This window comes from Pecten maximus, unplaced genomic scaffold (genome assembly GCF_902652985.1).
Source record: "Pecten maximus unplaced genomic scaffold, xPecMax1.1, whole genome shotgun sequence".
Taxonomy (NCBI): Eukaryota; Metazoa; Mollusca; class Bivalvia; order Pectinida; family Pectinidae; genus Pecten; species Pecten maximus.
The window spans coordinates 1-57,458 of NW_022979534.1; the positions used below are offsets into that span (position 1 = coordinate 1).

The 57,458-nt window shown below is 32.5% G+C and overlaps 1 protein-coding gene across 1 annotated transcript; it reads right to left on the bottom strand.

The window, feature by feature from the left end:
• Positions 1 to 11,930: 11,930 nt before the first annotated feature.
• On the bottom strand, positions 11,931 to 44,238 carry LOC117318852 (sacsin-like). Its single transcript, XM_033873781.1, has 4 exons — positions 44,107 to 44,238; positions 16,923 to 17,070; positions 13,403 to 14,542; positions 11,931 to 12,418 (listed from the first exon to the last, which is right to left on the bottom strand). The coding sequence occupies exons 1-4, from the start codon at positions 44,236 to 44,238 to the stop codon at positions 11,931 to 11,933; spliced, it is 1,908 nt and encodes a 635-aa protein (XP_033729672.1).
• Between the last annotated feature and the right edge of the window lie 13,220 nt (positions 44,239 to 57,458).

The window sequence follows — 57,458 nt, forward strand, 5'->3', positions numbered from 1 at the left end:
TGAATTATAATGGATTATTATTAATTGCCGGGAACTTGAACTGTTGGATTTATAAACGTTTTTAATTCTTGAGAAACGGATAGGAAAGGATAATTCAAGGACTGCTGTTATAATATAATTAGCAGTGTTGGTTTAACAAGCATTCTGTGAGTATTGCTAAACCAATACATGTCCCCTACCGGTGCCCCCAAGTTAAACATTTAGCCAAATTTGAGTAAAAAAGTTTAGCCAAAACTGAAATATGATCATTTTATGAAAATAAGTACACTCCAAACAATGTGTAAATTCAACCTTATTGGGTTGAATAAACAATGTCTCCTGCCCCTAAAAGATATTCAGGTATTTATAGTCTACTGTATACAGAGTAAAAGAATCTAAAGTGAATTATTTTAATTTAAATTGAAATGTGTAATAACAGCCTTAGATTGAAATATAAACATGATTCTGCATAGCACAGCATAGTAGTACACTGATTTTATTCCAAAAGAATCTCATATCAGTGAAGCATTCAATACAGAGAAAAAAGTTAAGTTCATAATATGCCAAAATTTTCAAACAATGAAAATAATTTTTTCAGTTTTAACTGAACAAAAGTAATGCCACTCACCCAATGAACATCTATGCAAAGAATGCTAATACCATTATTAAGTGAATGGTGTGTCACTATAAAACTTCAACCAAAACTTCAACCTCAAGAATACAGCAATAACAGTCCATAATATGGCAAAAATTAAAAAAAAAAAAAAAAAAATTAAAAATTCATTTTTAACTGTACAAAAGTAATGCCACACACCAAAAGAATCAGCATCCTTATACCATTATCAAGTGAATGGTGTGCCATTAAAAAAATTTTAACCAAAAGTTTAACCTCAAGAATACAGAGAAAAGAGTTAAGTTCATAATATGCCAAAAATTTCAAAAAACGAAAATATTTTTTTCAGTTTTAACCATACAAAAGTAATGCCACACACCAAAATAGCCTCTATGCAAAGAATCAGCATCCTAATACCATTATTAAGTGAATGGTGTGTCACTATAAAACTTTAACTAAAACTTTAACCTCAAGAATACAGCAATAACAGTTAAGTCCATAATATGGCAAAAATTAAAAAAAAAAAAAAAAAAAAAATTTCATTTTTAACTGTACAAAAGTAATGCCACACACAAAAAGAACCTCTATGCAGTTATAATCGGAAGAAATTGTGTTAATATATTCACAAATTTGGCTCAATGACCTTGAATACAGTTCAATTTACAAACCTGAATATTTTTTGGAGGGGGGGGGGGGCAATCCCGAAACAAGGGTCAAGTGCATTTAATTTTGCAACCTTTGTCAGTCCAATGTCTTGATTTGAATCATTATTTAGTTTGTAGTTTGACCCTGTGACCTTGAATATAGCGCAAGCACAATTACATCTTTGAATGTTGTCAAGCAGCCATATCCCAGGAAACCGCTGCCTAAATGACTGTAGCCTTTCAACAAATGAGGGGGAAATGTTTAAATCTAGGGCCTTCGTTAAAACCAAGCCAGTGTCATTTCTTTTCATGAATGTTGCAGTGCAAGTTAGTGGTACGAGGACATCACTTGATGGTCAAAAATGGAGACTGCATAACCTAAAAATCTGTGATGCATGAAGCCTGTTGTGACTGTTAAAACTAGTAACACATGTAACAGGCCCTTTTTTCTTTTACCTATTTACCACTCTACTGCATTGCCTAAATTGGTGATGTATGTTTGGCTGTCTGACAGTTTAAACTAGTAACAAGAGGTCCATGGGTTCCATGATTTCAATAAATTTGACCCGTTTTAGCCCCATCCATCAGCCCCTGGGGGTCAGGTCGGCCAAACCTATAAAAAGAATTCTAACCAAATTAAAATTAATTCCATTAGAAATTCAACAAATGATATATAATATAAATAACTATAGTAAAATCTACTCCCTCCCCAGGGGCAAACATGAGAAACCAGGGTCATGAAATTCACGATGTTTGTAAAGCATCTTCTGACTCTTCAATTCATGAAGAGTGCTTGAATCAGTCTTGAGAAAATGACTTTAGAAATTTCAGTTATTTCGACCTTTTTAGCCCATTCATCTGCCCCTTGGGGAATATCAGGGCAAACATGCACATACCATCAAACTGTCATTACAAACTACTAATTCTAATGAAGGTACAATAATTTCCCCTATACAATTTTTTAATAAATGATAGTCAATAATGTGATTTCACTATACATGTATAATCTGCACGACACATGACTGACAATTTGGCATTTAGAATAGGTCACTAGAGACTTTGTCTCTGATGACCTTATAACAGCCGTTTTATTCCTTTAAAATATTTATATTATTGCGCATGTGGGTTAATGTTGCGTCCCGTTTTGTTGCTCATTAGTGTATTCATGTAAAATATACATTGTTGTACATTGTTGCAACTTGTACATTCCAATGACGTCACATTGTTTACAGATCCCGCGTTGTGTCTGCACTGTCTGACAGGAAGGCTTCATTCTGTGTTTTTTATTGTTTTTGTTAGTTTTCTGATAATTCAATTGATCAGGTATGATTTAACAACCCCAATCAATATGAGGTGTGAATGTAATTTTAAGTTTAAACGGCATGTTGCAACAAATTCTTCAACTTTCACTTTGTCAGTGCATTCGTGATCGCAGCTTCGATCGGCTGTCATGGCAACGACGTGGACGGTGGTTTTATCACAGTGACGAATTTACAAACTTGCATGTGTACAGCCGAAAACGTCTAACTATATCTTATGTCTTTGGAAATCATCTGTTAATGATTAATTGAATTAATTACGATCCATTGCATTCGTTTATTAACGTTTGTTGGTTTCTATATGCCGATTTCGATACTTAAAACACTGAAGAGTTCCAATACTGGATAATGAACATTAACACTTGCTCTATGAATCGTCCTAGAGCACCCGACTACCCTAAATCAATAATTATGAAACAGGTAAGAGCGTGAAAGTAATTGTATGAGAACAACGAAAAGTGCTATACATTCTTACGAAAATGACAAACATCGTCAAAATTACTTAAAAAGTAGTCAATTAATCGGCACTTCTTCAATTAACACCAGTTTATAACGCCGTTATGTAACCATACTTGAATAAATAGAAGAATGTACAGCACTTTTTCTCGGTTTCTTAGCACGATGAATAGGTGTATCATATTTGTTTGTACGACAAAATACGTTGGTCGGGTGCTCTGGCCATATTTACCGACCAAGTGTTAATGTAGTCTTTCGTGCCGGTCACGTGACCACGCGAGAACACGAGGAACGACGAAAACATCCCGATAAAGACGTTGGACACCTAACATTAAAATCCGATCAAGAAAACAAACAGAACTAACCGGGAAATCATTAAATATTGAATTTATATTAAAACATGACGTTTTTTGTTCTTTTTAATTATAAATGCAACATTAACCCACATGCGTGGGCATCCTTGTAACATCCTCATGATCACACTTTGAAACACTTCTAACATACTTAACAAAAACATTTAATCAAACAATTTGCCTAATGATTTCAATCTCACATCCTAGACCTAACCTGTTAAGAAGTTGTCGTTTGGTGACCTTAGACCTGTTAGCATTCCCATCTTGTGGTACGGTGACCTCTCATGTCCAATAACAATTATCTTGGTAACTCAACCTGCCCTGTGCCTCTGATATGGTGACCTTACTTGTACCTGTTGCATGATGACCTCACATGTGCTATAACTGTTGAATGATGACCTCATCTGTCCTATACATGTTGTATAATGACCTCACCTGTCCTATACCTGTTGTATGATGACCTCACCTGTCCTATACATGTTGTATAATGACCTCACATGTCCTATTCCTGTTGTATGATGACCTCACCTGTCCTATACATGTTGTATAATGACCTCACCTATCCTATACCTGTTGTATGATGACCTCACCTGTCCTATACCTGTTATATGATGACCTCACATGTCATATACCTGTTGTATGATGACCTCACCTGTCCTATACCTGTTGTATAACTAGAACTGTCGCCAGGATGGCTGACTAATACCCCCGCAATCTGCACGAGTCAATGATGAATTAGAATTGTTAATTAGAGGCTAACTAAGATAACCCAGTAATGTAGTGACCAGTTGCCATAACAACCATAATTGTGAGAAAAAGAAAGAGGCATGCACATCTACCCATGGTCCTCTATATTTGTGCGAAGTTTCATTGAAATCGGCTCATCGGTTTAGGAGGAGTTGTCCGGACAAACTTAAAGTTATGGTTCTTATCGGAAAACCTGTTTATAGTAACCAGTTGCCATAGCAACCATAATTTTGAGAAAAAGAAAGTGGCATGCACATCTACACATGGTCCTCTATATTTGTGTGAAGTTTAATTGAAATTGCGATTTAGTTTAGGAGGAGTTGTCTGGACAAACTTAAAGTTATGGTTCTTATCGGAAAACCTGTTTATAGTAACCAGTTGCCATAGCAACCATAATTTTGAGAAAAAGAAAGTGGCATGCACATCTACACATGGTCCTCTATATTTGTGTGAAGTTTCATTGAAATTGGCCATTTAGTTTAGGAGGAGTTGTCCGGACAAACTTGAAGTTATGGTTCCTATCGGAAAACCTGTTTATAGTGACCAGTTGCCATAGCAACCATAATTTTGAGAAAAACTAGAACTGTCGCCAGGATGGCTGACTAATACCCCCGCAATCTACACGAGTCAATGGTGAATTGGAACTGTTAATTAGAGGCCAACTAAGATAACCCAGTAATAAAGTGACCAGTTGCCATAGCAACCATAATTTTGAGAAAAAGAAAGTGAGATGCACATCTGCACATGGTCCTCTATATTTGTGTGAAGTTTCATTGAAATCGGCCCTTCAGTTTAGGAGGAGTTGTCCGGACAAACTTAAAGTTATGGTTCTTATCAGAAAACCTGTTTATAGTGACCAGTTGCCATAGCAACCACAATTTTGGAAAAAAAGAAAGTGGCATGCACATCTACACATGGTCCTCTATATTTGTGTGAAGTTTCATTGAAATCGGTCCTCCGGTTTAGGTGGAGTTGTCCGGACAAACTTAAAGTTATGGTTCTTATCAGAAAACCTGTTTATTGTGACCAGTTGCCATAGCAACCATAATTTTGAGAAAAAGAAAGTGGCATGCACATATACACATGATCATTAATATGTGTGTGAAGTTTCATTGGAATCGGCCCTTCGGTTTCGGAGGAGTTGTCCGGACAAACTTAAAGTTATGGTTCTTATCAGAAAACCTGTTTATAGTGACCAGATGCCATAGCAACCATAATTTTGAGAAAAATAAAGTGGCATGCACATATACACATGATCATTAATATGTGTGTGATGTTTCATTGGAATCGGCCCATCGGTTTAGGAGGAGTTGTCCGGACAAAATGCGTCTAAAGACGGACGGACGGACGGACGGACAACCTGTATCCAGTATACCCCCCTAACTTCGTTGCGGGGGTATAATAACCTCACAAGTCCCATACCTGTTGTATGATGACCACACATGTCCTATACATGTTGTATGTTTGCCTCACCTGTCCTATACCTGTTATATGATGACCTCACCTGTCCTATACCTGTTGGATAATGACCTCACCTGTCCTATACCTGTTATATGATGACATAGCATGTCCTATATCTGTTATATGATGACCTCTACGGTCCTATACCTGTTGTATGATGACATCACATGTCCTATACCTGTTGTATGATGACCTCACCTGTCCTATACATGTTGTATAATGACCTCACCTGTCCTATACCTGTTGTATGATGACCTCACCTGTCCTATACATGTTGTATAATGACCTCACCTATCCTATACCTGTTGTATGATGACCTCACCTGTCCTATACCTGTTGTATGATGACCTCACCTGTTCTATACCTGTTGTATGATGACCACACATGTCCTATACATGTTGTATGTTTGTCTCACCTGTCCTATACCTGTTGTATGATGACCTCACCTGTCATATACATGTTGTATGTTTGCCTCACCTGTCCTATACCTGTTCTATGATAACCTAACATGGCATATACCTGTTATATGATGACCACACATGTCCTATACATGTTGTATGCTGACCTCACCTGTCCTCTACCAGTTGTATGATGACCTCACCTGTCCTATACCTGTCGTATGATGACCACACATGTCCTATACATGTTGTATGTTTGCCTCACCTGTCCTATACCTGTTGGATGTTTGCCTCACATATCCTTTACCTGTTGTATGATGACCACACATGTCCTATACATGTTGTATGTTTGCCTCACCTGTCCTATACCTGTTGTATGATAACCTAACATGGCATATACCTGTTGTATAATGACCACACATGTCCTATACATGTTGTATGCTGACCTCACCTGTCCTCTACCAGTTGTATGATGACCTCACCTGTCCTATACCTGTTGTATGATGACCACACATGTCCTATACATGTTGTATGTTTGCCTCACCTGTTCTATACCTGTTGTATGTTTGCCTCACATATCCCATACCTGTTGTACGATGACATCACCTGTCCTATACCTGTTGTATAATGACCTCACCTGTCCTATACCTGTTATATGATGACCTCACCTGTCCTATACCGGTTGTATGATGACCTCACCTGTCCCATACCTGTTGTATGATGGCCTCACCTGTCCTGTACCTGTTGTATGATGACCACTTATGTCCTATACATGTTGTATGTTTGCCTCACCTGTCCTATACATGTTGTATGTTTGCCTCATCTGTCCTGTACATGTTGTATGATGACCTGACCTGTCCTATACCGGTTGTATGATGACCTGACCTGTCCACTACCTGTTGTATGATGACCTCACCTGTCCTTTCCATGTTGTATGATGACCTCACCTGTCCTATACCTGTTGTATAATTACCTCACCTGTCCTGTACCTGTTGAATGATGACCTCACCTGTCCTATACATGTTGTATGTTTGCCTCATATGTCCTATACCTGTTGTATGATGACCTCACCTGTCCTCTACCTGTTATATGATGACCTCACCTGTCCTATACCTGTTGTATAATGACCTCACCTGTCCTATACCTGTTGTATAATGACCTCACCTGTCCTATACATGTTGTATGTTTGCCTCACCTGTCCTATACCTGTTGTATGTTTGCTTCACATATCCTTTACCTGTTGTACGATGACATCACCTGTCCTAAACCTATTGTATGTTTACCACCTGGTCTGGTTTAGTGTATTTATTGGTGTTTGCTATCTTACCTTTGCCTTTAATCTGTTGTAGGTGCTGTTTGATTTCCTCAGGAAGGTGCAACTTCACAATCCTTTCTTCACACCCAGGGATCAGCTTCGCTGTTTTTTCACTACACATGTATTCGCAGCCAACTGTCTCAAATCTCACAAAACTGCCGTTTTCCAGTGGCAATAGTTTTAGACCTTTTAGGGATTCATATTGTTGTTCTGACAGCAAATATTGAAGCAGATGGAGCTTCTGAGTTGTGCTGCAGTATTCATACGAGCTGTTCTCCCTGAGAAGGTTGGCTAGGAAGGCTGGAGTCAACATGGTCATACTGGTCATCTTCTCCAACAACGCCGTGATGTGAGGAGGAATAATCGTAAGGTTTTGTTTATACTGCTTCATGATCTGTCTCAGTGTGACCCAAACTCCAGCATCTGTAACATGTTTGTAATCAGCAATAGAAATATATATAGCAAAGGACAATGAGGATAATTTACTGTTAAAATATACAGATGACATCAAAATTATCTGTAACATGCAGCAAAATGTGCCTCTTTCTATATCCTTTTCTGCAACTGTTGAAGTGAGATTTATACCTGAATAAGCTGTATGTCAAACAAGCATGCTTGGTATTTCTTAATATTATATAATTTCTCAATACATGTATATACAGGTGAAATGAGAGGAACATACTAAAGGACCAAGGGGAATATATACAGGTGAAATGTATTACACATACTAAAGGACCAAGGGGAATATATACAGGTGAAATGAGAGGAACATACTAAAGGACCAAGGGAATATATACAGGTGAAATGAGAGGAACATACTAAAGGACCAAGGGAATATATACAGGTGAAATGAGAGGAACATACTAAAGGACCAAGGGAATATATACAGGTAAAATGAGAGGAACATACTAAAGGACCAAGGGGAATATATACTGGTGAAATGTATTACACATACTAAAGGACCAAGGGGATATATACAGGTGAAATTAGAGGAACATACTAAAGGACCAAGGGGAATATATACTGGTGAAATGTATTACACATACTAAAGGACCAAGGGGAATATATACTGGTGAAATGTATTACACATACTAAAGGACCAAGGGGATATATATACAGCTGAAATGTATTACACATACTAAAGGACCAAGGGGAATATATACAGGTGAAATGTATTACACATACTAAAGGACCAAGGGGAATATATACAGGTGAAATGAGAGGAACATACTAAAGGACCAAGGGAATATATACAGGTGAAATGTATTACACATACTAAAGGACCAAGGGGAATATATACTGGTGAAATGTATTACACATACTAAAGGACCAAGGGGAATATATACAGGTGAAATGAGAGGAACATACTAAAGGACCAAGGGGATATATACAGGTGAAATGAGAGGAACATACTAAAGGACCAAGGGAATATATACAGGTGAAATGTATTACACATACTAAAGGACCAAGGGGAATATATACAGGTAAAATGAGAGGAACATACTAAAGGACCAAGGGAATATATACTGGTGAAATGTATTACACATACTAAAGGACCAAGGGGATATATACAGGTAAAATGAGAGGAACATACTAAAGGACCAAGGGAATATATACAGGTGAAATGTATTACAAATACTAAAGGACCAAGGGGATATATACAGGTGAAATGAGAGGAACATACTAAAGGACCAAGGGGATATATACAGGTAAAATGAGAGGAACATACTAAAGGACCAAGGGAATATATACTGGTGAAATGTATTACACATACTAAAGGACCAAGGGGATATATACAGGTGAAATTAGAGGAACATACTAAAGGACCAAGGGGAATATATACAGGTGAAATTAGAGAATGATCCAGGAAAAACATTCTGAGAAATATGAATGCCAAGATTAGTTAAAGTAAGAACAGATACAGCAAGAGGGAGGAAGGAGATTTGAATACCAGGTGGTGGACTAAAAACAGTGAATAAATAGCCTAGAAAACAGTGAATTGTATAGCCTAGAAAACAGTGTATGAATAGCCTAGAAAACAAACACTGAATTGAATAGCCTAGAAAACAGTGAATTGAATAGCCTAGAAAACAGTGGATTGAATAGCCTAGAAAACAGTGTAAGAATAGCCTAGAAAACAAACACTGAATTGAATAGCCTAGAAAACAGTAAATTGAATAGCCTAGAAAACAATGAATTGAATAGCCTATAGCTAGAAAACAGTGCAATGAATAGCATATGAAACAGTTAATTGAATAACCTGGAAAACAGTGAATTGAATAGCCTAGAAAACAGTGAATTGGATAGCCTAGAAAACAGTGAATTGAATAGCCTATAGCTAGAAATAGTGCAATGAATAGCCTAGAAAACAGTGAAGGAATAGCATATGAAACAGTGAATTGAATAGCCTAGAAAACAGTGCAATGAATAGCCTAGAAAACAGTGAAGGAATAGCATATGAAACAGTGAATTGAATAGCCTGGAAAACAGTGAATTGAATAGCCTAGAAAACAGTGCAATGAATAGTCTATAAAACAGTGAAGGAATAGCATATGAAACAGTGAATTGAATAGCCTGGAAAACAGTGAATTGAATAGCCTAGAAAACAGTGAATGAATTGCCTAGAAAACAGTGAATGAATAGCCTAGAAAACAGTGAAATGAATAGCCTAGAAAATAAAGAATTGAATTGCCTAGAAAACAGTGAATGAATTGCCTAGAAAACAGTGAATGAATAGCCTAGAAAACAGTGCAATGAATAGCCTAGAAAACAGTGCAATGAATAGCCTAGAAAACAGTACATTGAATAGCCTAGAAAACATTGAAATGAATAGCATAGAAAACAGTGAATTAATATCCTATAAAACAGTGAATTGAATAGCTTAGAAAACAGTGAATTGAATAGCCTATAGCTAGAAAACAGTGCAATGAATAGCATATGAAACAGTGAATTGAATAGCCTGGAAAACAGTGAATTGAATAGCCTGGAAAACAGTGAATTGAATAGCCTAGAAAACAGTGAATTGAATAGCCTATAGCTAGAAAACAGTGCAATGAATAGTCTAGAAAACAGTGAAGGAATAGCATATGATCAGTGAATTGAATAGCCTGGAAAACAGTGAATTGAATAGCCTAGAAAACAGTGAATGAATTGCCTAGAAAACAGTGAATGAATAGCCTAGAAAACAGTGAAATGAATAGCCTAGAAAATAAAGAATTGAATTGCCTAGAAAACAGTGAATGAATTGCCTAGAAAACAGTGAATGAATAGCCTAGAAAACAGTGCAATGAATAGCCTAGAAAACAGTGCAATGAATAGCCTAGAAAACAGTACATTGAATAGCCTAGAAAACATTGAAATGAATAGCATAGAAAACAGTGAATTAATATCCTATAAAACAGTGAATTGAATAGCTTAGAAAACAGTGAATTGAATAGCCTATAGCTAGAAAACAGTGCAATGAATAGCATATGAAACAGTGAATTGAATAGCCTGGAAAACAGTGAATTGAATAGCCTAGAAAACAGTGAATTGAATAGCCTATAGCTAGAAAACAGTGCAATGAATAGCCTAGAAAACAGTGAAGGAATAGCATATGAAACAGTGAATTGAATAGCCTGGAAAACAGTGAATTGAATAGCCTAGAAAACAGTGAATGAATTGCCTAGAAAACAGTGAATGAATAGCCTAGAAAACAGTGAAATGAATAGCCTAGAAAATAAAGAATTGAATTGCCTAGAAAACAGTGAATGAATTGCCTAGAAAACAGTGAATGAATAACCTAGAAAACAGTGCAATGAATAGCCATAAAACAGTGCAATGAATAGCCTAGAAAACAGTGCAATGAATAGCCTAGAAAACAGTACATTGAATAGCCAAGAAAACATTAAAATGAATAGCATAGAAAACAGTGAATTAATATCCCAGAAAACAGTGAATTGAATAGCCTAGAAAACTGATGATGGTATCTATTATTGATTACACTAAGACCTATTTTTATACTCGTACATCTTCAGTCTAATGATGTGGTATATATTATTAACTAAACTACGACCTATCTTCACACTCGTACATCTTTAGTCTAATGATAGTATTGATGGTATATTTAATTGATTACACTACGACCTATCTTTATACCTGTACATCATTAGTCTAATGATGTTGTATTTATCATTGATTAAACTACTACCTATCTTTATACCTGTGCATTGTTAGTCTTATCATGGGTATTTATCATTGATTAAACTATTATCTATCTTTATACTCATACATAATTAGTCTAATGATGTGGTATTTATCATTGATTAAACTATTATCTATCTTTATACTCATACATAATGAGGCTAATGTGGTATTTGTTATGTATTAGATGTGTAGTTTAATGTGGTATTTGTTATATATTAGATGTGTAGTTTAATGTGGTATTTGTTATGTATTAGATGTGTAGTTTAATGTGGTATTTGTTATATATTAGATGTGTAGTTTAATGTGGTATTTGTTATATATTAGATGTGTCGTTTAATGTGGTATTTGTTATGTATTAGTTGTGTAGTTTAATGTGGTATTTGTTATGTATTAGATGTGTAGTTTAATGTGGTATTTGTTATATATTAGATGTGTAGTTTAATGTGGTATTTGTTATGTATTAGATGTGTCTTTCATCCTGTTGTCTTTGGTTCTGTTTCAGCTGTTGTCGTTTCCTGTGGTTCTTGTGTTCTTTCTTCGCTGTGTCGTTTCCCTGTGGTCTTGGTTCTCTCTTCGCTGTGTCGTGTTTTCCTGTGGTCTTGTTCTTCTCGCTGTGTAGTTTCCTGTGGTCTTGGTTCTGTCTTCGCTGTGTCGTTTCCTGTGGGCTTTGCTTCTGGTATTCGCTTGTCGTTTCCTGTGGTCTTTGTTCTTCTTCCGGCTGTGTCTCTTCTTCCTGCTGGTCTTTGTTCTCTATTCGCTGTGTCGTTTCCTGATGTCTTTTTCGGTCTTCGCTGATGTCGTTTTCCTGTGGTCTTTGTTCTGATCTTCGCTGTGTCGTGTTCCTGTGTCTTTGTTCTCTCTTCTCTGTTGGTCGTTCTTCATGTGGTCTTGTTCTCTCTTCGCTGTGTCGTTTCCTGTGGTCTTTGTTCTCCGCTTCGCTTTTCCGTTCTTCATGTGGTATTTGTTATGTATTAGATGTGTAGTCTAATGTGGTATTTGTTATATATTAGATGTGTAGTAATCCTAAGGGTTCTGATGTGCATGTCGCCTTTAAAGCTGCCTAATAGTGGATCTACACAGTAAGATTGTCAGAAAATTCAGACTAGATGTGTAGATGAGAGTCATTTTAAATCAATGACTTGCTAAATGTGAATAGAGCAGTTATTATCATTTATTTTAAAATATCATACTTCATTTGCAAAGATAATAAAGATTACTTAATTATTTGCAATGAGTAATTTCAAAGTAATATATTACATCTGTGTGTCATTAAATATGCTGTCAAACGTCAAACAGTAAGTGTGAATAGTAACATTATTGTTGAGCTGTGTACCAACTATATATAGTGTATATACAGTATAGCGACTTAATTGAGAGTGAAATAGATACAACAGTATTTGTGTAAGTTATGTCCCTTGCATGAACATTGTGCGGTTAATGTTTAAGTGACAGATGTTTCTTTTTTTATGTTTTTCTTCTAAAATGTCTCGTCAACAATAAATTTGAAAAAAATAGTGTAGTTGTCTGATCTTTGATGATTTCTTCACATGAATATATAGGGAGATTCCAAAATGAGAGATCTGCATGAATTCAATGATCACATAAATTGATAGTTTACTGTTACAACTCTCTAGTCAATATGAGTAAGATTGTTTACTATAAGGCTATACAGGTAACATGGAGTTCACAGGGTCCAAATCTTTTAAACTGTGGCTTACAGTGCAACATTAGATCAGAATCCATACAATCATACATTATGAAGCAGTGCTGGAGGTATTAAGCTCTGATTGATAAAGCCAGCTGTGTTGAGTGTGTGCTGGGTTTTTAATTGTTAATACATTTTTTTTACTTATTTCACATATACAGGTGCTATCATCGTATGTATGTTTTGTACAATACAAAGATTAAGTTCTATCTATATATAATACATACCAGTCACAGAATGTGGACATTCAAACACTGCATTTCTGTGCTCTATCCATTGGCCTCCATTGTTCTCGGTGTAGAGCAAATTTGTCTGTAGAAGACTTTTCACTAATGGGTCCAAGATAATCCGCCATTTCACATCCACATCATCGAGACATGGGATTGATCGGTATACCATCTCAACCAAGGTATCTGGGTTGTTTGCCTTTACACATTTAGTTATCAGCTGCTGTACCATATTCAGGTAGACCTGGGATAAGGCCTCCTTGATTAGAGCCTGGTTCCACTGGAGAGATTTGTCAGCAGTGATGGCCGATTGCTTCAAATCAGCTGATGGCCACTTCACATGGCGTCTATTCTGGCTCAAAGCAAAGAATCCGTTCACATGAACAGGGAATCCTGTCAGACTTCGCTCCTCCAATGGAAGAGGAAGAAAGCAGAAGACGTGTCCTTTGAAATCCTCAGTGTCCTTATCTGGAATTGCGATCCCAACGTAGGGACTGTATGACAAGTCTTTATCCTGGGAAAGTGAGCGTAATTGTGGGGACATGTTGTCGTGTCCTAGCACAGCATTGACAATGAACCATGACTTGTCATCACGTGTTGTCAAACCATTCTGATCATGCGATTCCACGCTTATATTCACATGGAGACTGCATATCAAATCACTCGACATGCTACTTGTTGTATACTTTTGCAGTGACTTGCGGAATTCCCGTCGCTTCTCTAGCGAAGTTTCTGATCCTAGATCTTGGATCAATACCCTGTATCTTGGCTCAACACCATTCTTTCGTCTGTATAAAGTCATTTCCTCCAGGTTTTTCAGGAAAAGGAGGGTAAAAGGTGCTTCTGTTGTAAAGGAATCAAACAGATTCTCAATTTTCTCCTCATTATATAAATTTCCAGACAATTCTGTGCCAATTTGACGCAGAGGAAACCTAAACAGAGTACCCTTGTACTCTCCACTTGCCAAAGTCTCCTCTCCAAACCCAAAAACATCATCGAACGCATCTTTGAAGGCTTTTATGTCCATTCCTTTGTATTTGGCCAAACTGTCTAAGTGGAAGCTCGTGCAAACCTCGTCTGAGTAGGTCGTGTAAGGATTTATAACAAGAAGCTTCTTACCAGACACGATCATTGGGTAATCTGAAATACACAGTACACCAATTTGTCAGAGAATGAAAATCTGTCCCACCAGCAAAATAATACATCTAATAATGTACACAAGCTTTTTATTTCAAAAGTGCTCATGAATGACCTTTGACCTTTAACCCTGACCAATGACCACCAAATCTACTCAGGTGTAAAACCTAAAAGTGTGATGTTATGGTGCAAATATAAACTAAATCTGTCCAGATGTTCAAAAAATATCTTGCAGCCAAGCCTTTTTTATTTCAAAAGTGGCCAAGCATGATGATTAATCTTGACAGGTAACCATCAGATCTGTCCACAGGTTAAGAGATATCTTGTACAAAAGCTTTTTAAAAGTGCAGCCTTTCAGCTGTAATATTGATCGATGACCACTAAAACCTGATCAGGTATTGAAATGGATAGTGACATGGTATCATGGTGCACAGACAAACAAAGTGATTACTATATTAAATATTAGGGCTGGATATTGTATATCAATATATCGATCAAACCAATGTCACATAGCAATTCAATACATTGATATTCAAACTTTCTCAACATCAATATTTTGATGTACATAAAGCTCTTATTACTGAATCACAAGAGATCCAAAAGTGATATTATTGGCTACCATTGCCTTATCTTTATTTGCATGACCTTTCCAATACTTTATTAATTTGATTACAAGGAAGCCTACATACGAAATCTAAGAGACAGCTTCAAAAAGAATTTTCGGGGATTAAACATATCAACGCTAAACCTAAACTGTCAACAATTTTGCTTTTTAGATTAGGCTCAGAATTGAATGGGCACACCTAGGGAGCAAAGGAAAACCTATAATATATGAAATCTAAGAAAAATCTAAGAAGAACTTTCTGAAAATTAGAAATCATAATACTAAACTTTTGTATTCTGGATCAGACATAAAATGAAACTAGAACATTGACAGGAATGGAAATATCTGAATTACATTGTCCTTTTCAACCAAACCTCTTAACCTTTGGTCTAGTGACCTTGATCTGTGGACAATTGTTTTCTTCTTTATTTCTGATCAACTTTGCTCCAAAATGTCTTAACAAAATGTTCACTAGTGAAAATATATAAAATTGGACTTTAACCTTTGACCCAGTGACCTTGACATTTGCCTAGATGAATCCTTGTTAAATTACAACCAACTTTGACAACATACATGTAGAATGTGCCTCTGCATCATGATCTTAACAGTAATGAGTTGGTCAGTTGACTCCTTGTTTAACTCCTGTTTAATTCTGAACAAGTTTGATTAATTATGTCAGGGTAAAATGTTCATTAGCAAAAAGATACGAAATGAGACCTTGATGTTTAACCCAGTGACCTTGTCCTTGAGCTGAGTTGTTTAATTCTGATCAAATTTGTTTCATAATGTCTTAACAAAATATTAATCAGTGAAATGATAAAAAAATTAGACCTTGACCTCTGACACCATGACCTTGACTCTCGATAAGTTGACTTCTTGTTTAAATCTGAATAACTTTGCTTCATAATGTCCTAACAAAAATGTTCATCAATAAAAAGATGCAAGATGTGACCTTGACTTCTGACCCAGTGACCTTCATCTTTGTTCAGTTGATTCATTATTTATTCTGATCAATTCTTCTTCGTCATGTCATAACCAAATGTCCCCTTAGTAAATAGATACAAAATTTGACCTGGACCTTTGGTCAGTTTTAGCTATCACCAATTTTTCATTACCATTTCATAACACAATGTTCATCAGTAAAAAGAAAAACAAATTACCTTGACCTTTGGACCTAATGACATTGACCTTAAACTTCGATTTCTAACCATCATGTGAATTTAAATTTATCATCTAGGGACCAAGGGAAATCTACATGTGAAATTTGAGAAATATCCTTCCAATACTTTTCAAGAAATAGTGCTAGCAAACTTCAATGGTCAAAGTCAAATGGGCACAACTAGGGACCAAGGGGAAACTACCAGTGAAGTTTCAGAAAAAATCTTCTCACTTCTTCTCAAGAAATAGCGATAAAAAATTCAACTGTAAAATTCCAAGATGGCTGCCTAGTAGCCATTTTGTTTTCTTGATCAGACTTAAATATGCACAAGAAGATATCCAGGGGAACACACTTGGGAAGTTTGAGAAAAATCCTTCCACTTCTTCTCAAGAAATAGAAATAAACAAAATTCAGTTGTCAAAATCCAAGATGGCCACCTGTTTTTCCTTAACAGACTCAAAATCAAATGGGCACAACTAAGCATCAAAGGGAACCTATCTATGAAGTATAAAAAAATCACCTCCAAGTACTGTTCAAGATAAAGTGATAATAAACTACAACTGACGAAATGTTGTGGTACACCATGTATTGTCACTACCCTGGCAACATGTCACTTTTACCTGTTATATGGAAAACAGATTTGAAGCCGAGTCCGAATCGTCCGACCTTTAACGGATCTAACTCCTTCACACTACTGTACAACATCTTTATCCCCCTCCAGTCATCCTCAGAGAATACAGCATTGTTGTGGAAGAATAAAGCTGGACCCTAAAATTAATGATATTAAAAATTATTATCTACGTTTATATCAATTTGATTATAAGTAGAAACTAGAACTGTCGCCAGGATGGCTGACTAATACCCCGCAATCTGCACAAGTCAATGGTGAATTGGAACTGTTAATTAGAGGCTAACTAATATACCCAGTAATATAGTGACCAGTTGACATAGCAACCATTATTTAAAAAAAAAAAAAAAAAAAATGGCATGCACATCTACACATGGTCCTCTATATTTGTGTGAAGTTTCATAGAAATCAGCCCTTCGGTTTAAGAGGAGTTGTCCGAACCTTAATGTTACGGTTCTTTTCAGAAAACCTGTTTATAGTGACCAGTTGCCATAGCAACAATAATTTTGAAAAAAAAAGAAAGAGGCATGCACATCTACACATGGTCTTCTATATTTGTGTGAAGTTTCATTGAAATTGGCCATTTAGTTTAGGAGGAGTTGTCGGGGGTATAATAAATATAGAAATCATGATGATATAACATTAGGCAGAATTCTAAACATCTTTTAAGGATATTTTATAAACTGTATGTGCAGCCAGTCAGAGGACAAATCATTATATCAGACTCAATGTCAGAGGTGGGCATATTGCAGGGTAACCCACTGTCTGATTCAATGTCAGGGCGGACTTATTATCAACTATCATGTGAAAATATTAGTGTGATCAACTATCATTGTATAAAGATGATCATGTATAAAAATTAGTATGATCAACTATCATTGTATGAAAATTAGTATGATCAACTATCATGTATAAAAATAAGTGTGATCAACTATCATGTATCAAGATTAGTATGATCAACTATCATTGTATAAAGATTAGTATGATCAACTATCATTGTATAAAGATTAGTATGATCAACTATCATGTGTAAAGATTCATATGATCAACTATCATGTATAAAGATTAGTATGATCAACTATCATGTATAAAGATTAGTATGATCAACTATCATGTGTAAAGATTAGTATGATCAACTATCATGTATAAAGATTAGTATGATCAACTATCATTGTGTAAAGATAAGTATGATCAACTATCATTGTATAAAGATTAGTATGATCAACTATCATTGTATAAAGATTAGTATGATCAACTATCATGTATAAAGATTAGTATGACCAACTATCATGTATAAAGATTAGTATGATCAACTATCATGTATAAAGATTAATATGATCAACTATCATTGTATAAAGATAAGTATGATCAACTATCATGTGTACAGATAAGGATGATCAACTATCATTGTATAAATATTAGTATGATCAACTATCATTGTGTAAAGATTAGTATGATCAACTATCACTGTATAAAGATTAGTATGAACAACTATCATTGTATCAAGATAAGTATGATCAACTATCATTGTATCAAGATTAGTGTGATCAACTATCATCTATAAAAATTAGTATGATCAACTATCATGTATAAAGATTAGTATGCTCAACTATCATGTATAAAGATTAGTATGATCAACTATCATTGTATAAACATTAGTATGATCAACTATCATTGTATAAACATTAGTATGATCAACTATCATGTATAAAGATTTGTATGGTCAACTATCATGTATAAAGATTAGTATGATCAACTATCATTGTGTAAAAATTAGTATGATCAACTATCATGTATAAAGATTAGTATGATCAACTATCATGTATAAAGATTAGTATGATCAACTATCATTGTATAAAGATTAGTATGATCAACTATCATGTATAAAGATTAGTATGATCAACTTTCATTGTATAAAGATTAGTATGATCAACTTTCATTGTATAAAGATTAGTATGATCAACTATCATTGTATCAAGATTAGTATGATCAACTATCATTTATAAAGATTAGTGTGATCAACTATCATGTATAAAGATTAGTGTGATCAACTATCATTGTATAAAGATTAGTATGATCAACTATCATGTATAAAGATTAGTATGATCAACTATCATTATATCAAGATTAGTATGATCAACTATCATTTATAAAGATTAGTGTGATCAACTATCAAGTATAAAGATTAGTGTGATCAACTATCATTGTATAAAGATTAGTATGATCAACTATCATGTATAAAGATTAGTGTGATCAACTATTATTGTATAAATATTAGTATGATCAACTATCATGTATAAAGATTAGTATGATCAACTATCATGTATAAAGATTAGTATGATCAACTATCATTGTATAAAGATTAGTGTGATCAAATATCATGTATAAAGATTAGTATGATCAACTATCATGTATAAAGATTAGTATGATCAACTATCATTGTATAAAGATTAGTATGATCAACTATCATGTATAAAAATTAGTATGCTCAACTATCATGTATAAAGATTAGTGTGATCAACTATCATAGTATAAAGATTAGTATGATCAACTATCATTATATAAAGATAAGTATGATCAACTATCATGTACAAAGATTAGTGTGATCAACTATCATTGTATAAAGATAAGTATGATCAACTATCATGTATAAAGATTAGTGTGATCAACTTTCATGTATAAAGATAAGTATGATCAACTATCATGTATAAAGATTAGTGTGATCAACTACCATGTATAAAAATTAGTGTCATCAACTATCATTGTATAAAGATAAGTATGATCAACTATCATGTATAAAGATTAGTGTGATCAACTTTCATGTATAAAGATAAGTATGATCAACTATCATGTATAAAGATTAGTGTGATCAACTACCATGTATAAAAATTAGTGTCATCAACTATCATGTATAAAGATTAGTATGATCAACTATCATTGTATAAAAATTAGTATGATCAACTATCATTGTATAAAGATAAGTGTGATCAACTATCATTGTATGAAGATTAGTATGATCAACTATCATGTATAAAGATTAGTGTGATCAACTATCATGTATAAAGATTTGTATGATCAACTATCATCAGTATGATCAACTATCATGTATCAAGATAAGTATGATCAACTATCATGTATAAATATTAGTATGATCAACTATCATGTATAAAGATTAGTATGATCAACTATCATGTATAAAGATTAGTTTAATCAACTATCATGTATAAAGATTAGTATGATCAACTATCATGTATAAAGATTAGTATGATCAACTATCATGTATAAAGATAAGTATGATCAACTATCATGTATAAAGATTAGTATGATTAACTATCATTGTATAAAGATTAGTGTGATCAACTATCATGTATAAAAATTAGTATGCTCAACTATCATGTATAAAGATTAGTGTGATCAACTATCATGTATAAAGATCAGTATGATCAACTATCATTGTATAAAGATTTGTATGATCAACTATCATGTATAAAGATTAGTATGATCAACTATCATGTATAAAGATTAGTATGATCAACTATCATTGTATAAAGATTAGTATGATCAACTATCATGTATAAAAATTAGTATGCTCAACTATCATGTATAAAGATTAGTATGATCAACTATCATGTATAAAGATTAGTGTGATCAACTATCATGTATAAAGATTAGTATGATCAACTATCATGTATAAAAATTAGTATGCTCAACTATCATGTATAAAGATTAGTGTGATCAACTATCTTTGTATAAAAATTAGTATGATCAACTATCATGTATAAAGATGAGTATGATCAACTACCATGTATAAAAATTAGTGTGATCAACTATCATTGTATAAAATTAGTATGATCAACTATCATGTATAAAGATTAGTATGATCAACTATCATCAGTATGATCAACTATCATGTATAAAGATTAGTATGATCAACTATCAATGTGTAAAGATTAGTATGATCAACTATCATTGTATAAAGATTAGTATGATCAACTACCAATGTGTAAAGATTAGTGTGATCAACTACCAATGTGTAAAGATTAGTATGATCAACTACCAATGTGTAAAGATTAGTATGATCAACTATCATTGTATAAAGATTAGTATGATCAACTACCAATGTGTAAAGATTAGTGTGATCAACTACCAATGTGTAAAGATTAGTATGATCAACTACCAATGTGTAAAGATTAGTATGATCAACTATCATGCATCAAGATTAGTATGATCAACTATCATGTATAAAGATTAGTATGATCAACTATCATGTATAAAGATAAGTGTGATCAACTATCATGTATAAAGATCAGTATGATCAACTTTCATGTGTAAAGATTAGTATGATCAACTATCATGTATAAAGATTAGTATGATCAGCTATCATGTATAATGATTAGTATAATCAACTATCATGTATAAAGATAAGTATGATCAACTATCATGTATAAAGATAAGTATGATCAACTATCATGTATAAAGATTAGTATGATCAACTATCATTGTATAAATATTAGTATGATCAACTATCATTGTATAAAGATTTGTATGATCAACTATCATTGTATCAAGATTAGTGTGATCAACTATCATGTATTAAGATTAGTATTATCAACTATCATGTATAAAGATAAGTATGATCAACTATCATGTGTAAAGATTAGTATGACCAACTATCATGTATAAAGATTAATATGATCAACTATCATTGATAAAGATGATCATTGTATTAAGATTAGTATGATCAACTATCATATGTAAAGATTAGTATGATCAACTATCATGTATAAAGATTAGTATGATCAACTATCATGTATAAGGATTAGTATGATCAACTATCATTGTATAAGTATTAGTATGATCAACTATCATATGTAAAGATTAGTATGATCAACTATCATGTATCAAGATTAGTATGATCAACTATCATGTACAAAGATTAGTGTGATCAACTATCATCAGTATGATCAACTATCATGTATAAAGATTAGTGTGATCAACTATCATGTATAAAGATTAGTGTGATCAACTATCATTGTATAAAGATTTGTATGATCAACTATCATTGTATAAAGATTAGTATGATCAACTATCATCAGTATGATCAACTATCATGTATAAAGATTAGTGTGATCAACTATCATGTGAAAAGATTAGTATGATCAACTATCATGTATTAAGATAAGTTTGATAAACTATCATGTATACAGATAAGTGTGATCAACTAGCATGTATAAAGATTAGTGTGATCAACTATCATTGTATAAAGATAAGTATGATCAACTATCATGTATAAAGATTAGTATGATCAACTATCATGTATAAAGATTAGTGTGATCAACTATCATTGTATAAAGATAAGTATGATCAACTATCATGTATAAAGATCAGTATGATCAACTATCATTGTATAAAGATTTGTATGATCAACTATCATGTATAAAGATTAGTATGATCAACTATCATGTATAAAGATTAGTATGATCAACTATCATTGTATAAAGATTAGTATGATCAACTATCATGTATAAAAATTAGTATGCTCAACTATCATGTATAAAGATTAGTATGATCAACTATCATTGTATAAAGATTAGTATGATCAACTATCATGTATAAAAATTAGTATGCTCAACTATCATGTATAAAGATTAGTGTGATCAACTATCATGTATAAAGATTAGTATGATCAACTATCATGTATAAAAATTAGTATGCTCAACTATCATGTATAAAGATTAGTGTGATCAACTATCATTGTATAAAAATTAGTATGATCAACTATCATGTATAAAGATGAGTATGATCAACTACCATGTATAAAAATTAGTGTGATCAACTATCATGTATAAAATTAGTATGATCAACTATCATGTATAAAGATTAGTATGATCAACTATCATCAGTATGATCAACTATCATGTATAAAGATTAGTATGATCAACTATCAATGTGTAAAGATTAGTATGATCAACTATCATTGTATAAAGATTAGTATGATCAACTACCAATGTGTAAAGATTAGTGTGATCAACTACCAATGTGTAAAGATTAGTATGATCAACTATCAATGTGTAAAGATTAGTATGATCAACTATCATTGTATAAAGATTAGTATGATCAACTACCAATGTGTAAAGATTAGTGTGATCAACTACCAATGTGTAAAGATTAGTATGATCAACTACCAATGTGTAAAGATTAGTATGATCAACTATCATGAATAAAGATTAGTATGATCAACTATCATGTATAAAGATAAGTATGATCAACTATCATGTATAAAGATAAGTGTGATCAACTATCATGTATAAAGATCAGTATGATCAACTATCATGTGTAAAGATTAGTATGATCAACTATCATGTATAAAGATTAGTATGATCAACTATCATGTATAATGATTAGTATAATCAACTATCATGTATAAAGATAAGTATGATCAACTATCATGTATAAAGATTAGTATGATCAACTATCATGTGTAAAGATTAGTATGATCAACTATCATGTATAAATATTAGTATGATCAACTATCATGTATAAAGATTTGTATGATCAACTATCATTGTATAAAGATAAGTATGATCAACTATCATGTATAAAGATTAGTATGATCAACTATCATGTATAAATATTAGTATGATCAACTATCATTGTATAAAGATTTGTATGATCAACTATCATTGTATAAAGATTAGTGTGATCAACTATCATGTATTAAGATTAGTATTATCAACTATCATGTATAAAGATAAGTATGATCAACTATCATGTATAAAGAATAGTATGATCAACTATCATGTATAAATATTAGTATGATCAACTATCATTGTATAAAGATTTGTATGATCAACTATCATTGTATAAAGATTAGTGTGATCAACTATCATGTATTAAGATTAGTATTATCAACTATCATGTATAAAGATAAGTATGATCAACTATCATGTGTAAAGATTAGTATGACCAACTATCATGTATAAAGATTAATATGATCAACTATCATGTATAAAGATTAGTATGATCAACTATCATTGTATAAAGATTAGTGTGATCAAATATCATGTATAAAGATTAGTATGATCAACTATCATGTATAAAGATTAGTATGTTCAACTATCATGTATAAAGATTAGTGTGATCAACTATCATAGTATAAAGATAAGTATGATCAACTATCATTGTATAACAATTAGTATGATCAACTATCATGTATAAAGATAAGTATGATCAACTATCATGTATAAAGATTAGTGTGATCAACTATCATTGTATAAAGATAAGTATGATCAACTATCATGTATAAAGATTAGTGTGATCAACTTTCATGTATAAAGATAAGTATGATCAACTATCATGTATAAAGATTAGTGTGATCAACTACCATGAATAAAAATTAGTGTCATCAACTATCATGTATAAAGATTAGTATGATCAACTATCATTGTATAAAAATTAGTATGATCAACTATCATTGTATAAAGATAAGTGTGATCAACTATCATTGTATGAAGATTAGTATGATCAACTATCATGTATAAAGATTAGTATGATCAACTATCATGTATAAAGATTTAGTATGATCAACTATCATGTATAAAGATTAGTGTGATCAACTATCATGTATAAAGATTAGTATGATCAACTATCATGTATAAAGATTAGTATGATCAACTATCATGTATAAAGATTAGTTGATCAACTATCATGTATAAAGAGTAGTATATCAACTATCATGTATAAAGATAGTATGATCAAACTATCATGTATAAAGATAAGTATGATCAACTATCATGTATAAAAGATTAGTATGATCAACTATCATGTATAAAGATTAGTATGATCAACTATCATGTATAAAAGATTCGTATGATCAACTATCATTGTATAAAGATTAGTGTGATCAACTATCATGTATAAGATTAGTATGATCAAACTATCATTGTTAAAGATTAGTATGATCAAATATCATGTATAAATTAGTATGACTCAACTATCATGTATAAAGATTAGTAGGATCAACTATCATTGTATAAAGATTAGTATGATCAACTATCATGTATAAAGATTAGTGTGATCAACTATCATTGTATAAAGATTAGTATGATCAACTATCATTAGTATGATCAACTATCATGTATAAAGATTAGTATGATCAACTATCATGTATAAAGATTAGTATGATCAACTATCATGTATAAAGATTAGTATGATCAACTATCATGTATAAAGATTAGTATGATCAACTATCATGTATAAAGATTAGTATGATCAACTATCATGTATAAAGATTAGTATGATCAACTATCATGTATAAAGATTAGTATGATCAACTATCATAGTATAAAGATAGTATGATCAACTATCATGTATAAGATAGTATATCACTACATGTATAAATATTAGTATGATCAACTATCATGTATAAAGATTAGTATGATCAACTATCATTGTATAAAGATAAGTATGATCAACTATCATGTATAAAGATTAGTGTGATCAACTTTCATGTATAAAGATAAGTATGATCAACTATCATGTATAAAGATTAGTGTGATCAACTACCATGTATAAAAATTAGTGTCATCAACTATCATTGTATAAAGATAAGTATGATCAACTATCATGTATAAAGATTAGTGTGATCAACTTTCATGTATAAAGATAAGTATGATCAACTATCATGTATAAAGATTAGTGTGATCAACTACCATGTATAAAAATTAGTGTCATCAACTATCATGTATAAAGATTAGTATGATCAACTATCATTGTATAAAAATTAGTATGATCAACTATCATTGTATAAAGATAAGTGTGATCAACTATCATTGTATAAAGATTAGTATGATCAACTATCATGTATAAAGATTAGTGTGATCAACTATCATGTATAAAGATTTGTATGATCAACTATCATCAGTATGATCAACTATCATGTATCAAGATAAGTATGATCAACTATCATGTATAAAGATTAGTATGATCAACTATCATGTATAAAGATTAGTATGATCAACTATCATGTATAAAGATTAGTTGATCAACTATCATGTATAAAGATTAGTATGATCAACTATCATGTATAAAGATTAGTATGATCAACTATCATGTATAAAGATAAGTATGATCAACTATCATGTATAAAGATTAGTATGATCAACTATCATTGTATAAAGATTAGTGTGATCAACTATCATGTATAAAAATTAGTATGCTCAACTATCATGTATAAAGATTAGTGTGATCAACTATCATGTATAAAGATCAGTATGATCAACTATCATTGTATAAAGATTAGTATGATCAACTATCATGTATAAAGATTAGTATGATCAACTATCATGTATAAAGATTAGTATGATCAACTATCATTGTATAAAGATTAGTATGATCAACTATCATGTATAAAAGATTAGTATGCTCAACTATCATGTATAAAGATTAGTATGATCAACTATCATGTATAAAGATTAGTGTGATCAACTATCATGTATAAAGATTAGTATGATCAACTATCATGTATAAAAATTAGTATGCTCAACTATCATGTATAAAGATTAGTGTGATCAACTATCTTTGTATAAAAATTAGTATGATCAACTATCATGTATAAAGATGAGTATGATCAACTACCATGTATAAAAATTAGTGTGATCAACTATCATTGTATAAAATTAGTATGATCAACTATCATGTATAAAGATTAGTATGATCAACTATCATCAGTATGATCAACTATCATGTATAAAGATTAGTATGATCAACTATCAATGTGTAAAGATTAGTATGATCAACTATCATTGTATAAAGATTAGTATGATCAACTACCAATGTGTAAAGATTAGTGTGATCAACTACCAATGTGTAAAGATTAGTATGATCAACTACCAATGTGTAAAGATTAGTATGATCAACTATCATTGTATAAAGATTAGTATGATCAACTACCAATGTGTAAAGATTAGTGTGATCAACTACCAATGTGTAAAGATTAGTATGATCAACTACCAATGTGTAAAGATTAGTATGATCAACTATCATGCATCAAGATTAGTATGATCAACTATCATGTATAAAGATTAGTATGATCAACTATCATGTATAAAGATAAGTGTGATCAACTATCATGTATAAAGATCAGTATGATCAACTATCATGTGTAAAGATTAGTATGATCAACTATCATGTATAAAGATTAGTATGATCAGCTATCATGTATAATGATTAGTATAATCAACTATCATGTATAAAGATAAGTATGATCAACTATCATGTATAAAGATAAGTATGATCAACTATCATGTATCAAGATTAGTATGATCAACTATCATGTATAAATATTAGTATGATCAACTATCATTGTATAAAGATTTGTATGATCAACTATCATTGTATCAAGATTAGTGTGATCAACTATCATGTATTAAGATTAGTATTATCAACTATCATGTATAAAGATAAGTATGATCAACTATCATGTGTAAAGATTAGTATGACCAACTATCATGTATAAAGATTAATATGATAAACTATCATTGATAAAGATGATCATTGTATTAAGATTAGTGTGATCAACTATCATATGTAAAGATTAGTATGATCAACTATCATGTATAAAGATTAGTATGATCAACTATCATGTATAAGGATTAGTATGATCAACTATCATTGTATAAGTATTAGTATGATCAACTATCATATGTAAAGATTAGTATGATCAACTATCATGTATCAAGATTAGTATGATCAACTATCATGTACAAAGATTAGTGTGATCAACTATCATCAGTATGATCAACTATCATGTATAAAGATTAGTGTGATCAACTATCATGTATAAAGATTAGTGTGATCAACTATCATTGTATAAAGATTTGTATGATCAACTATCATTGTATAAAGATTAGTATGATCAACTATCATCAGTATGATCAACTATCATGTATAAAGATTAGTGTGATCAACTATCATGTGAAAAGATTAGTATGATCAACTATCATGTATTAAGATAAGTTTGATAAACTATCATGTATACAGATAAGTGTGATCAACTAGCATGTATAAAGATTAGTGTGATCAACTGTCATTGTATAAAGATAAGTATGATCAACTATCATGTATAAAGATTAGTATGATCAACTATCATGTATAAAGATTAGTGTGATCAACTATCATTGTATAAAGATAAGTATGATCAACTATCATGTATAAAGATCAGTATGATCAACTATCATTGTATAAAGATTTGTATGATCAACTATCATGTATAAAGATTAGTATGATCAACTATCATGTATAAAGATTAGTATGATCAACTATCATTGTATAAAGATTAGTATGATCAACTATCATGTATAAAAATTAGTATGCTCAACTATCATGTATAAAGATTAGTATGATCAACTATCATTGTATAAAGATTAGTATGATCAACTATCATGTATAAAAATAAGTATGCTCAACTATCATGTATAAAGATTAGTGTGATCAACTATCATGTATAAAGATTAGTATGATCAACTATCATGTATAAAAATTAGTATGCTCAACTATCATGTATAAAGATTAGTGTGATCAACTATCATTGTATAAAAATTAGTATGATCAACTATCATGTATAAAGATGAGTATGATCAACTACCATGTATAAAAATTAGTGTGATCAACTATCATGTATAAAATTAGTATGATCAACTATCATGTATAAAGATTAGTATGATCAACTATCATCAGTATGATCAACTATCATGTATAAAGATTAGTATGATCAACTATCAATGTGTAAAGATTAGTATGATCAACTATCATTGTATAAAGATTAGTATGATCAACTACCAATGTGTAAAGATTAGTGTGATCAACTACCAATGTGTAAAGATTAGTATGATCAACTATCAATGTGTAAAGATTAGTATGATCAACTATCATTGTATAAAGATTAGTATGATCAACTACCAATGTGTAAAGATTAGTGTGATCAACTACCAATGTGTAAAGATTAGTATGATCAACTACCAATGTGTAAAGATTAGTATGATCAACTATCATGAATAAAGATTAGTATGATCAACTATCATGTATAAAGATTAGTATGATCAACTATCATGTATAAAGATAAGTGTGATCAACTATCATGTATAAAGATCAGTATGATCAACTATCATGTGTAAAGATTAGTATGATCAACTATCATGTATAAAGATTAGTATGATCAACTATCATGTATAATGATTAGTATAATCAACTATCATGTATAAAGATAAGTATGATCAACTATCATGTATAAAGATTAGTATGATCAACTATCATGTATAAAGATTAGTATGATCAACTATCATGTATAAATATTAGTATGATCAACTATCATGTATAAAGATTAGTATGATCAACTATCATTGTATAAAGATAAGTATGATCAACTATCATGTATAAAGATTAGTATGATCAACTATCATGTATAAATATTAGTATGATCAACTATCATTGTATAAAGATTTGTATGATCAACTATCATTGTATAAAGATTAGTGTGATCAACTATCATGTATTAAGATTAGTATTATCAACTATCATGTATAAAGATAAGTATGATCAACTATCATGTATAAAGATTAGTATGATCAACTATCATGTATAAATATTAGTATGATCAACTATCATTGTATAAAGATTTGTATGATCAACTATCATTGTATAAAGATTAGTGTGATCAACTATCATGTATTAAGATTAGTATTATCAACTATCATGTATAAAGATAAGTATGATCAACTATCATGTGTAAAGATTAGTATGACCAACTATCATGTATAAAGATTAATATGATCAACTATCATGTATAAAGATTAGTATGATCAACTATCATTGTATAAAGATTAGTGTGATCAAATATCATGTATAAAGATTAGTATGATCAACTATCATGTATAAAGATAAATATGATCAACTATCATGTCTAAAGATCAGTATGATCAACTTTCATGTATAAAGATTAGTATGATCAACTATCATTGTTTAAAGATGAGTGTGATCAACTATCATGTATAAAGATTAGTATGATCAACTATCATTGTTTAAAGATGAGTGTGATCAACTATCATGTATAAAGATTAGTATGATCAACTATCATGTATAAAGATTAGTATGATCAACTATCATGTATAAAGATTAGTATGATCAACTATCATGTATAAAGATTAGTATGATCAACTATCATCAGTATGATCAACTATCATGTATAAAGATTAGTATGATCAACTATCATGTATAAAGATTAGTATGATCAACTATCATGTATAAAGATTAGTATGATCAACTATCATTGTATAAAGATTAGTATGATCAACTATCATGTATAAGATTAGTATGATCAACTATCATGTATAAAGATTAGTGTGATCAACTATCATGTATAAAGATTAGTATGATCAACTATCATGTATAAAGATTAGTGTGATCAACTATCATGTATAAAGATTTGTATGATCAACTATCATCAGTATGATCAACTATCATGTATCAAGATAAGTATGATCAACTATCATGTATAAATATTAGTATGATCAACTATCATGTATAAAGATTAGTATGATCAACTATCATGTATAAAGATTAGTTAAATCAACTATCATGTATAAAGATTAGTATGATCAACTATCATGTATAAAGATTAGTATGTTCAACTATCATGTATAAAGATTAGTGTGATCAACTATCATAGTATAAAGATAAGTATGATCAACTATCATTGTATAACAATTAGTATGATCAACTATCATTATATAAAGATAAGTATGATCAACTATCATGTATAAAGATTAGTGTGATCAACTATCATTGTATAAAGATAAGTATGATCAACTATCATGTATAAAGATTAGTGTGATCAACTTTCATGTATAAAGATAAGTATGATCAACTATCATGTATAAAGATTAGTGTGATCAACTACCATGTATAAAAATTAGTGTCATCAACTATCATGTATAAAGATTAGTATGATCAACTATCATTGTATAAAATTAGTATGATCAACTATCATTGTATAAAGATAAGTGTGATCAACTATCATTGTATGAAGATTAGTATGATCAACTATCATGTATAAAGATTAGTGTGATCAACTATCATGTATAAAGATTTGTATGATCAACTATCATCAGTATGATCAACTATCATGTATCAAGATAAGTATGATCAACTATCATGTATAAATATTAGTATGATCAACTATCATGTATAAAGATTAGTATGATCAACTATCATGTATAAAGATTAGTTTAATCAACTATCATGTATAAAGATTAGTATGATCAACTATCATGTATAAAGATTAGTATGATCAACTATCATGTATAAAGATAAGTATGATCAACTATCATGTATAAAGATTAGTATGATTAACTATCATGTATAAAAATAAGTGTGATCAACTATCATGTATAAAGATCAGTATGATCAACTATCATTGTATAAAGATTTGTATGATCAACTATCATGTATAAAGATTAGTATGATCAACTATCATGTATAAAGATTAGTATGATCAACTATCATTGTATAAAGATTAGTATGATCAACTATCATGTATAAAGATTAGTATGCTCAACTATCATGTATAAAGATTAGTATGATCAACTATCATTGTATAAAGATTAGTATGATCAAATATCATGTATAAAAATTAGTATGCTCAACTATCATGTATAAAGATTAGTGTGATCAACTATCATGTATAAAGATTAGTATGATCAACTATCATGTATAAAAATTAGTATGCTCAACTACCATGTATAAAAATTAGTGTGATCAACTATCATTGTATAAAATTAGTATGATCAACTATCATGTATAAAGATTAGTGTGATCAACTTTCATGTATAAAGATAAGTATGATCAACTATCATGTATAAAGATTAGTGTGATCAACTACCATGTATCAAAATTAGTGTCATCAACTATCATGTATAAAGATAAGTGTGATCAACTATCATTGTATAAAGATTAGTATGATCAACTATCATGTATAAAGATTATTGTGATCAACTCTCATGTATAAAGATTTGTATGATCAACTATCATCAGTATGATCAACTATCATGTATCAAGATAAGTATGATCAACTATCATGTATAAATATTAGTATGATCAACTATCATGTATAAAGATTAGTATGATCAACTATCATGTATCAAGATGAGTTTGATCAACTATCATGTATAAAGATTAGTATGATCAACTATCATGTATACAGATAAGTATGATCAACTATCATGTATAAAGATTAGTATGATCAACTATCATGTATAAAGATAAGTGTGATCAACTATCATGTATAAAGATTAGTATGATCAACTATCATTGTATAAAGATTTGTATGATCAACTATCATGTATAAAGATTAGTATGATCAACTATCATGTGTAAAGATTAGTATGATCAACTATCATGTATAAAGATTAGTATGATCAACTATCATGTATAATGATTAGTATGATCAACTATCATGTATAAAGATTAGTATGATCAACTATCATGTATAAAGATTAGTATGATCAACTATCATGTATAAAGATTGTATGATCAACTATCATGTGTAAAGATTAGTATGATCAACTATCAATGTGTAAAGATTAGTGTGATCAACTATCATTGTATAAAGATTAGTATGATCAACTACCAATGTATAAAGATTAGTGTGATCAACTACCAATGTGTAAAGATTAGTATGATCAACTACCAATGTGTAAAGATTAGTATGATCAACTATCATGTATAAAGATTAGTATGATCAACTATCATGTATAAAGATTAGTATGATCAACTATCATGTATAAAGATAAGTGTGATCAACTATCATGTATAAAGATTAGTATGATCAACTATCATGTGTAAAGATTAGTATGATCAACTATCATGTATAAAGATTAGTATGATCAACTATCATGTATAATGATTAGTATGATCAACTATCATGTATAAAGATAAGTATGATCAACTATCATTGTATAAAGATTTGTATGATCAACTATCATTGTATAAAGATTAGTATGATCAACTATCATGTATTAAGATTAGTATGATCAACTATCATGTATAAAGATTAGTGTGATCAACTATCATGTGTAAAGATTAGTATGATCAACTATCATGTATAAAGATTAGTGTGATCAACTATCATCAGTATGATCAACTATCATGTATAAAGATAAGTGTGATCAACTATCATGTATAAAGATTAGTATGATCAACTATCATGTATAAAGATTAGTGTGATCAACTATCATCAGTATGATCAACTATCATGTATAAAGATTAGTGTGATCAACTACCATTGTATAAAGATTTGTATGATCAACTATCATTGTATAAAGATTAGTATGATCAACTATCATCAGTATGATCAACTATCATGTATAAAGATTAGTGTGATCAACTATCATGTGAAAAGATTAGTATGATCAACTATCATGTATAAAGATAAGTGTGATAAACTATCATGTATAAAGATTAGTATGATCAACTATCATGTATAAAGATTAGTATGATCAACTATCATGTATAAAGATTAGTGTGATCAACTATCATTGTAAAAAGATAAGTATGATCAACTATCATGTATAAAGATTAGTGTGATCAACTTTCATGTATAAAGATAAGTATGATCAACTATCATGTATAAAGATTAGTGTGATCAACTACCATGTATCAAAATTAGTGTCATCAACTATCATGTATAAAGATAAGTGTGATCAACTACCAATGTATAAAGATTAGTATGATCAACTATCATGGATAAAGATTATTGTGATCAACTCTCATGTATAAAGATTTGTATGATCAACTATCATCAGTATGATCAACTATCATGTATCAAGATAAGTATGATCAACTATCATGTATAAATATTAGTATGATCAACTATCATGTATAAATATTAGTATGATCAACTATCATGTATAAAGATTAGTATGATCAACTATCATGTATAAAGATGAGTTTGATCAACTATCATGTATAAAGATTAGTATGATCAACTATCATGTATACAGATAAGTATGATCAACTATCATGTATAAAGATTAGTATGATCAACTATCATGTATAAAGATAAGTGTGATCAACTATCATGTATAAAGATCAGTATGATCAACTATCATTGTATAAAGATTTGTATGATCAACTATCATGTATAAAGATTAGTATGATCAACTATCATGTGTAAAGATTAGTATGATCAACTATCATGTATAAAGATTAGTATGATCAACTATCATGTATAATGATTAGTATGATCAACTATCATGTATAAAGATTAGTATGATCAACTATCCTGTATAAAGATTAGTATGATCAACTATCATGTATAAAGATTTGTATGATCAACTATCATGTGTAAAGATTAGTATGATCAACTATCAATGTGTAAAGATTAGTATGATCAACTATCATTGTATAAAGATTAGTATGATCAACTACCAATGTATAAAGATTAGTGTGATCAACTACCAATGTGTAAAGATTAGTATGATCAACTACCAATGTGTAAAGATTAGTATGATCAACTATCATGTATAAAGATCAGTGTGATCAACTATCATGTATAAAGATTAGTGTGATCAAATATCATCAGTATGATCAACTATCATGTATAAAGATTAGTGTGATCAACTATCATTGTAAAAAGATTAGTATGACCAACTAACATGTATAAAGATTAGTGTGATCAACTATCATTGTAAAAAGATTTGTATGATCAACTATCATTGTATAAAGATTAGTATGATCAACTATCATCAGTATGATCAACTATCATGTATAAAGATTAGTGTGATCAACTATCATGTGAAAAGATTAGTATGATCAACTATCATGTATAAAGATAAGTGTGATTAACTATCATGTATAAAGATAAGTGTGATCAACTATCATGTATAAAGATTAGTATGATCAACTATCATTGTTTAAAGATTAGTGTGATCAACTATCACGTATAAAGATTAGTATGATCAACTATCATTGTATAAATAATAGTATGATCAACTACCATGTATAAAGATTAGTATGATCAACTATCATGTATAAAGATTAGTATGATCAACTATCATTTTATAAGTATTAGTATGATCAACTATCATGTATAAAGATTAGTATGATCAACTATCATGTATAAAGATTAGTATGATCAACTATCATTTTATAAGTATTAGTATGATCAACTATCATGTGTACAGATTAGTGTGATCAACTATCATGTGAAAAGATTAGTATGATCAACTATCATGTATAAAGATAAGTGTGATTAACTATCATGTATAAAGATAAGTGTGATCAACTATCATGTATAAAGATAAGTATGATCAACTATCATCAGTATGATCAACTATCATTGTATAAAGATTAGTGTGATCAACTATCATGTATAAAGATTAGTATGATCAACTATCATGTATAAAGATGAGTATGATCAACTATCATGTATAAAGATTAGTATGATCAACTATCATGTATAAAGATAAGTGTTATCAACTATCATGTATAAAGATAAGTATGATCAACTATCATGTATAAAGATTTGTATGATCAACTATCATGTATAAAGATTAGTATGATCAGCTATCATCAGTATGATCAACTATCATGTATAAAGATCAGTGTGATCAACTAACATGTATAAAGATTAGTATGATCAACTATCATGTATAAAGATTAGTATGATCAACTATCATGTATAAAGATTTGTATGATCAACTATCATGTATAAAGATAAGTCTGATAAACTATCATGTATAAAGATAAGTGTGATCAACTATCATGTATAAAGATTAGTATGATCAGCTATCATCAGTATGATCAACTATCATTGTATAAAGATTAGTGTGATCAACTATCATGTATAAAGATTAGTATGATCAACTATCATTGTATAAAGATTAGTATGATCAACTATCATTGTATAAAAATAAGTGTGATCAACTATCATGTATAAAGATTAGTATGATCAACTATCATGTATAAAGATAAATATGATCAACTATCATGTCTAAAGATCAGTATGATCAACTATCATTGTATAAAAATAAGTGTTATCAACTATCATCAGTACATAACTATCATGTATAAAGATTAGTGTGATCAACTATCATGTATAAAGATTAGTATGATCAACTATCATCTGTATGATCAACTATCATGTGCAAGTCTTAATGGATCGGTAGGAGTCTGTTGACATGCTATCAGGAAACGGATTCAAATCTTGTCAATTTACAGAATTTCTAGAAAAGGACTGCTGAAAATACCTTGAAATATTTATTGAAAGGTTTCTTCTTTTGCGAGGTTCATGGTTGATATTTCTGCCATCAAACATTATCTTCACCACTGATGCACCAGCATCCTCGGCATTTTGTATCAACTCCTAAATACCAAATTAAAGACAAACATAATTCATTAACGGTTTGATTATGTTTGGAAGAACTTTGCATACAAAACAGGCATCACATGAAACACAAACTATAAACACAAAACACACATTCATCAGCCAAAACACATACTACTCAACCAAAACACACACTACAAACACACATTCATCAACCAAAACACACACTACAAACACACATTCATCAACCAAAACACACACTACAAACACACATTCATCAACCAAAACACACACTACAAACACACATTCATCAACCAAAACACACACTACAAACACACATTCGTCAACCAAAACACACACTACAAACACACATTCCTTAACCAAAACAAAAACTACAAACACACATTCATCAACCAAAACACACACTACAAACACACATTCCTCAACCAAATCACACACTACAAACACACATTCATCAACCAAATCACACACTACAAACACACATTCATCAACCAAAACACACACTACAAACACACATTCATCAACCAAAACACACACTACAAACACACATTCCTCAACCAAAACAAAAACTACAAACACACATTCATCAACCAAAACACACACTACAAACACACATTCATCAACCAAATCACACACTACAAACACACATTCATCAACTCAAACACACACTACTAACACACATTCATCAACCCAAACACACACTACAAACACACATTCATCAACCAAAACACACACTACAAACACACATTCATCAACCAAAACACACACTACAAACACACATTCATCAACCAAAACACACACTACAAACACACATTCATCAACCAAAACACACACTACAAACACACATTCATCAACCAAAACACACACTACAAACACACATTCATCAACCAAAACACACACTACAAACACACATTCATCAACCAAAACACACACTACAAACACACATTCATCAACCAAAACACACACTACAAACACACATTCATCAACCAAACACACACTACAAACACACATTCATCAACCAAAAACACACACTACAAACACACATTCATCAACCAAAACACACACTACAACACACATTCATCAACCAAACACACACTACAAACACACATTCATCAACCAAAACACACACTACAAACACACATTCATCAACCAAAACAAAACTACAAACACACATTCATCAACCAAAACACACACTACAAAACACATTCAATCAACCAAAACACCACTCTACAACACACATTCATCACCCAAACACACACTAACAAACACACATTCATCAACCAAAACAAAAAACTACAACACACACCATTCAGCAACCAAATCACACACTACAAACACACATTCATCAACCAAAACACACACTACAAAAATACACATCATCGAAGAGACGCCAAAACAGCACACTGACGAACACTACAACACCATTCATCAACCAAAACACACACTACAAACACACATTCATCAACCCAAACACACACTACAAACACACATTCATCAACCAAAACAAAAACTACAAACACACATTCATCAACCAAAACACACACTACAAACACACATTCATCAACCAAAACACACACTACAAAACACACATTCATCAACCAAAACACACACTACAAACACACATTCATCAACCAAAACACACACTACAAACACACATTCATCAACCAAAACACACACTACAAACACACATTCATCAACCAAAACACACACTACAAACACACATTCCTCAACCAAAACAAAAACTACAAACACACATTCATCAACCAAAACACACACTACAAACACACATTCCTCAACCAAATCACACACTACAAACACACATTCATCAACCAAATCACACACTACAAACACACATTCATCAACCAAAACACACACTACAAACACACATTCATCAACCAAAACACACACTACAAACACACATTCATCAACCAAAACACAAACTACAAACACACATTTATCAACCAAAACACACACTACAAACACACATTCATCAACCAAAACACACACTACAAACACACATTCATCAACCAAAACACACACTACAAAATACACATTCATCAACCAAAACACACACTACAAACACACATTCATCAACCAAAACACACACTACAAACACACATTCATCAACCAAAACACACACTACAAACACACATTCATCAACCAAAACAAAAACTACAAACACACATTCATCAACCAAAACACACACTACAAACACACATTCATCAATCAAAACACACACTACAAACACACATTCATCAACCAAATCACACACTACAAACACACATTCATCAACCAAAACACACACTACAAACACACATTCATCAACCAAACACACACTACAAACACACATTCCTCAACCAAAACACACACTACAAACACACATTCATCAACCAAATCACACACTACAAACACACATTCATCAACCAAAACACAATTTAGATTATTAAATGCACATTCATCAATGAAAACACAAACTATAAAGAAAACCAAAGGCAATGAAATATAATATGTCTAAAACAAACAAGGGATCTCATAGGGATCTTGGTGCCAAAATTTTTATTATTTTTACTAGTGCTAACTTCAAACTGATCTTTTCTCAATTTTTTCTTTCTTTTTTCTTTTCCTCCAAATGATCTGATATCTGATATCCTTCCAGTACTTTTCAAGAAAAAACATCAATTATAACAAGAGATTCCAGAGGGATCTTGGCGCCCACCATTGAACGATCTTCATAGGTTCCATGTCAGATTGATCTTTTCTCTTTTTTCCCTTCCTCTTGCTAATTTGTATCAATTGAGAAACATCCCTCCAGTGCTTTTTAAACAAGGGAAACTTATATATGAAATTTGAGATTTAGCGATAATGGTTGTCTGTCGAAAATGTTTTCAGATAGGTCCAAAAATGCAATACGACGGACCAAGGGGAATCTACATATGAAATTTGAGAAGGATCCCTTCAGTACTTTCTCAGAAAACGATAACAAACGTCAATTGTCAAAACCCAAGATGGCTGGCTGTCGGCCATGTTGTTTTCCGATCCGTCCCAAAATGCAATATGCATAACTAAGCACCAAGGGCAAAGGACATATGAAATTTGAGAAAGATTCCTTTATTACTTTCTCAGAAATAGCGATAAAAAACTTCAATGGTCAAAATCCAAGATGGCTGCTTGTCGGCCATGTTGTTATCCGATTGGTCTCAAAACGCAATATGCATAACTAGTCACCAAGGGGAACCTACATATGAAATTTCAGAAAGATCCCTTCAGTGCTTTCTCAGAAATAGCGATAACAAATTTCAATGGTCAAAATCCAAGATGGCTGCCTGTCGACCATGTTGTTATCCGATTGGTCTCAAAACGAAATATGCATAACTAGGCACCAAGGGGAACATACATATGAAATTTGAGAAAGATCCCTTCCGTATTTTCTGAGAAATAACGATAACAAGAATTGTTTACTGACGGAGGGACGGAGGGACGGATGGACGGATGGACCACGGACGCAGGGCGATTTGAATAGCCCACCCTCTGATGATGGTGGGCTAAAAATTTGAGAAAGATCTCTTCCTTACTTTCTCAGAAATAGCGATAACAAACTCCAACTGTCAATTTCCAAGATGGCTGCCTGTCAGCCATGTTGTTATCCCATTGGTCCCAAAATGCAATATGCATAACTAGGGACCAAGGGCAACCTTTGCATATGAAATTTGAGAAGGATCCCTTCAGTACTTTCTTAAAAATAGCGAAAACAAACTGCAATTGTCAAAATCCAAGATGGCTGCATGTCGGCCATGTTGTTTTCCGATCGGTCCCAAAATGCAATATGCATAACTTAAGGCACCAAGGGAAACCTACGGATGAAATTTGAGAAAGATCCCTTCAGTACTTTCTCAGAAATAACGATAACAATCTTCAATTGTCAAATTCCAAGATGGCTGCCTGTCGTCCATGTTGTTTTCCTATCTGTCCCAAAATGAAATATGCATAACAAGGCACCAAGGGAAACCTACATATGAAATTTGAGAAAGATCCCTTCAGTACTTTCTCAGAAATAGCGATAACAAACTTCAATGGTCAAAATCCAAGATGGCTGCCTGTCAGCCATGTTGTTTTCCGATCAGTCCCAAAATGCAACATGCATAACTAGGCACCAAGGGGAACCTACATATGAAATTTGAATAAGATCCCTTCAGTACTTTCTCAGAAATAGCGATAACAAACTTCAATGGTCAAAATCCAAGATGGCTGCCTGTCGGCCATGTTGTTTTCCGATCGGTCCCAAAATACAAAATGCATAACTAAGAAACAAGGGAAAACTACATATGAAATTTAAGAAAGATCCCTTCAGTGCTTTCACAGAAATAGCGATAAGAAACTTCAATTGTCAAAATCCAAGATGGCTGCCTGTCGGCCATGTTGTTTTTAGATCAGTCCCAAAATGCAATATGCATAACTAGGGATCAAGGGAAACCTACAGATGAAATTTGAGAAAGATCTCTTCCGTGCTTCCTCAGAAATAACGATAACAAACTTCAATGGTCAAAATACAAGATGGCTGCCTGTCGGCCATGTTGTTTTCCGATCGGTCCCAAAATGAAATATGCATAACAAGGCACCAAGGGAAACCTACATATGAAATTTGAGAAAGATCCCTTCAGTACTTTCTCAGAAATAGCGATAACAAACTTCAATGGTCAAAATCCAAGATGGCTGCCTGTCAGCCATGTTGTTTTCCGATCGGTCCCAAAATGCAACATGCATAACTAGGCACCAAGGGGAACCTACATATGAAATTTGAATAAGATCCCTTCAGTACTTTCTCAGAAATAGCGATAACAAACTTCAATGGTCAAAATCCAAGATGGCTGCCTGTCGGCCATGTTGTTTTCCGATCGGTCCCAAAATACAAAATGCATAACTAAGAAACAAGGGAAAACTACATATGAAATTTAAGAAAGATCCCTTCAGTGCTTTCACAGAAATAGCGATAAGAAACTTCAATTGTCAAAATCCAAGATGGCTGCCTGTCGGCCATGTTGTTTTTAGATCAGTCCCAAAATGCAATATGCATAACTAGGGATCAAGGGAAACCTACAGATGAAATTTGAGAAAGATCTCTTCTGTGCTTCTCAGAAATAGCGATAACAAACTTCAATGGTCAAAATACAAGATGGCTGCCTGTCGGCCATGTTGTTTTCCGATCGGTCCCAAAATGAAATATGCATAACAAGGCACCAAGGGAAACCTACATATGAAATTTGAGAAAGATCCCTTCAGTACTTTCTCAGAAATAGCGATAACAAACTTCAATGGTCAAAATCCAAGATGGCTGCCTGTCAGTCCATGTTGTTTTCCGATCAGGTCCCAAAATGCAACTATGCATAACTAAGGCACCAAGGGAACCTACATATGAAATTTGAGAAAGATCCCTTCAGTACTTTCTCAGAAATAGCGATAACAAACTTCAATGGTCAAAATCCAAGATGGCTGCCTGTCGGCCATGTTGTTTTCCGATCGGTCCCAAAATACAAAATGCATAACTAAGAAACAAGGGAAAACTACATATGAAATTTAAGAAAGATCCCTTCAGTGCTTTCACAGAAATAGCGATAAGAAACTTCAATTGTCAAAATCCAAGATGGCTGCCTGTCGGCCATGTTGTTTTTAGATCAGTCCCAAAATGCAATATGCATAACTAGGGATCAAGGAAAACCTACAGATGAAATTTGAGAAAGATCTCTTCCGTGCTTTCTCAGAAATAGCGATATCAAACTTCAATGGTCAAAATCCAAGATGGCTGCTTGTCGGCCATGTTGTTTTCCGATCGGTCCCAAAATGCAATATGCATAACAAGGCACCAAGAGAAACCTACATACGAAATTTGAGAAAGATCCCTTCAGTACTTTCTCAGAAATAACGATAACAATCTTCAATTGTCAAATTCCAAGATGGCTGCCTGTCGTCCATGTTGTTTTCCGATCGGTCCCAAAATGAAATATGCATAACAAGGCACCAAGGGAAACCTACATATGAAATTTGAGAAAGATCCCTTCAGTACTTTCTCAGAAATAGCGATAACAAACTTCAATGGTCAAAATCCAAGATGGCTGCCTGTCGGCCATGTTGTTTTCCGATCGGTCCCAAAATACAATATGCATAACTAAGAAACAAGGGAAAACGACATATGAAATTTGAGAAAGATCTCCTCAGTACTTTCTCAGAAATAGCGATAAAAATCTTCAATGGTCAAAATCCAAGATGGCTGCCTGTCGGCCATGTTGTTTTCCGATCGGTCCCAAAATACAATATGCATAACTTAGAAACAAGGGAAAACTACATATGAAATTTGAGAAAGATCTCTTCAGTACTTTCTCAGAAATAGCGATAACAAACTTCAATGGTCAAAATACAAGATGGCTGCCTGTCGGCCATGTTGTTTTCCGATCGGTCCCAAAATACAATATGCATAACTAAGAAACAAGGGAAAACTACACATGAAATTTGAGAAAGATGTCTTCAGTGCTTTCTCAGAAATAGCTATAACAAACTTCAAAGGTCAAAATCCAAGATGGCTGCCTGTCAGCCATGTTGTATCCGATCGGTCCCAAAATGCAGTATGCATAACTAGGAAACCAAGGGGAACATACAAATGAAATTTGATAAAGATCTCTTGAGTGCTTTCTCAGAAATAGCGATATCAAACTTCAATGGTCAAAATCCAAGTTGGCAGCTTGTCGGCCATGTTGTTTCCCGATCGGTCCCAAAATGCAATATGCATAACTAGGGACCAAGGGAAAACTACATATGAAATTTGAGAAAGATCCCTTCAGTACTTTCTCAGAAATAGCGATAAAAAGAATTGTTTACGGACGGACGGAGGGACGGAGGGATGGACGACGGACCATGGACGCAGGGCGATTTGAATAGCCAACCATCTGATGATGGTGGGCTAAAAATCCAAGATGGCTGCCTGAAGGCAATTTTGTTTTCCTGATCGAAAAACCTAAATTAAAATGGCACTACAAGAGACAATGGGAACCTACTGAACACATTTGTGAATCTTTCACGAAATAGTGATAGCATACTTAAATTCTCAAAATCCAAGAGGGCCACTTTATTTCTCTGAACAAGAATATAAATTAAAATGGGACATTTAAGGACCAAGGAGAACCTATACATGAAGTTTAAGGAATATCCCTCCAGTACTTTTCAAGAAATACTGATAACAGCTTCAATTCTAAAAATCCAAGATGACTGCCAGTCGGCTATTTTGTTTTTCTGACCAAAATCTTAATTGAAATTACACAGCTAAGGACCAAGGGGAACCTACTCATCGCGTTTGTTAAATATCCCTCCGGTTCCTTTCAAGAAATAACAATAACAAACTTCAATTGTCGAAATCCAAGATGGTCACCTGTCGTCCACTTTGTTTTTTTGAACAAAATTCTAAAGAAATTGGAATGACACAACTAGGGACCACGGGGGACCTACACATAAAGTTTTAGAAAAATCCACCATCTATCAGTCGTCCGTCTGCTGTCTGTTAATACATCATCCTTGTTGTCGCTATTTCTAGATGACAGATGGACAATGGACGACGGGTCACAAATGCAGGGTAATAGCCCACCATCTGATGATATCATCACTGGTAATACCATATAGCGAAATAATTAGTTGTGTGAGACCTTCTAATAAGAGCGCTCTTTTGAGAGTTATGTCCCTTTACATACAACATGTACATGTATCTTTATGACTTCTCATTATTATTTATTATTACCTTAAGTATCTGACCATCATCAGGATACTCAGACAGGATGTTCTTTAACATGCGTGTGAGAGGAGGCTGCTCCAAACCAGAATACTCCGGTTCCATCTCCCCATCTGAGCTCTCTTCCTCGTCCCCATCCATCTCCAAATGTCAGGGATGATCAACTTATCATAATCATCAACTCCAGATGTCGATCTTACAAAATAGAAAACACTTTAACAAATGGCTGAAAACACATAGGTAGAAAAAAAAGACTTCGAGAAGTCGAGCTGCACAGACATTAAGCAATGTAGTGATGGTGCGACCTGCTAAGCAAGACATTACATTTACATGTGTGTCATTGGTGATATTATATTTCCATGTTAGGAACTGCTCATTTAACATTCAACTCTGTGGGAACAGGTTGCACAACGTATCGTAGATACAACAGGCTTCATTCTATGCATCCCCTAATCGATATCACAAAGCAGAAGCCATTGGCCTAAAGCACCAACCATTTAACTTTAGGGGGGGGGGGGGGGGGGGGGGGGGGCCTGGCTGTTTTGACGGTGAAAAAAGTTTGTTTGTAAATTGGAGCTGAAAAAAAGGTTTGCTCCTTTAAGATTACAAATAAAAAAGTTTGATTTGATACATCAAAAAGATTAAAAGAATCCAAAACTCAAAAAAAATTCCTATTCATGTGTACATTGTAATGTGTGAATTTCTTCATAATTATATATTCAAAATTATTGTGTGAAATCAATTCTTACAATAGCATTATAAAAGTGATTGTGGTGTATTAAATTGTTGTTTTGTTTCAATTTGCATATATATAACAGCTAGTATTGCTTTATTTTATCAAACTCATTGATCACACCAAACTACTTATACAGTATTTTGCTAATATTTGACATGCATTAGATCTGTATCCTTTTTATCAATTGAGTTGAGTTTAAACGTATTTTACTTCAACAAATTTACAACAGGATTACAACAGGATTACAAGATTACAACAGGATTACAACAAATTTACAACAGGATTACAACAGGATTACAACAGGATACAAAATGCTATAAAATACATATTTAGTATTGAATAATAGATATATATTTTTTATAGAAAGATGGAGAGAGAGAGAAAGAGAGAGAGAGAGAGAGCACTCGCAATACCATGCCTATGGGGAATATAATTAGACATTTGACCAACATTGTGGGGAATAGTCGGTTTTATGGGGATTCATCTGATTCCCCATAAATCCAAGCACTATTTGAAAAAAATCCGGATGCGAAAATGCGTAAGTTGCCGCTAAAATTTGAAAATGTGCTATTTTTAGAATAACTAGCAAATTTCATTCTCTCACGCTGCCGTAGAAGTGGGCTTGAAGAATTATGGGTAATATTCCCCACAAGACGACTTTATAGAGAGATAATTGCGACTTCCTCGCAAACCTAAGAGCAGTGATAATTATTCCCCATAAATAAGCACATTAAGAGAGAAACATAAGTGTACATTCATATTCAAGCAAAGAATGAGAATATTTAACATACCATCACCCCCCCCCCCCCCCACCCCACCCCCCCCCCCCCCCCACCCCCCCCCTCCCCGCCAAAAGGTTCACTCGAAATAAATCATAATTTAAAGAACTACACTGGTGCCTAAGCTTCGTGTGACTAATGTTAATTTTGCGGTCACCGATACCAAAGAAGGGAGGAGAAATCTGATTTCTAGGTTTCAAAGAATTTTTGAAAATTGAAAATGCTAAGAGAAGCCGACGATCTGACAGAATTTTCAAGGGAGTTCCAACAACGAAGCATACACGGTAAGAATGAAGAGTAAGTTGACGATAATCTACAATATGGGATTCTATAATCATTTACATTTCTCAATGGATACCTAACATTATCTTGAACAGTAGAGGGAAGTAAAGAAGAAAGATACTTTTGATCGTTATGCATCTTATACAAAAGTTGAAGTTTTCTCCTCTTTCTTCTAGCAGACAAAGTTTCTAAACCAGTTTCAAATTGTAAGGCGTAAACACTTGCATATGATGGAAGACCCGTGATAATTCTTGCCGCTTCGCGTTGGGATTTTTCTAACTTTTCAGATTCTAAATTAGTACATCCCACAATCCCACAATTCACAAGCATACTCTAAGATTGGTAAAATAAAAGTTAGGTAAATTCTCAATAGAGCGTCTCGTCTCAGTATAACTTCAATTTTCTCAGAGCATTTATTTTCTTCATAACAGAAGTGTATATAGCTTATACATGATCCCCCCCCCCCCCCCCATTTTACACTAGATCTCTATTAAGAATAGTTTGAATTTGAATACAAGAAGAGGAGGAACATTGAAGAGAGGTGTCATCAGCGAAAAGACGAGAAGCTGAAGCAAACATATCTGCTATATCGTTAATGTATATCAAAAATAATAGAGGCCCTAAGATAGAACCTTGTGGAACCCCGGCATCAATTGAGCTCAATTTTGACTCATTAATACATACCATTTGCTGCCTTTGATGTAAGTAATCCTTTAACCAAACGATCAGCTCAACTTCTATTCCATATGATTTTAATTTTACTAATAGACCTTCATTTCAGACACGATCAAAAGCTTTGGAAATATCACAGAATACAATACAGGTATGTTTTTTTCTCTTCAAGCGATAAACAAATATTATGATACATTTCTATCAATTGATATACGGTGGAATGGCCAGTTAGAAAACCAGACTGGTATTTATAAAACAAGGAGTTCTCTAGAAAATAGTTATAGATATGTTTAAAAATAACACGCTCAAAAACTTTACCAACAGTGGATAATAGAGAGATTGGGCGATAGTTTGATGGAGAATGCCTATCACCTTTCTTAAATGAAGGCATAACTTTTGCTAGTTTCCATGCCCTGGGATAAACACCCATAGTTAGTGACATATTAAATAATATCTCAAGTGGTTTACAAATAGTGTTACAAATATTCTTTAACATATGATGACTTATTTCATCATGACCCGAGGCCTTGCCGAGTTTCAAAGTTTTTAACACATCTTTAATTTCACTATAATCTAATCTGACAAAATTAAGAGTTGTATTGGTTTTGGGTGGTACTTCGGGAAGAGGGGTGTTACTATCATCAATACGAGTTATACTACAAAAATAATCATTCAACAAATTGGATTTATCTTCATCAATATTAACTATTCACTCGCAGGAACAATGAGGGTAGGGATGGTCTGTGAAGTACCAGCCTTTTTATCAATCTCCAATAAGCCTTGGGATCAGAAGAAAAATAATTATCGATGATGCCATGAACATTGTCATAAAAATTTTGACGACTATACTTTTTCATATTGTTGACCTCATTGCGCTGACTTTTGAATTTTTGTATATCACGAGGATGATTAGATGTTCTTGATACTTTGTGTAATCGATCTCGAATTCAGATATGTTTTCTTAACTCTGACGTCATCCATGGTTTGTCATTTGGCCTGATTATAACCTCTTTAGTAGGTATACACGGAGTTGCAAAATCAATAAAAAGTTTGGTAAAAATCTCACATGCGATATGTACTGAATCAGCATTGTGTAAGGAACCTTCCAAATCATATTGAGATATAAGATTACTAAACTTTATAAAATCAGCTCTTTTATACACCCAAATCTTACGTTTGTACACTGATTTAAAGGCACATGGCAATTTAACACTAACTACACAACCTTCATGGTCACTTATAGATCTATCAATATTTAAGACTGACTCATCAATATAAAGTACAGAATCACTCAACAATATTGGATCAAGCAAAAATGATCTAGTTTGACCTATACGTGTAGGTTCCCGTATAACATTAGATAAATTGAAAGAATTAATGATGTCAAGGAAAACATGATTCGGTGCAACAGTTAGCAAGTCAACGTTAAAGTCACCTGTGATGATCAAAGGGCCTGTTTCCAGTAATGTTAATTCTCCAAAGGAGCCTGCTCCCGTATAACTTCTTATCTAGCTCAACTACAGTTTTTTTCTTTTCCGAAGAATAATTTTACACCTTTCCGACACCCAGATTTCATAATGTCAGTGAAAATGTATTTTTATAAAGTTGTCATTTTGAGCATCAAGGACATAAGGTCGTAAATAAAAGAAGGTTATCTCGAAATTGTAATTCGCAACATAGTATAAATTTCTTTTGACAAATTTCATATTTCTAAAACATCGTGTTTATTCATAAAACGTAAAACAAAAAAATTCTCGGATGAAAATGCACTTGCAGAGACACAATTATGAAGAAAAATGCCATAAAATTGCAATTTTCTCCCGTTATACAGTTTTGGATGCAAATTTCCATCACAAAATCGGATAGAGCTTTACTTGTTTCATATGTGTACCAAAAATCAGCTAATTTCATGTGGTGGAACGTTCTCATATCGCCGCCTGAATGCGGTTGTTAATTGAAAGAAAAGGGGAAATGAGTAACAACCTTGTCTGAAACCCTATTATATAGCTTATTATATACAAAATTTATATTGAATATCAGAGCGGATATTTTCATGACAGTTTTATGATATCTAACGACTAAATAAACAGTATCGACATAAAGATTTACACTGAGGACACCCTGATACATGAATACTGTTCTATCTCAAGTTGTCCTCTTTTGAATTTTCTGATCGTGTGGCCTTGTACATTTATCCGTATCTTCTTGTCTTTGTCTATACGTTTACGGAATCATTGACTCGACGCTAGCTATATCCAAGCAAATCTTGACAGAACTACAAAAATGTATCACCAAATCGAGGTGGATTGTTGAATCCTATCATGGTCGTCTGAAACACTGGACGTTCTTCCGAACGCAATTGATGTCTAACAGCTTTATCAATGTCATCGAGGCTTTGCTTCGAACCGTCACAGCCTGTCTGAATGGTATTAGAGGACCGATCTACCAGAGATCTCCAGAGAGAGAGATGCCAAAGATAGGCTAATGGCTGAACGTATGAAGGACCGTTTGACAACACCGAATGGTTTAGCTCAGAGAGTCAAGACAGATCCGGATCTATCTAGACGGGCAAGGTCCGAGTTTGTCAAGATGGATGCATCTTCCGTACTGTTTCCCCGTCTCGATCTCGATTACTTGAGAACCATTACGTGTGGAACGTATCAGATATCTCTGGCTCCTGGTTACATCGCCGAACATTTAAGTGATGACGGAGACTATGAGGTGTGGCTTTACCAGCACTCCCCAGACCTTCTCCGATGTCAAATACATTCTCGACACAAAAGCCAAACGAAATATAACGTTTGGATACGGTTTACCGTTTCACCCGATGATGAGGCCCCAATAAAGGACTACTACTGCCAGTGCCCAGTTGGAGAGAGAACGATGGGAATGTGTGCGCACATCTCCAGTATCTTGTACTACCTTGGGTATTACAGGGCGCTGGAAAACCCTCGACCATTACAACTATAGGTGAAGAAATTCCGACAAAACTTGAAATAGTTTTCAATGCGGCAACGGAGTGCATATGTCGAAAGTATGTTTGGGCCTCGATATGAAAGATCCCTGTTACCACGTGACTAACCAAACTTATAAATATAGGTAGTATACAAGCCAATGTCTTCAACCACGGGGACTTGTGAAGTAGCCATCTTGGATTTTTTTTATGAAAAAGTGTTTCTCTCACTTTTTTTCATATCTGTGTACATATTCTCAACATACCGAGCAAATACTCTCGTGTTTTTGTTAATTATCTAAAGAAAGTCGAAAATCGGCAATTCAACCATAGGCTAATTCAACCCAAGATTTGAAAATGTTCCACCACTTACATGTTGATGATTTTTCCTCTTATCAGTAGCATATTACGTACTGTTTAATAGGATAAAAATTGGTTTGCATCCAACGCCTATAAAAGGGTGTATTCTCTAAAAAAAACACAGTTTTTGTGTCTAAAATATTATCATCGAAAAAGGCATTTTTTGAGATTGTTTCTTCCATAAAACAGCCAAATGGCGCGATGGAAACATGATTTTTTGTCACAATCATGCCATGAATGTATTCTTTACGGTGACTATCATTTGATTAGATTTTCATTAATATTTTACATAACATGCACATTTTATCAACACTTAGACAGCTTCTGAAAGGTACAACTTTGAGGAGCCATAAAAACAAACCAAGTGACACCTAAATCTTTATACTTTATAGATTTGTGACCACAACGGCATGGGCAATGCACCACCAACAGGAAATTTGAATCAGAGAAGGGGCCATTTTGGAAACAGGCCCTTTGGTGAAATGTCGAAGGCGTCATATATAGATGCTCTCAAGTTATCCCAGAATGGTAAAACAGAATTTCCAGGCCGGTATACGGCACAAATAATAAAATCAGTATGTTTTAGTTTGACCTGTATCCATATTACTTCATCACCCGGATGTTCTAATCCTACTAAGCGGTTTACTTTTAATAGGTTATTTACATAGGCAAGAATACCACCACCCGCAAAATTTCTATCTAATCTAAAAGGAGTGTGAAAACCTGAAATGAATAAATCTTCTGTCAATGAAAAGATGGACTGGTGTACAGGATGAATGATCAAATTTTATAAACTGATATAGATAGCAATGGGTGATGAATTCACAAATATTAACACCTGAATTTCAAAATGAATGAAATTAAATTCACAATGTTATTGAAAATTAAAAACAAAATTAAAACGGAAGTAAAAAATGTTAAAGATTATTAAACTTTATATAATATACCAGTACCGTACAAATTGTTATTCTTTTTATGGAAAATCATTAGTATTTTACGCATTATAGGCCAGGCTGGCACCAAAATTTTCCGACTGAATTCAAAAACAAAAGATCTTTTATATTAAAGTTTCGTAAAAAAAAAAGTCAGGAAAAGCTCGTGCATAAGTTGTCATATGTATATATATTGTCGCATGCTTCTCTTTCCCGCGCTTTTTAAACATGTAAATTTAAGAGATTGAATACATATTGAAATTCAATTTTCCTTTAAAACAGTAAACATTTTCTTGCATTTCAAAAAAGAATGCTGCATCCAAGAGACGATAGGTGTCGCGTTTTGGCACAAGATCCTAAAGCATGGCCTTAGATCTTACATTTCCTATAACTATTCGCCCGTTTAACCTTGTGGATACGTGTTAATAATATTCTGATCGTCAACACTGAAACCTTATTTCAAGTAAATCATCATATTACCTGATCGCTTGCCTCCGCCTGCAAATCTATGTCGACTCATCGTAGGTCTACTGCCGCGGGCTCTTATAACCAGTATATAAAACGAAAGTACAACCGCACGGGGATTCCAAGTACTTCAATGATTTTCAGTTAACGACTGCACACGATTTACTACTAATGATACATATATATATATGAATTTCCTGTCGTACTTTAGCCAATTATTTTTTATCCAATTCTACTTGAACAATATATAGAGGATATTTGAACAAAGATTATTTCTCACAACTATTGTCTGTGTTGGTCTTTACAGTTACGGATCAATCTATCATAAATGTAAGGCTTGGGTATAACAGTTTTTTCCCTGTATCGATCAGGAGTTATATTGATTTCAATCATAGTTACGTCAGAATTTTCGCTTCAGTATTGATCACGAATTGTGGTTCGTGTAATATAGTAGTCCAAGGTACACATGCTTTGTGTGTATGGAATAAACTTCATTTACGCCTGGAAGATTGATTATACCCAGGAGTAAAAAGGGGCCAAAACAGACAGATATACAGACAAATAGTAGATAATACAATTTTATCCACGCCTGTGACCGTGCACGTAAAACGTACACGTATTTAAAGTTGATCTTGTGTCCTCCGTGATATTAGCACTTGTCATAATTATCAGGGCGGAAGTTCTTACATTGTTACGATAGCTTGTCAGGCGTTTGTCCTGGACCTCATGGCACAAATTCTCTACCCACCGTCTATATACTACAACACTATACCATAGTCTTTATACTACAACACTATATCATAGTATATATACTACAACACTATATCATAGTCTATATACTACAACACTATATCATAGTCTATATACTACAACACTATATCATAGTCAATATGTATTACTACAACACTATATCATAGTCTATATACTACAACAATATATCATAGTCTATATACTACAACACTATATCACAGTCTATATACTACAACATTATATCATAGTCTATATACTACAACACTATATCATAGTCTATATACTACAACACTATATCATAGTCTATATACTACAACACTATATCACAGTCTATATACATGTACTACAACACCATATCACAGTCTATATACTACAACACTATATCATAGTCTATATACTACAACACTATATCATAGTCTATATACTACAACACTATATCATAGTCTATATACTACAACACTATATCATAGTCTATATACTACAACAATATATTATAGTCTATATACTACAACACTATATCACAGTCTATATACTACAACATTATATCATAGTCTATATACTACAACACTATATCATAGTCTATATACTACAACACTATATCATAGTCTATATACTACAACACTATATCACAGTCTATATACTACAACACTATATCATAGTCTATATACTACAACACTATATCATAGTCTATATACTACAACACTATATCATAGTCTATATACTACAACACTATATCATAGTCTATATACTACAACACTATATCATAGTCAATATGTATTACTACAACACTATATCATAGTCTATATACTACAACACTATATCATAGTCTATATACTACAACACTATATCATAGTCTATATACTACAACACTATATCATAGTATATATACTACAACACTATATCATAGTCTATATACTACAACACTATATCACAGTCTATATACTACAACACTATATCACAGTCTATATACTACAACACTATATCATAGTCTATATACTACAACACTATATCATAGTCAATATGTATTACTACAACACAATATCATAGTCAATATGTATTACTACAACACTATATCATCGTCAATATGTACTACTACAACACTATATCATAGTCTATATACTACAACACAATATCATAGTCAATATGTACAACTACAACACTATATCATAGTCTATATACTACAACACTATATCATAGTCTATATACTACAACACTATATCATAGTCTATATACTACAACACTATATCATAGTCTATATACTACAACACTATATCATAGTCTATATACTACAACACTATATCATAGTCTATATACTACAACACCATATCATAGTCAATATGTACAACTACAACACTATATCACAGTCTATATACTACAACACTATATCATAGTCCATATACTACAACACTATATCACAGTCTATATACTACAACACTATATCATAGTCTATATACTACAACACTATATCATAGTCAATATGTATTACTATAACACTATATCATAGTCTATATACTACAACACTTTATCATAGTCAATATGTATTACCCAACACTATATCATAGTCAATATGTATAACTACAACACTATATCATTACTACAACGCTATATCATAGTCTATATCTTTTTACCGCCGTAAAATATAGGTTTAAATATTCTTCTTTTTAAGGAACGGATGCTGTAACTGACATAAGCTTATATGTTTTAAGATGAATATTCTTATTGGGACATAATGTATCTCGTAAGCGTCGTAAAATATTGGCTTAATGATTTTCCTGGTAAGGAATGTTGTTACCTGCATAAAATTATATATATTAAGATGGATATTTTTACTAAGAAGGAATTTAATTTTGTGACCGTCTTGAAATATTTGTTTATTCTTCCTGGTAAGGAATTTATGTTGTTACCTGCATAAAATTATATCTGTTAAAATAAATATTTTTACTAAGAAGGAATTTAATTTTGTGACCGTCTTGAAATATTTGTTTATTCTTCTTGGTAAGGAATTTATATAAAATATAAAATAAAATTATATCTGTTCAAATAGATATTGTTTCAATGACGTAATTTGTCTTGTAACCGTCATACACCATCGTATAATAACATCAAATCATATCCCTGATCACATATTGGTGATCAATGGTTGATGTTAATGTGTCAAAGGTCACCTTTTTGACCATTTCTACACCAGACAAATTGTGGTAACATGATGTGACATCCAGATTATACAGACTTTTTCTAGTTTGCTAATACTGTCATAAGGTAGAATAGATTTCTGAAGAATATCAATATTTCTTGTACCCAATTTAGGTAAATATAATTGCTAATAGTCCCACTATAATAGTGTGGACTATAGCTGTTTTTGTGTCAGACAAAATTATCCATCTCAAATTCTCAAGTAAGCCGACAACAGTTAAGTACACATCAATTCTACTGACATAAAACATTATCCTTACCAGTAAATGCTTAGGTTAACCTTGTAACTGACGCATAATATATTTATGGACGTCTTAAGATCAATATTTTTATTTAACTGTTTAATTTAACTTTGGAATGCACATTGATACTGATATGTTGATCTATTGTTATCAATGTGTTTAACTGATAATAACTATGTAGGTTTTATTTGTCTCGCGTTATCTTAAACGAGATTTCTAATCACTCTGCATCAAATGTAATTATTATTCCATGTAATTCTAACGGAACTTGTAATTAATTGACTTAAGTTGTAATTTCCTTGTGAAATCTTACACAAAATTTCTTACTTCGTATTGTGATGTAATTATTTCGTGATAATTAAACTTTGTATTGTTTTACAATAGTTTTGTCTCGTGAATTTTAACGAGGATTTTCCTAACATATTTGAACAAAATCATTCACTATCAAGGAGATTATTGTCCAATTACTAAAATAATTATTAAACAAAACAAAAAAGATTTTATGTTATATATTTCAAATGGTGTTTTCAAATAAAGAATTGTTTTTATTAATTACAATATTATCGTTTTGTTTTATTTTTTGGTTCTTTTCATATCATTAAAGTCCATGCATCATTAAGGACAATCTCCACACCACGGTATATAAATCCATTACACTAGTTATAAACACAGAATGTCCTTTAGCCATCGCGTTTCGTCCGTCGTCATTCGGGTCGGTCCAAAATCTAAGATGATCGCATTCTGGAAGAACAAATTTCAAACTTTGCATTTCCATTGGTGTCAGACAGCTGAAAATTGAAGGGGCTGTTAAGGAAACGAAGCCGACAAAGTGTTGTTAATTTTTTGCCTCGTCAAACTTCGAAACGGCAGTCATGTCGACCATTTTGTGACATGAATGCGCAATCTTTGTTTGCCTAAAACGATCCTGAGTTGAGCCTGACCAAGTGTTATTATTTGGGTCAATTTGAAATTAAAGATGAATAAAATGTCTGTTATCTTGAAAAAAAATTCACACGTTAAACCAGTTGGATTTAGTTGAAACTTGGCAGAAATAATTCTGGTAGTGAATTTTCGGGTTGGTCTTAAATCCAAGATTTCCACAAAAGCCGCCATCTTGAAAAACTTCTTTTAAACTTTTTCTGCAGTTCCATTAGTGCCAACTTGGTAGGGATGATGAAGAAAGGGAGTCGAGTAAGTGCTGTTATTTTCTTGCCAATTCATCGACAAGGCGGCCATTTTGTGACATGTTTGCGCACCTATGGTTTTCCTGAACTGCACCAGTTTTTAATCTGATGTATAATTCTGGAAATGGTATTTGCCCGGAACGATTCTTAGATACATTTTTTTGGCTGACTTCTTCTTTACTTAATTCAAAGGACCAAGGTGAGCTTATGCCATACCGTGGCGTCCGTCGTCCGTCCGTCGTTTGCGTCCGTCCGTCAACAATTGACTTATTTGACTTCTTCTTCATAACCGCTGATCGAAATTTAAACAAATTTTTTGTCAGAAGCATCCGTATGGGTAGGGGACTCAAAATTGTAAAAAGAAGATGGGGCTGACCTCCTGGGGGCCTCTGGGGCGGGGTCAAAAGAGGTCAATTTGGCTATAATGATATAAACGACTTCTTTTCTGAAACTGAGCAATGGATATCGCTCATATTTGTCTGGTAGCATCACTATGGGGTGGGGATTCAAATTGTACAAATGATGTGACTGACTCCCCGGGGCTTGAGGGGCAGTGCCAAAAGAGATCCATTTGGCAATATTGATATTTTTTTATATCTTTGAAACCATTGCGATCCCCATCCCATAACCATATACACTGATAGCATTCTTGGGCATCATGAAATAAACAAAATAATGATGGAAAAAGAGGCCCAGGGATCTTTCCCTACCCCGAGGGACTCAGTTTCTTTGTTATATGTTTAAAAATGTTGTGATCCTCACTCCATAACCATATATAGCATTACTAGGATATAAGAGATAAACAAAATAATGACAAAAAACAAGCTCTGGGGTCTTTCCCCACCCCTAGGGGGACTTAGTTCTTTTGTTATATCTTTGAAACCATTGAGATCCCCACCCTATAACCATATATAGCATTGTAGGGTATGAAGAGATAAACACAATCATGCTGTAAAAATAGGCCCTAGGATCTTTCCCCGCCCCTAGGGACTTGGATTCGTTGTTATATCTTTGAAACCGTTGTGATCCCCACCCTATAACCACATATAGCATTGTTAGACATCAACAAATAAAGGTGTTAACAGTTAACAAATTGAACATGAAAATTATTTTGAAGTTTGATCAAATCAACCAGGTGAGTGATACAGGCCCTATGGGCCTCTTGTTTTTTTGTTTTTGTTTTTGTTTTGAAAAAGTTATATGAGTTCCTCTGTTTTCCCGCGCTTTGTTGTATGCTGACGTATAACAAATAAGGAATAACACTTGTAAGTGGTAACCAAAGTGGACTTTTAATGGTTTACAGACTATTGAAAAGTCGTCGATAATCAACAACGGAATATAAACATAACTGGACGATAACTGGAATATTTTATATAAGATATCAATAATAATATTATATATAATTAGTACCGTATAATACATTGACATTAATAATAATAGCAATATTGATTAATCAATACGAACACTGTAATAACAAAATAAGTAATAACAAATAAATACTAACAAATAAGTGGTTACTAAAGAATGTATGTTAAGAGCTTCCGTAGATGTCACTTTAAGAGGAACATGTTAAGCTACCACTTATTTAATATTGATTGTTATTTCTTACTTGTTAATTAATTTGTCATTGTCTATTTATTATTTGATAACTAATTGAAGAGTGGTCAGCAATTTTTGCTTTGATTAAGTTGTAAGATCTGATTCACTTATAAGTTGGTAGGAAACTACTGTAATATTGAGCAGTGGTCCGACTATTTATAATGATGATGTTTATTTCTTAATTTGTCAGTAAATTTTTTTATTTTGATATTGT

What these genes read in the sequence shown, in the direction of transcription:
- LOC117318852 (XM_033873781.1), bottom strand. Translation starts at nt 44,238, where the DNA reads ATGGATGGGGACGAGGAAGAGAGCTCAGATGGGGAGATGGAACCGGAG. An exon ending in ATGATGGTCAGATACTTAAG is followed by an intron (nt 17,071 to 44,106) that starts GTAATAATAAAT and finishes CATTAATTTTAG; the next exon opens with GGTCCAGCTTTATTCTTCCA. An exon ending in ATGTCCACATTCTGTGACTG is followed by an intron (nt 12,419 to 13,402) that starts GTATGTATTATA and finishes TACCACATGAAG; the next exon opens with AACGGAAAAGCGAAGCGGAG.